The sequence below is a fragment of the Chiloscyllium punctatum genome, chromosome 26, assembly GCF_047496795.1.
Source record: "Chiloscyllium punctatum isolate Juve2018m chromosome 26, sChiPun1.3, whole genome shotgun sequence".
NCBI classification, from domain to species: Eukaryota; Metazoa; Chordata; class Chondrichthyes; order Orectolobiformes; family Hemiscylliidae; genus Chiloscyllium; species Chiloscyllium punctatum.
This window is the reverse complement of record NC_092764.1, coordinates 16,933,335-17,005,423: the sequence shown is the minus strand read 5'-3', so window position 1 is coordinate 17,005,423 and position 72,089 is coordinate 16,933,335. Positions and strand designations below refer to the sequence as shown.

The 72,089-nt window shown below is 41.7% G+C and overlaps 1 protein-coding gene across 1 annotated transcript; it reads right to left on the bottom strand.

Annotated features, from left to right (window-relative positions):
* Positions 1–38,970: 38,970 nt before the first annotated feature.
* On the bottom strand, positions 38,971–64,961 carry LOC140496295 (dynein light chain roadblock-type 2). The gene is made up of 4 exons (XM_072595868.1): positions 64,858–64,961; positions 57,591–57,666; positions 48,032–48,199; positions 38,971–39,200 (listed from the first exon to the last, which is right to left on the bottom strand). The coding sequence occupies exons 1-4, from the start codon at positions 64,858–64,860 to the stop codon at positions 39,157–39,159; spliced, it is 291 nt and encodes a 96-aa protein (XP_072451969.1). The 5' UTR covers positions 64,861–64,961; the 3' UTR covers positions 38,971–39,156.
* Positions 64,962–72,089: the final 7,128 nt, after the last annotated feature.

Sequence of the window (72,089 nt, the reverse complement as noted above, 5' to 3'; positions counted from 1 at the left end):
CCCACAACCAATGGATCAGTTCTAAGCTCTACAGTCCTGACACATCCAGTTGAGAATGGTGGTGGACAATTAAACAACTAGAGGAGGAGGCTCCACAAATATCTCATTGACAATGATGAAACAGCCCAACATAGTGAAATAGATAAGGCTGAAGCAATTGCAGCCATCTTCAGCCAGAAGTGCCAAGTGGATGATCCGTCTCTGCCTCCTCCAGTGGTCCCCAGTATCACAGAAGCCAGTCTGATTCCACTCCACATGATTGCCATTAAATGGTTGGAGTCACTGGATAGTGCAAAGGCTATGGGGCCTAGCAATATTCCAGCAATAGTACTGAAGACATGTGGTCCAGAACTTGCTGCTTCCCCAGCCCAACTGTTCCAGTACAGTTACAACACTGGCATCAGCCCAACAATGTGGAAAATTACCCAGGTATGCTCTGTACACAGAAAGCAAGACAAATCCAACCTGGCCAATTACTGCGCCATCAGTCTGTTTTTGATCATCAGTAAAGTGATGGAAGGTGTCATCAAAAGTGCTATCAAGCAGCACCTGGTCCCCAATAGCCTGGTCAGTGACGCCCAGTTTTGGTTTCTCCAGGGCCATTTGCCTCCAGATGTTATTACAGCCTTGGTTCAAACATGGACAAACCAGTAGAATTCCAGAGGTGGTGAGGGTGACAGCGCTTGACAAAGGCATTTTGACTGAATGTGATATCAAGGAGCCCAGCAAAACTGGAATCACTGAATACAAGGGGAAGAATCTCCAGTGATTGGAGCCACACCTGGCACATAGGAAGATGGTGATGGTTGTTGAAGGTCAGTTAGCTCAGCTGCGGGACATCTCTGCAGGCATTCCTCAAAAGGAGTGTTCTACACCCAAATCATCTTCAACAGCCTCAATGACCTTCCCTTCATCACAAGGTCAGAAATGGGGATGTTTGCTGATGATTGCACAATGCTCAGCACCATTTAATAATATTCAATAAAAGTAACATTTGTATTAAAATGCAACGCTCTTAGCATGTTTCAAAAGCACAGACATGCATTCAAAAGTATAACCTGACAAAACATTCCTCCATATAATACATATATGAGTGAAATTTATATTTAAAGATGAGTTCTCACCTCTCATGACCTCTAGCATTCCCATAGCAGTTTATGTGGTGATGTACTTTTTATTGTAAAGGAGGGAAAAGTGTTAAAATATGAAATACAATATGCTGTTGTAACATATTGATTCTCCAAGCTACTCACCTTCCTGACTTGAAAATAGATCACTGTTACTGAATCCAAATCCTTTAAGTCCCTCTGACTGTATGATGGATAATGGACACCAAATGGACTGCAATAGTCCACCAGCATCTTCTCAAATGATAACTATGAAAGGGCAATAATTGATGGTCAGCCAGCGATGTTACTGAGAGTGGAAGGTTGGAGTTATAAGGAGAGGCTGGATGGGCCGAGAGTTTTTTCCCCTGCGTTGTAGGGGGCTGAGGGGTGACCTTATAGAGGTTTATAAAATCATGAGGGACATAAATAAAGTGAATAGCCAAGGTTCCCCCCCCTCTCCCCCCCTCCCCCCCCCCCCCTCCCCTCCTCCCCCTCCCCTCCCCCTCTCCCCCCTCCATCCCCTCCTCCCCCCTCCCCCCTCCCCACTCCCCACCCCCCTCCTCCCCCCCTCCCCCCTCCCCTCCCCTCCCCCCCCCCTTCACCACCCCCCCGCCCCCAGTCTTCAATAAAGAAGGAACACCAGTTAACAAACTGGCTATATAATTCAGCGAATCAGGAATCAGAATTTTCTCTTCCCCCCACCCCCAAAAAACAGAAATTAACAGCAACAATGACACACTGACTGTGATACCAGCCAGTAGAGTCAGTGCCCTAACCTGAGGAGATTCTAAAACTCCTGTTTAGATTTTTTCTTTTTTTTTCTCTCCCTTTCCCCACCACCCATGTTGCATGTGTGTGTGTGTGCACGCAAGTGTACAAATCTTTATTCAATTTCCACCAGCAGGAAGAAAGGAAACACCAGGGTGGCCAGTGACAAGCAGTGCCCTTTAAATCTAAGGTCATTGCTGTGCGATCAAACAGTGAATGGGAGGGCAGGGATTAAATAAAAATAGAGTTGGAGGGGGAAATAATACACTCCACTTCCTGCGGTGCCCACCTTTCCCTGAAAATCTCAAGGGTTTTGGTGGACACTGCGTGCTCCTTCTCCAGGGACACCTGGGATCTGACATAACCGTGGAAGAGGGGCAAGCAATTATTCCCCTCCTCAGCCTGCTGCCTGGGTCTGTTTATGGCCAGTTTGGCACAAATTAACAATCCCAATCAATGACCTTGTGGTCAATGAGGTCAACTTGGTTCCAATCACTACACCTCCCCTAAAGGAAACTTCCCTATATGTTTCCTATAGGACATTAGTGAATCAGATGGGTTTTTCCCAACAAACAACAATGGGTATTGGATGACATTAGACTCTCAATTCCATATGTTTATTGGATTCAAATCCATCTTCTGCCATTGCAGCATTTGAACAAAGGTTCTCTGAACATTCGCTGGGCTTTATTATTTACAATTCTAGCAATAAAACTACAAGACCATCACTTTCTCTTCAATGAAATGGTGATTGTGCAACAGATGCTCCACCTTGTGGGCTATATAGAGAGAGAGAGAGAGAGAGACACACAAACACACACACACACACACATACACATACACACACGATAGGTTAAATCTGAGACTGGGAGTTGTGAATCGGTGGAACTCACTGCCTCAGAGTGCAGTGGAGGCAGAAGTAATCAACAGATTCAAGAAAAAAGCAAATATGTTCCTGATGAAAAGTGGGATAAAGGGCTATGTGGAGCAGACAGGAAAGTGGAGTTGAGACCAAGATAAGATCAGCCACGATCGCATTAAATGGCAGAGTGGACTCAAAGGACTGAATTGCATACTCCTGCTCTAATACCTATTTTCCTATTGTACAATTCCTGAAGAAGGGCTCATGCCCGAAACGTCGATTCTCCTGCTCCTTGGATGCTGCCTGACCTGCTGCGCTTTTTAAGCAACACATTTTCAGCTCTGATCTCCAGCATCTGCAGTCCTCACTTTCTCCTCGTAAATTCAATGCTCACTCAATCACTCTTGCCTGCAATCAAACTTTGATCTTAAAAGTGTGAGAGTAATATGAAAGCCACCTGATCACATGACATGTTTCTTAGAAGTTCAGGTTTTTTGTATGAATTGTGAGGAACAGTTAAATCAGAAATTTTAACCCACTTTTTCCTCCAGTCAAACCACAACTTGCACAGTTTGGAAACAATTGCACATGATGAAATATTCTAACCACTTCAGAGAGGGGGTTGAATCAGAGAGGGAGCAGAGACTGAGGGAAGAGTTTAATGACCTTCTACTAAATAAAACATTAAGATTACATAATTCCTTAGATCAAATATATTAGAAGGACTGAGAAAAAATGCCGCAACTACCATATTAACATGCAAAGTTTCAACTATTGCCTTATAAATGACAATTTGTAGGTTTCGCTATGTGCCTTTCAGAACTAAACACCAAATTGAGATGTTCTTACTGAGTAGTAATATCCCAGCTGCTTCCACCTCTTTCTGATTCTTTCTCTACTGAGTAACCACTTGTTATTTTCAGAACCCTCCTGGATTGAACAATGTGATAATGTAACAACAACTGATCCAGCATGGTACATCAACTGCATTCAACAGATGACAACATTTCTCCAGACCAAATGAGAAGAGCTGGAGAAGGAATCACTGTGGAGTTGGTTTCACAAGCCAGCTCGTTGATGGCTACAAAGCAGTCTTTATGAAAGTTCAACTCTGAGAACTCAATACCCAGAACCCTAACAATCAAGCAGTGCCGCCTTCAAATTTGTAGCAAACACGACGAAATACTGTAGAAATTCTTCTAATTCTCAAAAGTGAAATCATTGCATTTAATTTATTTTGCAACTAATATTAATTTGCAAACTGGTTTTTTTATTTCTGTGCTCCTTACCCAGTGGTAACGTTTGAACCACAAATCTGGTGGAGTTGCAAATTGACTCAAAGCTTCTAATAGTTACAGTTCCTTAAGTATCTAAAAGAATTGCCACAATAATACCTGGTTCAAATGGCTGTCAACCACATTTAACAGTAAAATACAAATGAAGGATTGCAGATGGTGGAAATCTGCAACAAAAACTGGCCAAACCTCAGCTCATCCGGCAGCATCTGTGGAGACAAAAACACAGTTCATGTTTCATGTCCAGTGACCTTTCGTCAGAACTGAAATTATCTGGGAAAGGGTGGTATTTATGTTGATGACAGGGTGGGAGGGGATTGAATAGAGTACTTGCCTACAGTATCTCTTTTTTTCTCTCTCTTTGGGCACCATCTCCAAGCACTCTACAGACTCGTTGAGATTCTCCAGCACTTTTTGCTTTGGTCTGAAATCGACAGGTTTCTCGAACAAATCACAATCAGTAGCTTGGGTGCTTCCAAAAGCCTTACAAGCAAGTAACAAAATTTGCAATATTTATATTGGGTTAATGAAGATTTCACATCTATGTAACTAAATGTTTTTATTAAAAACTCAAAACATACATAAATGTTTTTTGCAAATAACACAGATGTAAGCAATTGATAACCAATATGTCACTCCTCATTGCTTACATTACAACAAAATTACAAAAAGAATGAGAGAGACGGCAAGCTTAAGAGATTTATTCTCTTTCCAAAATATAATTTCTAATTTTCCTTTCCCTATCTCGCTGTGCTAACGAAAACTGAGACACTTTACACACAATTGTTTATTTTAGAACAGATGCTGCCAGACAGACTGTCTACTTCAAATTGCACTTTTACATTCCACAACATGAGCTGTAAACTATCAAACTCCTGGACATCATGAAAGACCCCTTCCCATCGATTCACAACATCCAGAGGATTTTTAAATGGTTCCGAGATGAGACATCAAAATACCTGTTTGTTGCCACAGAACGTATCTAATAGAATCTCTCTGGAATACACAAATCAGCAGAGTATCTCAAAAGGCCTAGGCAAGAGAGATTATTACAATGTTAGACTGAAACCTGGCTGAGACACTATCTCTTTCTCTCTAGTCTTCTCGCTCTTTTTCTTTGGAAGTGGGTGACAGGTCCTGTAAAAGTGATCAGACCAGGGAGAAAATTGTCTGTGATCTATTATAATGTGAAAATCTGCTCTGTATAACTGCACCCAGGAGAACAGCTGGGCTAAGCAGTTAAACATTGTACTCCCCTCAACAGGAACAGTCAAGGAAGAACTAACCACAGTCATTTTGTTTTAGATTTCATGGACTGCATGGTCCTCGTAAGCCTAGCTGTCCTAGCCTGCCAGTTTTGTGTGTGTGTGTGTGTGCGTGTGCGCGCGCGTGTGCGGGAGAGAGAGTAAGAGTGTGTGTGTGTGAGAGAGACAGGGAGAGTATGTGTGTGAGAGAGAGAGTGTGTGTGAGAGACAGTGTGTGTGAGAGTGTGTGTGTGTGAGAGAGAGTGTCTGTGTGTGTGTGTGAGAGAGAGTGTGTATGAGAGTGTGTGAGACAGTGTGTGTGAGAGTGTGTGTGTGAGAGAGAGAGAGAGTGTGAGAGAGTGTGTGAGTGTGTGTGTGAGTGTAAGAGAGTGTGTGTGTGTGAGAGAGAGTGTGAGAGACAGTGTGTGTGAGAGAGTTTGTGTGAGTGTGTGAGAGTGTGTGTGAGAGAGAGTGTGTGTGAGAATGTGTGTGTGAGAGAGAGAGAGTGTCTGTGTGTGCGTGAGAGAGAGAGACAGAGACTGTGATCGTATGAAGTGTCATGTTACCCAGTCTTTCTTAGCCCGGGAAAAATAGTTTCAATAAACTTTACTTGTTTTTGTTAAGACTAAGGAAATCAGTCTGAGTCAATTCCTCAGAGCCTTAAAATGTAAGCTCTGGGACACTGGTATAATTGATAAATCATATCCTCTCAGAATTTAGAAAATCACATTGAGGTCAAATGAGGAGTGGGAGAAGAGAGGAGTCATTTCAGCCCTTCTCACCTCGTTGTGACACTTGAATGAATAGATCAATGCGCATAAGTACAGAAGTATACAAACAAATGTTCTGTTCCTGGCCACATTTAGCAGCTCTGAGGCCTGAGCTCTAGCCCTTTGCTACAGGTTCATGAGCCTCTTGGAAGGAATTGTGGTCTTGGAACTCTCTATCTCTGCTCGGTGAATTATTTCAGCTGAATTAACAGGTAGGATACTTAAAAGACTTTTGCTAAAGCAATTTCAGTGAATTAACAAAGTGTTGGATTTTCTGAGGACTGGCAAACACTTGCACGTTGCCAATTTGCGTTTTCTTTACTAAAAAGAACAAAATGACTCCGTGTTTCTGGCAGGATATACTGATGAGAATTCCTTCATAAATGTGAAGTTGTACTTCTACTCTAATAGGTCTCTCATGGTGTGGAGCAGGGCAAAGCATATCCACTTTTACAAGGCAGGCAGCTGTTGTATTTGGGAAGTTAAAGGTCCACATCATTAATCAGCCATTTTGGAAACTCCTGTGAATGGGTAATTGTGTGAGGTAAACAGAGATTACAGTGCTGGGAGGCAAGGACAAGAGGTAAAGGGTGCCTGTGAGGTTCTAAGTTGGTATGCACTAGGATGCTGAGTGGGGTGTAGAGTGGGTGGAATGAGAAGTTTTACACTGCCAAGTAAGTATGGTGTCAGGTAAGTCAGGTGTCAGGTAGATATGGGGCAGGGTGCCACTTGGGTCGGGTGTCAGGTGGAGAGTGTACCAAGTTGGTAAGGGAGTCAAGGATTGCTGAGATTAATCTTATGATTCTTATTGTTAGTCAGAATGTTGCTTTACAGCTCTTTCTCTGGGTATTTCCGCTGGTTTGCAGGAGGCCTCAAGTGGCTGGTTTGCTGTCTATCTCTATGACTCTATAATTAGTGAATTGCCTCCTGGTTTTCCACGACCCAGAACCTATTTTTCCCTGCCTGTTTGACTTTGTGTGTGTGTGCGTGTGTGTTGTGTGCAAGTGAGAGTCCAGAAGAGGATTAAAGTTTTAATTTGTAGTGCTCAATGCCAATGTTTATCATTGTAACTGGAGTCTAATTACTCATATTAAATAGTAATTCTGCAAAATACAAACAAAACAGTCCATGCTTTCTATCAGCCTTGGTTTGGAAATCAGGTAAACTGTACACTTAATCTTAAAATCTTTAACTTGTGTGACAGCTCCAGGGATAACAGGGTTTAATTGCCGGTGCACTACCTCAGTCAGTCATGACACGGTCCCCAAGTAAAAATAATGCCAACTTCTAAATCTGATGCTAAATTGAGAACCTAATATAAGAAGATTCTGCCCGTGATATTTATACTAAATCCCTTAATGTTGAAGAGCATGTTTCTTGATTTAGAGCACATGCTCTTCTCACACATAATTAAAGCCCCCAGCTGTGAGAGCAGCCATCCAGCAGTGCAAGATGCACAGGACACAAGCAGAAGTCACTTAAATGAGGTGGGGGCAAAGGGTTTGCATGCTCCATAGGGTCCAATGCAGACAGGTCATGAATGTAATCCTGATAGCCAAAATCCAATGTCCAACCAAACAGCAGGTGACAGGGAAGAATGAACAAAGATACACTGCAGCACTCCAACTATTTTACTCACATTGATTAGTTGAGAAGCTGCACCAGAACAAATGGAGAAATCCAATGGCTAGGCTAGATTGTCACAATTTGTTCCTAGTGCCCCAGAACAACCTAATGTAGCCATAACATTTTATTGTGTGACATTTTAGTCTGTGACAATTCTACAAATGAAATTTAGTAGCAGTGCTGCCTCACAGTGCCAGGAACCCGGGTTCAATTCCAGCCTTGGGTGACTGTGTGTGGAGTTTGCACATTCTCCCTGTGTCTGTGTGGGTTTCCTCTGGCTGCTCCGGTTTCCTCCCACAATCCAAAGATGTGCAGGTTAGGGTGGATTGGCCATGCCTATAGTGTTCAGGGACATGTAGTGTATATTAGTCAGGAGTAAATGTAGAGTTATAGGGGAGAGAATGGTCTGTGTGGGTTACTTTTTGGATGGTTGGTGTGGACTTGTTGGGCCAAAAGGCCTGTTTCTACACTGTCGTGATTTGATGATGATGATGATGATTTGATTGATTGATATGTTAGTGATGTATCCACTGAGGTCAAAGCACCAGGTTTGCAATTTTTTTAACAAAAATAGGTCAATTATGTTTAATTTCAAAAGAAATGGAATTTGCTACTTTATTTGAGAAAACCTCAAGTTGTCTGTCTAGTCTATTATTTAAAAAGACATCCTAAATCACAAGACTGAAGCTTGTACAATGTATAATAATCATCATTTAAACATACTAAATTACTTTGCCTTGTGGGTTATTATCATTTATAATATCGAGAATTGTATCATGTGTTAACCAGACTGCAAATCCCTTTTTTTGAAAATGTGTTCTCTCTTCAATGCCTTTAAGTTTTGATGTGGGGTTTTCTCATTCTGTCACTTTCGTAATTTCAGTTCAGATATGTGCATTCTACAACTTCCCAGTTATCCTTCTTCCTGCTGTGCAGACTTCCAAGGCTCACGTGTCGCAGTGACTTCAGAAGGCAGGGGCCATTGAGGGACATACCAACTGACATCCATGGGGCTTCTCAGTGACTGCATGGCCACACAACTTAGAGGGAACATTGGCTATGAACCTGTACAACATATACAGAAGAACAAATTTGCAAGGAAATTATTGATTAGATATAATAGGGAGTGCGTGGGAACTTTAATCATCCTAATACAGCCTTGGATAGTGTCGTGATTGGAACCAGGTGGATCTCATTGACTACAAGACCCTTGTTTGCGTTTGTTAACCTAGGCCAATCAGGAAACTGACTTATATAACCAAAGGTAACTCTATTTTGTTTTAATCTCTACCCTCCCCTTCACTTTTTCATTCAGTTAAACATTGGCCTTAAGGAACGGGGCACTGCTTGTCACTGGCCACTTGGGTGTTTTTTCTTCCTGGTGGCGAAATACAAATAAAGTTTTCTGCACTCAATGTTTCTTCACTATGTCCTACACCTACACGCACATGATGTTGGTGCTGGGGAGAAATAAGAAAGTACAAAGAAAAATAGAAGTAAAATAGAAAAAAATGTATAGCCAGTAAATTAGAATCTTCTCAGTTGAGGATTGACCCCAAGCAAAATAAAACAAGGGATTTAGAATCTCCTCAGTTCAGTGAATGACTCCAAACTGAGTGGACACAGCCAGTGTACTATGCACCAGTAAATAAAGGGTGACTTAGTCTCGGATACCAGCCACTGTGCAGGCATTTCAGATATTTATAGTAGAAAGGGCAGGGAGAGTGAGAAACACCTGGAGAGTGTTTAGGAGTATTTTCTCAATCACTATTTCCAGTCAACAAAGCAAGGAGGCATGTTAGTCCTGGGTTTAGAGATTAAAGTAGGTCAAATGAACTAAGTATTTATAGAAACAAACAAAAACAGAAAGTACTGGAAAATCTGAGCATGTCTGGCAGCATCTGTGGAAAAAAGCTGAGTCAACGTTTCGGGTCCAGTGAACCTTCTTCAAATCAGTTTGGCAGCATCTGGTTTTACTTATGAATTTGTAGAACATTTAAAGGCCAGTAATCATAGTTATGGTTAACTAGGGATAATAACAGAAGGTAATCCAGAGGGAAAATAATTAACTAAAGGACAGTCAGCCTCAACAGAGTGAGAACAAATCTGGCCAATGAAATTGGAGTCAAAGATTGGCAGCTAAAAGTCAAAAGAAGAATGGGCTACATTGAAAGTGAAGTTTATTTGGGTACATTCCAGGCACATTCTCATGAGTGGTAAGATAAGACAAACAAATCCCTGGATGATGAAAGAGTAAAATGAAGCAGATAAAGGATGCAAATAACAGATTAGATTACTTACAGTGTGGAAGCAGGCCCTTCAGCCCAACAAGTCCACACCGACCAATAACCCACCCAGACCCATTCCCCTGTCACTACGGGCAATTTAGCATGGCCAATTCAACTAACCTGCACATCTTTGGACTGTGGGAGGAAACCAGAGTACCTAGAGGAAACCCACACAGAGAATGTGCAAATTCCACACAGTCACCTGAGGCAGGAATTGAACCCGGGTCTCCAGTGCTGTGAGGCAGCAGTGCTAACCACCGTGTCCCCACGTCAGCTGGACGATGCAACTGTGAACAAGGATCAACACAAGGTACAGAAGGGAATTGAAAAGAAGCTGCTATGTTAAGGTGTGCAGGGATCCATGTGGAACATTTCCTTGTCCTATGCTTTGTGGCTGCCCAGATCATTACTTCTGGAAAATTACCAAAAGATGAAGGCAAGTCCTCTTTGCTCTCTCCACAAGCTATCGTTAACATACTTGTTAATCAGTCATGGGATTGAGGTGCTAATTATGCAAGTGGACAAACAATCATAGAATGTAGTTAGGAGTTATAAGATAACTCTTTGAAGAGATCATTTCACATATTGATGCACTTCAATTACCCATTGTATTATTTGTAGCATGTGCCTTTGTTAAATTCCCTCCTTTACTCCATTGAGTAGTGGATTTTAAACTTAATTTGGTGCGAATAGATCTTAATGTCAACATCATTTAGCTGTAGAAACCCTGGATTACAATATAGAGTAACACTAATAGTGCGGGCTCAATCCCTTACAGCTGAGGTCACCATGAAGCCCCACCTTCTCAATCTCGTCCCTCACCAGCAATTAGAATCATAGAATCTCTGTAGTGCAGAAAGAGGCCATTCAATTAATCAAGTCTGCACCAAGCCTCCAAAGAACATCCCACCCAGTCTCATATTTCTCATGGTTATTCCACCAAACCTGCACGTCCCTGGACATTACAGGCTATTTAACATGACCAATCCAACTAATTGGTACATGATTGGATGCTACAAGAAAACCATAGCACTTAGTGAAAACCCATGGAGACACAAGGAGAACATGCAAGCTCCACACAGATAGTCACCCAAGGCTGAAGTTGAACCCAGATCCCTGACACTGTGAGACAGCAGTGCTAACTACTGAGTCACTATGCCAAGTTGTATCTCTCTAATGAGAGAGCAGCCCTATGGCCCTCTGGGACTTTAGTGACTTTACTATCTAAGAAAGATGGTTTAGAAGTGATTGAGAAAGGAAAATAGACCTTTCTGCTCAAAGTTTACAAAACCGTTCTGTAACAAAACTGTGCTGTTTTGATTTGCGGTTTTGATTCATCCAAAGAATTTAAAAATCACATGAATGGATGATTGGATATCAAACATTCTATCATTGGGTCATTTTAAAATTTCTTTTTAATGTTTTATATTAATCTTGTAAAAAAAATGAGCTGATATTTGACAGTCTCCAACATTAATCATTGATGGTGACGATGCAGGTTAAACAAGCAGTTAAAAAGGGAAATAATCCTGAACTTGATAAATCGAGGCAAAGAGCACAAAAATACAGAAGTTATGATGAAGGTCCGGATAGCTCAATCGGTGGACCATCAGACTTTTCATCTGAGGGTCCAGTATTCAGGTCCCTGTTCAGGCAATGCATATAATTGAGGTAAAGGCAGTGGGCTAAGACAGTTAGAGTTCCCTAACTACTTTAGGGTGGCACAGTGGCTCAGTGTTTGGCACTGCTGCCTCACAGTGCCAGAGACCCGGGTTCAATGCCCGCCTCAGGCAACTGTCTGTGTGGAGTTTGCATATTCTCCCCATGTCTGTGTGGGTTTCCTCTCACAGTCCAAAGATGTGTAGGCTAGGTGAATTGGCCATGCTAAATTGCCCGTAGTGTTAGGTGGATTAGTCAGCGTAAATGTAGCGGGGTGGTTGCTCTTCAGAAGGTCAATGTGGACTTGTTGGGCCAAAGGGCCTGTTTCCACACTGTAGGGAATCTAATTTAATCTAAACCTGTATTCAACACTGGTGTGACCTCAGTTGTGTGTTCAATTCTGGGCATCACAAGAATTTGTAGTTATTGGAGCGGGCATAAAAAGATTTAGGACCTAAAATGAGAATTGTATGAAACAGGACCTAAGTATCATAATTGCTGTTAAACTAGTAGAAAAATAAATAACATCAGTAATTATCAATAAAAATTGATCTATATGGATAGAAATTATGTCATTTAAATTATGTCAAAATGAAGTAATTTGCGTATCAGTACAATGAAACTAAATTGACTTGAACATGAACCGAGGTGTCTGTGTTACATTAAGATAAGGTTTAGCATTAACTGTAATTGGTGATACTTGAAACAATCATAAATTTTGAGCTAATGGAAAATTGACTAGTATGACTGATTCAGGTAACTGTATATGAACTATAAAATCACTGCGGGCAGACTAATTACACTTTCAGTTTACCTCTGCTTTCCTGCCCAAAATTTGACAGGACAGAATTAGCAAATTAAAGGATATTGGATTTAGGGGCTACTACTAAATCCCCACTGAAACTTGATGGCAAGATTGCACTTAAGTGTTGGCAAGATGAGGAGCCAGAGATCGGATACTTCCTCTATCTCCCATCTCCACTGCTGCCAAAACACACAGGATCTGTCAGGTGAGAGTTGGCAGTACAGTATATTCTGGGCTTGCACCTGGAATCCTATTAACAGCATGACAGAAGGTGCATAATCAAAACCTCTTTCCTTTTCGACCTTGAAATTCTTTATGCGGGTCCTGCATCTTGCAGAGACCTTCTCTTAACCAAACCAGAAAGGACTTCTGATGGCTTCTCCCCTCAAGTGATCATTCAGCCTAGACTGAAACTGAATTGTAGGAGCAAATTACTACAGATGTTGGAATCTGTACTGAGGACAACAAATGCTGGAGATCACAGCAGGTCAGACAGCATGCATGGAGAGAGAACAACCTAATGTTTCGAATCTGGATGACTCTTCATCAGAGCTGACAATGAAGTGGGGGGGGGGGGGGGGACAGCATTTATGTTATATTTTCACAGGCAGGGGAGTGGGTGAGGAATGGGGTGTAGAGTCATTGGGGGAGAAAAGATGTTGATACTTCAGACTAAGTGATTGGAATGTGATAATGGCAGAACATTGACTAACAGCCAGACCTGAAAGAAGGGACAAGTCCATTTCATCTTCAGATGAGGCGTTTTACAGACCTCTGGACTTAATATTGAGTTCAATACCTTTATATTGTGAACCAATTTTCATTCCTTCCCTTTCTTTTAGCTTTACCTAACAAAGAGCATGGAACATAGAACATTACAGTGCAGTACAGGTCTTTTGGCTCTCGATGTTACCCTGGCCTGTGGAACCAATCTGAGGTCCATCTATCCTGCACTATTCCACTTTCATCCACATGTTTATCCAATGACCATTTAAATGACCTTAAAGCTGGCGAGTCTACTACTGTTGTAGGTAGTGCATTCCAGGCCCCTTCTACTCTCTGAATAAAGAAAATAGCTCTGACATCTGTCCTATACCTATCAGGCCTTAATTTAAAGTTATGTCCCCATCAGGTGCAGCCATCACCATCTGAGGAAAAAAGCTCCCACCGTCCACCCTATCTAATCCTTTGATTATCTTGTATATCTCAATTAAATCACCTCTTAACCTTATTCTCTTTAACAAAAATAGCCTCAAGTCCCTCAGCCCTTTCTCGTAACACATTCCTTCCATACCAGGCAACATCCTAGTAAATCTCCTCTGAACCCTTTCCAAAACTTCCACATCCTTCCTATAATGCGGTGACCAGAACTGTATGCAATATTCCAAGTTGTATGGCTGCAGCTTGGCCTCGTGGCTCATGTACATTCATTCTCACCATGACCTCTTTTCACTCCCCCCACCCCATTGTGACTGTCTGTTCTTTCCAGTCTGGCAGTTAGTGTTCTAAGTAAAAACAATGACTGCAGATGCTGGAAATCAGATTCTGGATTAGTGGTGCTGGAAGAGCACAGCAGTTCAGACAGCATCCGAGGAGCAGTAAAATCGACATTTCGGGCAAAAGCCCTTCATCAGGAATAAAAACTGCTGTGCTCTTCCAGCACCACTAATCCAGTTAGTGTTCTGCCATTCTCACATTCTGATCACTTAATCTGAACTATCAACATCTTTTCTCTCCCAGCACTCTAGAGTCCACATTCCTAACTGTAGCATAAATGATGTCCCATCCACACTTCACTTCAACACTGATGAAGAATTGAGACTCAAAACATGAGTTTGCTCTCTCTCCTTGGATGCTGCCTGACCCGCTGTGGTCTCTCCAACATTTGTTGTTTTCTGACACTGAACTGTTTGTGTTGGTGTAGAGCCACTAGCATTTCCACATTGGGAGTCTTGTGTTCAGTGATGAAGATGATACTGACAGTGAAGTAGCTTTGTTTTTCTTAACAAGCGTTAAAACAGGACATTTTTATTGTTTCCATTCAGGAGGTCACTGTGAATAGCAGCGCATACATTATCAGTCATCGTTGGGCTTGGTGTAGTGAGGCTTCAGTGTGCCTGTTAAATTTCACTGCTGCTTATCCTTAGCTTTGAATGTAGAAAATCGTCCCTGCTCTTCTTAAATTGTGGAGTAAATTTTACAATCGAACACTCCGAGTGTAGAGTTTCAACCAAAGTGGACAGCGAAGAGGGTTACCTCAGATTATAACAGGATCTTGACCAGATGGGCCAATGGGCTGAGAAGTGGCAGATGGAGTTTAATTCAGATAAATGCGAGGTGCTGTGTTTTGGGAAAGTAAATCTTAGCAGGACTTATACACTTAATGGTAAGATCCTAGGGAGTGTTGCTGAACAAAGAGATTTTGGAGTGCAGGTTCAGAGCTCCTTGAAAGTGGAGTTGCAGATAGATAGGATAGTGAAGAAGGTGTTTGGTATGCTTTCCTTTATTGGTCAGAGTATTGAGTATAGGAGTTGGAAGGTCATGTTGCGGCTGTGCAGGACATTGGTTAGGCCACTGTTGGAATATTGCGTGCAATTCTGGTCTCCTTTCTATCGGAAAGATGTTGTGAAACTTGAAATATGCACTTGGAATACTGTGTCCAGTTCTGGTCGCCTTATTATAGGAAAGATGTGGATGCTTTGGAGATGGTTCAGAGGAGGTTTACCAGGATGCTGCCTGGAATGGAGGGCTTATTTTACGAAGAGAGGTTGACTGAGCTCTGACTTTTTTCATTGGAAAAGAGAAGGAAGAGAGGGGACCTAATTGAGGTGTGCAAGATAATGAGAGGCATAGATAGAGTTGATAGCCAGAGACTTTTTCCCAGGGCAGAAATTGTTCACACAAGGGGTCATAGTTTTAAGCTGTTTGGCGAAAAGTATAGGGGGGATGTCAGAGGCAGGTTCTTTATGAAGAGAGTTGTGAGAGCATGGAATGAGTTGCCAGCAGCAGTTGTGGAAGCAAGGTCATTGGGGATATTTAAGAGACTGCTAGACATGCATATGGTCCCAGAAATTTGAGGGTTCGTACATTAGGTTTACCTTACATGAGGATCAGTGGTCAGCACAACATTGTGGGCTGAAGGGCCTGTTCTGTGCTGTATTGTTCTATGTTCTATGAAAGGGTTTAGAAAAGATTTACAAGGATTTTGCCAGGTTTGGAGGATTTGAGCTATAGGGAGATGCTGAACAGGCTGGGGCTGTTTTCCCTGGAATGTCGGAGGCTGAGGGGTGACCTTACATCTCTATGACTATGACTCTATAACTGGATCCTCTATTGTCCAAATGGATGAAAGGTTGTCAGACGATGAATCAGATCGCTGACCTCAAAGTCAGATTTTCTGATTGTGCTCCTGTCAGACAAGACTTCATGTGGAGAGCAGAGCTTTGAATCTTCAGAATTAATTAGTGATGGACAAATGCCAGGAGGTAAGATGGCAAATGTGCTATGAAGCATAATCCACGGATAAACCAGAAATCCTGTACTTTTACAAAGGGGTGAATGGCCAAAGAAAGATTAATTTGGCTCACAAATTCATATCTTGACATTGTTTCATCCTCACTCCTTTCCATGAAATTTGGTACTTAGTGCAAAGAATGGGAAGACATTGTTGTATAATTTGATTGACAACCTAAGCATATCGGAGTTACCACAGTGAAACAGTTGACACAATAATACACATTGGTCTCTTTTCTTAACATGATTTCTGTATTTTGTGGGTTAAGAAGTTAAGCCATTGTGAATCACTCACGTGGGAGTAAAGACTTTAAGTTATATGTTGCATTTCACTACAGATGTTGTATGGCTAATGTCATAGAATCATAGAGTCATAGAGATGTCCAACATGGAAACTGACCCTTCAGTCCATATCATCCATGCTAACCCGATATCAGAATTAATCAAGTCCCATTTGCCAACACTTGGCCCATATCCATCTAAACCGTCCTTATTCATATACCCATCCAGATATCTTTTCAATGCTGTAATTGTATCAGCCTCCACCACTTCCTCTGGCAGCTCATTCCATACATGCACCACCCTCTACAGGAAGAAAATGCCCTTTAAGTTCCCTTTAAATCTTGCCCCTCACCTTAAATCTATGCCCTCTAATTTCGGACTCCCTTATCCTGAGAAAATGATCTTGGCTACTCACCTTTCATGATTTTATAAACTTCTATAAGGTCACCCCTCAGCCTCTGATGCTCCAGGGAAATTAGCCTGATGAAGGGCTTTTGCCCGAAATGTCGATTTTCCTGCTCTTCGGATGCTGCCTGACCTTTTCCAGCACCACTCTAATCTAGAGTCTCACTTTCACCTGGAAAATAGCCCCAGCCTATTCAGATTCTCAAACCTTCCAATCCCAGCAACATCCTTGCAAGTCTTTTCTGAACCTTTTCAAGTTTCATACCATCTTTCCGATAGGAGGCAAACCAAAATTAAATGCAGTATTCCCAAGGTGGCCTAATTAATGTCCTGTACAGACACAACATGACCTCCCAACTCCAATGGTCAATGTATCAACGAATAATAGCAAGCATATCAAATGCCTCCTTCATTATCTTGTCTACCAGTGACTCCACTTTCAAGGAACAATGAACCTGTGCCTCGAGGTCTCTTTGTTCAGCAACACTGTCCAGGGCCTTACCATTAATTAGGAACTTCTGAGGTGTTGTCACTGTTGCAATGTAGATTTGCAAATATTGAAAATGACCAGATCCTCTTTTTTTTCTGACACTAATTGAAAGATAAGCATTGGCCAGGACACATTCACCCCTTTGTAAAAGTACAGGATTTCTGGTTTATCCGTGGATTATGCTTCATAGCACATTTGCCATCTTACCTCCTGGCATTTCTCCATCACTAATTAATTCTGAAGATTCAAAGCTCTGCTCAAAATAGTGCCATGGGGTCTTTAAGTGGTGGTGTGTTACAATTCACTTGGGGAGTCCAATTTGCAGTGCCAACATGTACTTGTATATAAATGCTGCAACCTGGAGTCGGACAATGGCAATGGAAGCTCTGACTATCTTGTCATCACAGGGCTGACCATGCATGATTCTCCCTCATTCTTTCACTTTATGTCTGTTGGATGGATTCACAGTTTGAGACTCACCTCCTTGGCTGTGGCCACTCTTTTTGACAACAATTACTGAGGTGAAACTGGAACCCAAAGCTTCCAGCTTGGAAGTTCAGAATCCATTCAAAGCACCACAAGGCATCTAATGGGATCTTTTACATCCACCCAAATGTCCAGAAGAGACCTTGGTTTAACCTTTGTCCCGAAAGGAAGTTCCGCCAACAGAGTCGCTCATCCTCAGCGCAGCACGAGCTATTTGTGTGATGCAATCCCCAAGGGGAAACTAAACGGAAATAATCAAGTTTATTTAATGACCCTTAATAAAGAAATTACCATGAGTCCACCTTATATGTTATCACTTCTCAGAAATGAAGTTTATGTTCAGGTAGATTGCACTTTGAATAATCAATGCAATAAAAGTAAGCCTTATGCAAGCATAAGTATTCATGTTCTTCCCACACATAGCTAGGCAGTTCCACAAAATCTTGTAATTTATTCACTGGGGTAAGGTCTGAAGTCCTATGCAGCATTCACTTTTCAGTCTCATGTGTATCATTATCACCAGCTAGGCACATTCATATGAATTCCTACTTTCGAGTCTCAATAGTCTCAACTATATAATTTTCCAAGGTTCTTTTCCATTAAATAACGAATACCATATCAGCTCACAGTTTGGCCAATCTTTTGGGAAAACACATTTATTTAGAATCTCAAAACTAATCACACATTTCCAGAATTAAGACTTTTTTTGGCTAACTTGTACAATACCTCCTGCCAAGCTAAAAAAAGTGTCTTCTCGAGAGTAATTTGCTTCTACTCCTCAAGAAATGTTTGTGTTCTTCTTTCTGTGTATCTCCGACTTGTCTTTGAGTGTGCATCTGTGTGCTAATCAGTTTCTCCTCCAGCTCCTGTTTGTAACTCTCCTTTGTGTTTACCAGTTACACAGCTTCTTTCTTACCTTCCTTCCTGTTGATATTGCTTCCAAGTCATGTCATCAGATCACATGAACCTATATTCCTTTCTATTGAGGAATGTTAGAATTCTTCAGTTCTGAAGAACAGTCATATGACTTGTCAACCCTCTTTCTCTCTCCACAGATGTTACCAGACCTGATGACTACTTCCAGAACTCTTTGTTTTTAGTAAAGTAACGATTTCAACATGGTGCACTTTATTGAAAATGATGCAACTTTATTAAGACGTGCAAAATAAAAAAGACAGAATTGATAAGTTAGAATATTCCGTTCAATGTAAAATCACAGACACAAAGCAAGAGATGCAAGAGGCAGAAAGAAATGCAAAAGCAAGTAATTTTTAATTTTTAAACATTACAATTATTAATATTTGATTAAATAGGATTCCAGATATACTTGCCAGCATTTAAGATGTAATGAAATATTAAAATGTTGCTTAAGTTCATAAACCCTAACTTTTCCTGGTGAATTTGCTGGTATCTCGGAGCAAATGCAGCCTTGGTTCAAACATAGACAAAAGAACTAAACTGGAGAGCTCAGGTGAGAGTGACAGCCTTTGATGTCAAGGCAGCATTTGAAAGAGCATAGTGTTGAGGACTCCTAGCAAAACTGAAATCAATGGGAATCAGACTCCACTGGTTAGAGTCCTGTGTAATATAAAGGAAGATGGCTGTGGTTGTTGGAAGTCAATCATCACAGTCACGAGACAGGTCTGCAAGAGTTCCTCAGGGTAGAGTCCTCGACCCAATCATCTTCAGCGGCTTTATCTATGACCTGTCCACCGTAAGGTCAGAAGTGGGGATGAGTACTCAATTTTGAACAATGTTCGTGACTCGTCAGGAGCTCAAGCTGTCCATGTCAACGTCCAGCTAAATCTTGATTCTTGATAAGCAAGTAGCTGGAATGTGAAGGAATACTCTCCACTTACCTGGATGAGTGCAAATCTTACTGCACTCACGAGGCTCTGCACCACAGGACAAAGGACCTAGTGGTACATAAGCCCCCATAGAATTGGCACACTTTTCAATAATTTTATCTTCCTTCACTTCACCACTGTTGGACATTGGCAGCAGTGTGTATTATCTACAAGGTGCACTGCATCAATTCTCTGAGGGTCCTTTGACACAGACTTCTAAACTTGTGACCTCTATAACCTAAAATGATAAGGGCAGCAGATGAATGGGAATCCCATTACCCACCAGGTTGCCCTCAAAGAAACTCGCCTTCCTGACTTGGAGCCATATAACTTGTCCTTCTCTGTCACTGGGTCAAAATCCTGGAATTCTACCTCTAACAGCACTGTGGTCTACATACCTACATGCAGCTGTTCAAGAAAGGTTCTTTAAAAAAAAGGTTCTCTGCACCAATTCAGAAGGGTGACTAGTTTTTATTTCCAATAGTCTCTTTGAGAATTCAGAACAGTGGGAATGGATCTTAAGGCAGTTGCATGCTCCTCCTGCAAGATGTGGGAGTTAAGGGCCACCACGAGTATACCTACTGACTTCATCTGTAGGAAGTGCAACCAACTCCAGCTCCTCATAAACTGCATCAGGGAACTGGATGAACTTTGGATCATGCAGGGAGGCGGAAGGGGTAAATAAGAGGAGTTACGGGGAGGTTGTTCACCTCAGATACAGGAAAAGGGTAGATGGGTTACAGTCAGGACCCCCTGTGGCCATTCCCCTCAATAACAATTATACCCTTTTGGATACTGTTGGCTGGGGAACCTACCAGGGGAAAGACATAGTGGCCAGGTCTCTGGCACTGAACCTGGCTCTGTGGCTCAGAAGGGAAGGGGGAGAGAATAGAAGAACACGAGTGGTAGGAGACTCAATAGTTAGAGGAATGGACAGGACATTCTATGGTTGTGGACAGCATTCCCAAAAAGTGAATGTTGCCTCCCAGATGCCAGGGTCCAGGATGTCTCTGATCGAGTCTATAAGATTCTGAAGGGGGAGGGTGAGCAGCCAGAAGCCATGGTGTACATTGGCACCAATGACGTAGCCAGGAAAAGGGATGAGGATTTCAGGGAGTTAGGTTGGAAGGTAAAAAGCAGGATGAGCAGAGCAGTAATCTCAGGATTGATACTAGTGCCATGCGCTAGTGAGGCAAGAAACAGAGAGCAAGTGCAGCTAAACACATGGCTATAGGGCTGGTGCGGGAGGGAGGGCTGCAGAAATGTAGATCATTGGGGTACCTTCTGTACATGAAAGACAGGCTGCTCCTAAACTGGAGAGACAACGATGTCCTGGGCAGGAGATTTGTTACAGCACTTTGAGGGGATTGGCAGGGGGATGGGAATCAGTTACACATCAGAGGAGAGAGTGGTCATTGAATGGGCAGAAATAGAATGCAAAGAATCTGTCAGGAAGGATTCACAGTTGAAATGGCAAAAGGGTGGGTTAAAGTGTGTCTGTTTCAATACCAGGAGTGTCAGGAAAATGAGTGATGAACTTAGAGCATGGATCAGTACTTGGAACTACAATGTTGTGGCCATAACGGAGACATGGATTTCACAGGGGCAGGAAAGGTTACTGGATGTTCCAGGATCTAGATCTTTTAAAAAGAACAAGGAAGGAAGTAAAAGAGGAGAGGGCGTAGTATTTTAATTAGACAGTGTATCACAGCTGCAGAAAAGGAGGTTGTTGAGGAGGGTTTGTCTACTGAGTCAGTATGGGTGGAAGTCAGTAACAGGAAAGGAGCAGTCACTTTATTGGGTGTTTTCTATAGACCCCCCAATAGCAGCAGAGAGATGGACGAACAGATTGAACAACACATCTAGGAAAGATGCAGATGGAACAGAGTTGTTGTTATGGGTGACTTCAACATCCCCAATATTGATTGGAACCGCCTTAGTGCAGATGGTCTAGATGGAGCCATTTTTGTCAGGTGTGTCCAGGAAGGATTCCTGACTCAATATGTAGATAGGTTGACTAGGGGGAGGCCATACTGGATTTCATGCTAAGCAACGAGCCATGTGTCAGATCTGTTGGTAGGACAGCATTTTGGTGACAGTGACCACAACTGCCTCACCTTTACCGTAGCCATAGAGAGGGATAGGAACAGACAGTATTGGAAGGTATTTAATTGGGGGAGGGGAAATTATACTGCTATGGAATATAAATTGGGAACAATTGGTCTACAGGAAATGCATGACAGAAATGTGGAGGCTATTTAAGGAGCACTTGTTGTGAGTGTTGGATAACTTTGTCCCACTGAGACAGGCAAGGAATGGTAAGGTGAAGAAGCCTTGAATAACAAGAGCAAGGAGCTTCTCATCAAAAGGAAGAAGGCTGAGGAAGCAAGCATCTGGCACAGCTTTAGAGGATTAAAGGGTAGCTAGGAAAGAACTGGGACTGAGGAGAGCTAGGAGGGTGCATGACAAAGCCTTGGGAGGAAGGATTAGTGAAAGCCCGAAGGCGTTCTACGCGTACGTGAGGAATAAGAAAATGATCACAGAGAGGGTAGGGCCAATCAGGGATAGTGGAGGGAACTTGTACCTGGAGTCTGAAGAGGTAGAGGAAGCACTAAATGAGATTTTTGCTTCAGTATTCACTAGAGAGAGGGACCTTGTTGGTAGTGAGAACACTGTGGACCAGGTTAATAGGCTTGAACAGACTGATATGAAGGAAGTGGATGTGCTAGAAATTCTGAGAAGCATTAATATAGATTAATCCCCAGGGCCAGACCAGATATATCCAAGTTTACTACGGGAAGCAAGGAATGAGATTGCTGCACCTCTGGTGATGATCTTTGCATCCTCACTCTCCGTGGGAGTCATACTGGCTGATTGGAGAGAGGTAAATGTTGTTCCTCTGTTCCAGAAAGAGAATAGGGAAATCCCTGGGTATTACAGACCAGTCAGCCTTATGTCTGTGGTAAGCAAGATACTGGAAAGAATAGTGAGAGTTGGATTTGTGATTATTTGGAAAAACAGTTTGATTAAAGATAGTTAGCATGGCTTTGTGAAAGGCAGGTCCAGCCTCACAAGCCTTATTGAGTTCTTTGAGGATGTGATGAGACAGGTTGATGGAGGTTGAATGATGGATGTGGTGTATATGAATTTCAGTAAAGCATTTGATAAGTTTCCCTACAGTAGGCTCATTCAGAAAGTTAGGAGGTATGGGATACAGGGAGATTTGGCTGTCTTGATACAGAATTGGCTAGCCGAAAGAAGGCAGCAAGTGATAGTGGATGGTGACCAGTGGTGTCCAGTAGGGATCGGTTCTTGGGTCTCTGCTCTTTGTAGTTTTTATACATGACTTGAATGAAGAAGTGGAAGGGTGGGTTAGTAGGGTTGCCGATGACACAAAGGTCGGTGGTGTTGTTGATCGTGTCGCGGGCTGTTGCAGGCTACAACAAGATTTTGACAGGATGCAGAGCTGGGCTGAGAAATGGCAGATGGAGTTTAACCTGGATAAATGCGAAGTGATTCATTTTGAAAGGTCGAATTTGAATGCTGAATGTATGGTTAAAGACAGGATTCTTGACAGTTGGAGGAACAGTTGGATCTTGGGGTCCATGCACACAGACCACTCAAAGTTGATAGGATTGTTAAGAAGGCGTATGGTAATTTGGCTTTTATTAACAGGACAATTGAGTTTAAGAGCCATGAGTTTTTTCCTGTAGCTCTATAAAACCCTAGTTAGACCACACTTGGAATATTGTGTCCAGTTCTGGTCACCTCAGTATAGGAAGAATATAGATGCTTTAGAGAGTGTGCAGAGGAGATTTACCAGGATGCTGCCTGGTTTAGAGGGCTTGCCTTATGAAGAGAGGTTGAGTGAGCTAGGGCTTTTCACACTGAGAGAAGAAGGAAGGGAGATAACTTGATAGAGGTGTACAAGGTAATGAGAGGCATAGATAGATAGCCAGAGACATTTCCCCAGGGCAGAAATGGCAGTCACAAGGGTTCATAATTTTAAGGTGATTAGAGGAAGGTTTTGGGGAGATGTCAAAAGTAGGCTTTTTACGCGGAGAGTAGTGGGTGCGTGGAATGCACTGCCAGTGGTGGTAGTAGAGTCAGACACATTAGGGACATGTAAGCAATTGCTGGACAAGAATATGGATAGAAGTAAATTGAGGGGTGTGTGGATTAGGTTGATCTTAGATTAAGATAAATGCCAGGTACAACATCGTGGGCCAAAAGGCCTATACTGTGCTGTAGTGTCCTATGTTCTATGTTCTAAAGCAGCTCAACACGACTTTCTTAAGGGCATATGAAAGATGGACAATGAATGCTGGCAACACTCACATTCCAAGAAAGAACAATTTTTTTAAACAAGTATTCTGACTTCACGCATTTAATGTTGAGTCTTGGAGTGAGGCACTGTTAGAGTTATAGGAAGTAAATTATTAAGCTGGTGAGATTTCAGGAAAGATTTACTGGGATGTTACCAAGAATTAAGGGTTTGAGTTATAAGGAGAGGCCAGATAGGCTGGGACTTTTTTCATTGAAATGTAGGAGGTTGAGGGGTGACTTTATAGAGGTTTATAACATCATGAGGGGCAGAGATAAGGTAAATGGCAGGTGTCTTTCCCCGAGGAGAATGAGCAATTTCAGAGCATGAACACCTTCCTCCACATTTGTTACTCAGTCCCACACCCCCACAGTCTAAAAAAAAAACCACAAGAAATTAGAACTAGTAGATTATTTGGCCCTTCCAGTCTGCTTCTGCCATTCAATAACTTATCAGCATTGTTAAAGTCATGCAATTTCTTTTAAAACATAGAATGAGGGAGACTTCCTGAAAAAGTAAAAGGGTTTTGATTTCATTGGGAGAGTTTTTGTGACTGAACAGCATAATCAGCGATGTGCGTTAGGTTTCAGATAGATAGTTCCAGAATTTAGTTTTGGCTTGGGGAATAACTCGCTGCTTGAAGAAAGCTCTTTAGCCTTTAGTTTTGCAGAAGTCCTGGCTGAAGCTAAATACATATCTCAGTTGAGGAAAGGGGATAGTCTAGAATTGTTAAGAAATAAATTACCTCAGTGTAAGTAGCTTAATTTGAAAGTTCCAGACCAGAAGTGTTTAGTTAAAATCCTGGGTAATGTGAAGCTAGGATAACCTAAGCACTATAGTAAATAGACTAAAGGAAGAGGTAATGATTCTTAAACCATGAATTGAAGTAACAGTTAAGGTGAACCATAAAGATGTATTTGGGAAGTGAATTCTTCTGGTGTGAACACTGTAAAGGAACGTTGCTGAGATTAATTGCACCTAGTGTATTTTACCTAGTGTGTATTAAATTGAAATGGTTTGGTTTATTATATTTTATCTTCATTCTTCTTGCGTGATAAATGTCTGTGGTACCATTGAATACAAAAACCAAGAAAAAGAATTCAGCTTAGCATCTGCCTTGTCCAGTAATAACATTAGTGGGGATCAGAACAGAACTCCATCTAGTGGCTGAAACCTGTTACCACAGGCCTTAAGGACACAAATTGACATGCAGCAAGACTTCTTAAAGAGATCACAACTATGAAAAACAAAAGTAAAGCAGATGCAAAAGAAGGAAAAATAAAAAGCCAGAACTTCGAATCAAAAGAAAGGAATGAAAAATCCCTGCAGTGTAAAAGAAAAACTAACAAGAAATTGCATGTAAACATTTTATTATGACTTGGACAAAGGAGCAACATCTTCATCAAACTCCAGCCATTTAAATAACATCTGCAGTTTGACCTTGCAGATCGATCCATAAATAATCCTGAGAGGAGGTCTTTCAAAATACTTCTTAATATTGGCAATGAGGGGTATTCACAGAATAAATGCACCCAATCTTCCTGAAGACAATAAAAATGATCCAGAAACGATCTGGGGAGTACTTCAAGATTGGCTCAAGGTACAAATCAACTTCTAAATTAATAGACTCTAACTCAGCAAACCATGCAACACAAACAGAAACCCCGGGAGTCCATTGATGATTTTCTCTCCAGATGCCCCAACAAAGAGTACAAATGGGATTTCTCTAAGGAAGAACTTCCAGAGAAACTAATTGACCTCAACTCCAATCAGTCTTCCAGAACAATATCTGGGCAAGTGAAAAGGCCATACCATTAATGTCTTGCTGGAAGATGGAAGCCTGCATGAAGCCATGGTGACTTTGGAAATCCCTGCCTCAAAAGACAATGAGATGGTCTTTAAATATAGGGGTATTTAAAGGGTATTGCTAGAAAGACTTCTGTTAGACAAGGGAATCAGGTATAGATAGGAATATGAAATTTGGAGCACAAATGGATGAGCAATGGATAAACAGATCTGAATGAATGGCCTACATCTACTCCTAATTTGTATGCTTTTAAAATAGTTTCTCGTTTCCGTGATTAACTATGTATGCCCAATGCATGTTGTGTCTGGCTTACTTGATAGTAATGCTGAGCATTGATAGTCATTCTGTTATTCTGAATGCAATACCTGGGCCATTATTTATATGCTTCAATCAGTGGGGATAATTAACCTCATTAATGTACCTTGGATAATGTTTCTCCTTTTTAAACTGCCAACTGTATTCCTCAGATAATTGAAAATTGAGGCCTTGATTTGCTTGGTTTTCCAATTCAAAAGAGGTGTGTTGCTGACATTTGTTTAATTCCACTTTGTTGTTAACATAAGATACTTCTAATAAATTATATATGGAGATTTGATTTGGAAGTGGATTCCTATGTTAAAAACTGTAAAAGGTTTCTGCTTACAAGGGCATAACCCTGTATCATTGGGTCCAACCCACCCTTCACCCTAACACTGTAGTCATGGAAACTACAATGTCACTATTGCATTGCAAAACCAAAATGTTGTTAGAAAATGCATTGACAGGTCAAGGTGCTTATTTGCTTTATGAATGAAGATTATTACTGTTATAATTTAGTTGAGTATATTTTCAATATTACCTCTGTATAACCTTGCAACAAAAATGAGTGATCGTTAGTTTGTCCTAAGGTTCTGCTGTGATGTCAATTAGCTTTCAAACTTAATGGACAGCTTAACCTTTGATTCATGTTGTACATTTTCAATGGTAACACCCAAAGGGAGCTAAACAAAACCCACTTGAGATTCTTACATTTACTGAATCCAATTTATCTTTTTCATCATTCAATAACAAATATCTTAAAATGTGATAATAAACACAATAAATTATAATGTAATTGGTAATAAAATTATCTTTTTTTTCATGCAAGCTCTAAGTACACATTATTCCTCCTTCCTCATGCATCACTGTGCTGAAAGCAATGCTCACGAGAGATCACACCCCACGCCATGTATTTCTGTCAGTAAGTTTCTAATATACACTTAGAAATATTGTAATAGCAGACCCATTCAGCCCTGTCCTGCCATTTATTCAGGTCAGAGCTGATCTATGTATTAATGCTTTTTTCTACCCTCGTCAATTCCATATTCCTTAGTAACCTTAACCAATGGCAATTTTTCAATCTCAGTTTTGAAATTTCCAATTGCTCATCATCCGCAATAGCTATTTGAACAAAGAGATCATCAGGCTTCTATTGCTCTTTGTATGAAGAAATTATTTCTGACATCTGCACCTGAACATCCTAATTCTGAATTCAAGGTGTTGCCCTGGTGAGTGGAGACAATTCTTCTCGATATACTCTTCCAAATCCTTTAATCATTCTAAATACTTTAATTATATGTCCCCATAATCTTCTATACCTGAGAGATTACATTACATGCTGAGAGCACCAAAGTACTTCCTTTGTACCATTTCCTGCTCTAATTTGTTCTTTCATAGGATATCAGAACCGTGGAATCCCCTTTCTCCTTACCATGCCACCTTTCCTTTCTGCAATTTACAGAATTCTAAAGCACACATTTAGCATTCCTTAATCTTTTGTTTGCTCTTTGGGGCATCTGACAGTGCAGGTGTTAGCCCTCAACTCAAGATTAATGATTCTCATTTTTACCTGATCATCTCCAAATGAATGTGAAAACGTGTTGGAGATGATTGACTGCTCAATTGAGTTTACACCATCCAAACCTACCCGTATGCACCATTAACTGTCTCTCTGCCATTCCCCAAGTTGCATTTTTTGAAGTGGCAAAACAATTCTTCTCTTGATTCTCTTCCATCACTACCCACCCTCTTTACCTTTTGCCAACACATGCACACATACTTCCCACTATCACCAACCTTCTCTTCACCTCCTCACTGACCCTCACCTCACCTCAAATATTTTCCTCACTCCTACCTCCACACATCCAAAGTCTGCTATTTCCACTCCATCTCATCCCTATCCCCACTTTCTCCCAAAGCCCCAAATCACCCCTTGCCTTGACATACACTTACCATCAAACTTCCCAAGCCCCCCAACCCTTACCTTACTACCCCACTTTTCATTGATGCCGACAACCAATCTTAGTCCTTACCCCACCTCTCAAAGTCCCAACCCCAACTTTACTCCACTTTCTTTCCAGCTCCATAGCCCTGTCATTCTGCACCCCCACCCTAACTTGCAACTTACATCCCTAGCTTATATTACCCCCACCTTACCTTGCCTCACATCTTCCAGCTCTCAACCAGCCTAAGTCCTATGTTTGCTCATACTCCCGCACATCTTATGTCTAGTTTACAAACTTACTACTGCCCGTCACAGTTTTTCCATTTTATCCTGCATGTCTTATACACTTACTCCAGACTTCTGTTTTTCTCTCTCCACCCTACAAATCTATATATCCACATAATAACCTGGGATAGGCAAAGCCCAGGGAGAAATACAGATAGTGGGATGGGGTCTTGCAGAAAACAAAACTAAATACAACTGCAAACAGTCATTGCAGCTTGTGTGAGAAACAATTGATGAGGAGAAAGAAAGGTTTCTTGACTGGGGTAATCCTACACATCACTGGGGCAAACGATATTCTAAATTTTGTGTGAATCCATTCTGAGTGAATCCTATGTCTGATCCAATATGACTTCATATTTAAATGAAGTGAAATGATTGGGAAGTCTCACTGCCGAAAATCCAGGAGTTTGGCATTACACAATTATGCTTGTTTGAACAGCCAGTGGAGGTATGATAGCTGAATGGCCTGCTCCTCAACCTCCCAATTTGACAATCCTGGGTGCATACAGCCTACCAGTAGTCAGATTTCAGGGTTTCTCTTACCATGGCTTGGTCACCTTGTATCCAGTTGGCCAGTTACTACAGCTCACATTGCAAAATGCCTTGCGTCAATTCCGCCTAACGATTAATCACAAAATTTTTAAAAATACTAAAGTCCATGATTGCAATCGTGAAGTGATTTTATACAATTTGAATTCATGATGCATGTTAAAAAAAAACTTTGTTCATAAGTTTATTCTCAAGAGACAATAACATTTTGATATTTGCAAATCTTCATTTAAGTTGTCACTTCTACAATTCTTGAAATTTTACAGACAGAAAAAGTAATAAAAAGGAGACAATAGATATGCCACTCAAATGATTTTTCATTCAGAAACATGTCACCATTGATCTAAATCTTTTCCCTTTGGGAGGCTAATAACATGTTTGACTGGATACATGTAGACTCTGGGATTGCTTTGGAGTATGGTAGTAAAATTTAAAGATAGCAGAACCATTAAAAGAATAAGGTTTCTTAAGGTACACATGTCCTCTCCTATGGAAGTCCTGCAACCGGTAGGTGAGATGCCCAAATCTCTCCCTTTTCATCTCTAAGTAAGACAGTTTTCCCAAGATGGGAATCCATGTGGAGTACATCTCGAAAATTCTCATGGCTGTTATACTATCATAACAACTCCATCAGGTTCAATCAAATTCCATCCAGAAATAGCTTTGAAGGAGATTTGGTCTGGGTGGAACAAGCAGATGCATGGAAGATGAAATTCAACTCAAGAAAATGTGCGGAGGTCCATTTTAGTGGGAAAAATAGCAGAGAAAATACACGTTACAAGTTTAAAGGAGTTTCAAGAACAGAGAGACCTGGGCAACACACTTTAGGTTGAATGTGAGCATTTCCAAAAGTTACAGAAGATATTTACTGCAACAGAGATAAGAGATTATAATTAACTGAACAGACTGGAAAAGGTGATATTGTTCTCCTCAGAGGATTGAAAGCTAAAGTGAGATTTTAAAACTACTCTTTCACCGAGCTAAACTTATTTCCTTAGCTGCTTTGAAAAATCTTCCTTCCTGCAGAGGAAACTATTTCTGCATAAAATTCTGGTCAGGTCTTTATAATCTGTCCAAAAACTTTCCAACCTCAGGGTTTCCCTAAGCCAACAAATATCCTTGATTATTTTGAACCAAAAGTAAGCTAATGTATTTCAGTATTTTCTCCCTCTTACACTAAACCCCCCAAAATAAACAAACTTCCGTGAACAATCCAGTAGGCACATATTGGTTTGAAAGTATGGTTCCGGAAAGACTGACCTAGTTATTGATTAGGAGAGTCACAAAAATAGTCTAACAAAAAAATAGACTAACTTATTTTCTGTCCGGGAGCAGCGGGAGACAGAGCAGAGGTGACGTGGAGACCAGGAGGGTGCTGTAAAGGTAAGGAGTTAGTATATATTTGGGCAGTGGCTAAACCTGAGATACTATACGTGTAGTAGCTCCCTCCCGCCGCCCCCCCCCCCCCTCACCAGATGAAAAAAGACTCTGTAAGGTAAGGATTTTATTTTTTCTTTTTCTTTCATATATTTAAGTGCATTGTTTGGTTTTAGTGGCAGGGGACCTCAGACCCATGGCATGTGCCTCTTGCTTGATGTGGGAGCACAGCCGTAATATCATCCCTGACCAGCAATGCAACTTCTCCTCCCTTTTTACTTCCCTCCCTGTCCTATCTGAAGCATCTATATCCTGGAACATTTAGTTGCCAATCAGGCCCTTCCTTCAACCAAGTCTCTGTGATTGCAATAACATCATACTCCCAGGCACCAATCCAAGCCATAAGTTAATCTGCTTTACCCACTATACTCCTTGCATTAAAGTATATGCACTTCAGGCCACCAGTTCTTTTGCATTCATCTGCTCTCTGCCTACTCTTCCCCTTATTAATGCTCTCTTCATTATTCTTACTGTCTCCAGTCTCCACCTCGCTGCCTACTTGTTTTCTCTTCTGGTTCTCAGCCCCCTGCCACATTAGAACATAGAAGAATACAGCGCAGTACAGGCCCTTTGGCCCTCGATGTTGCGCTGATCCAAGCCCACCTAACCTACACTAGCCCACTATCCTCCATATGCCTATCCAATGCCCATAAAGAGGGAGAGTCCACCACTGCTACTGGCAGGGCATTCCATGAACTCACGACTCACTGAGTAAAGAATCTACCCCTAACATCTGTCCTATACGTACCACCCCTTAATTCAAATCTATGCCCCCTCGTAATAGCTGACTCCATACGTGGAAAAAGGTTCTCATGGTCAAAAGGTTCTCATAGTTTAAAACCTCCTCAACAGCAGTAGCAAAATCTCCCCCAAGGACATTGGTTCCAGTCTGGTTCAGATGTAGACTGTGCAATTTGTAATAGTCCCACCTTCCCCAGAACCGGTCCCAATGTCCAACAAATCTGAACCCCTCCCTCCTACACCATCCCTCAAGCCAAGTGTTCACCCTGCCTATTTTTTCATTTCTACACTGGCTGGCATGTGGCACTGGTAGTAATCCTGAGATCACTACCTTTGAGGTCCTCATCTTTAACTTTTCTCCAGCTCACTGAATTTCACTTTCAGGACCTCATCTCATTTTTTATTTATATCGTTGGTGTCTATATGCACCAAGACAATGGGCTGTTCATCCTCCCCTTTTAGAATGCTCTGAAGTCGATCAGTGACATCCCTGACCAGAGTACCTGGGAAGCAACATACCATCCGGGAATCCCATTTTTGGCCACAGAACTGCCTATCTACTCCCCTCACAATAGAATGCCCTATGACTATAGCCCTACGAGTCTTTTTCCCACCCTTCTGACACGGTGCCATGATCTTGGCAACTGCTGCCCTCTCCTGGTGAGCCATCTGCCCCACCAACAGTATCCAAAATGGTATACCTGTTTTGGAGGGAGATGACCGCAGGGGACACTTGCACTGCCTTCCTACTTTTTTTCTGCCTTTTGGTCACCCATTCCCTGTCTCCCTCAGCAATTCTAACCTGTGGTGTGAACAGTTCACTAAACATGCTATCCACCACCTCCTCAGCATCGCGGATACTTCAGTGAGTCCATCCACAGCTCCAGAGCCGTCATGCGATCAAACAAGAGCTGCAGCTGGACACACTTCTTGCAAGTTCAAGAGTCAGGAATGTCAGACTCGTTCCTGAGCTCCCAATCAAGCAAGAGGCACATGCCATGGGTCTGAGGTCCCCTGCCATTGTAAGCTTAGCTTTATAACAACTGACTAAACCAAACAATGCACTTAAATGTATGAAAAAGAAAGATAAGAAAGAAATAAAAGCCTTTCCGCTCAGTCTTTTTCTTCTGGTTAGAGGAGGGAGGGGGGAGGGAAATACTACACGTGTAGTATCTTGGATTTAGCCGCTGCCCAAATAATTAAATCTTTACCTTCCTGGCACTCTCCTGGTCTCCACCTCTGCTGTGTCTCCTGGACAGGAAAAGTGGGAAAACTTACCCTTCCTGGCAGCCCTTGCTTCATTTCACCTTCTCTCCTCGCCACTCTTGTCAAATGAAGGATTCAATAATGAGCGATCTCGTTGTCAAGGTGAGAGGTTATAAGTTTAAGGGGGATACACGCGGCAAGTACTTTACATAGAGGGTGGTAAGTGCCTGGAACACGTTGTCAGCAGAGGTAGTAGAGGCAGGCACGGTAGATTCATTTGAGATGTGCCTGGACAGATGCACGAGTAGGTGGGGAGCAGAGGGATACAAATGCTTAGGAATTAGGCGACATGTTTAGACAGTAGATTTGGATCGGCTCAGGCTTGGAGGGCCGAAGGGCCTGTTCCTGGCTCGTAAGTTTTCTTTGTTCTCTTTGCTCTATGCCATCATTTGAATTTCAAACTAAAAAGAATGGTATTAATATGTAGAAAATCACAGGTTGTGGGTGCAGGTTCAACAGTAGCTTTCAAAGGGAATTCAAACAATATTTGGAGAAGAAATTGTATGGATATGGAGAAAGAACCTCGGAAGTGGGCTTAATCAGACTGTTTTTAAAAAGAGCAAATGGACTCTGATGTGTACAGCACAATTTTACAATCACAGTCAGATCAATCCTGCGCTCACCTAATAACTGCAAGAGTGGGTTTTCCAGCAATCTGATTCTCTTCCCTATTGCACTGTTACACCATTGCTACTGCCTTGACCATCTCAACTCAGATCAGGAATTGAACCTCAGACCAGGGCGGTACAGGTGGCTCAGTGGTTAGCACTGCTGCCTCACAGCACCAGGGGCATTCTCCCCGTATCTGTGTGGGTTTCTTCCCACAGTCCAAAGATGTGTGGGTCAGGTAAATTGGACATTCTAAATTGCCCATAGTGTTAGGTGCATTAGTCAGAGGGAAATAGGTCTGAGTGGGTTACTCTTCGGAGGGTTGGTGTGGACTTGTTGGGCTGAAAGGCCTGTTTCCACACTGTAGGGAATCTAAATTATTTTAAAAAAAACATATTGATTTCTATTGTTTCCTGTCACTCCATGTGGCTCAGTTCATTTACTGCGTCATCAAGAAATCAGCCTCAAAACAGTCTTATAAAAGTGTCTTTGGGTGAATGGTTGTTTTCCTTAACTTTCAGTCACGTGAATCAACCATAAATTTCTGCCAAAAAACACATTTCTTGGTTAAATCTTCGAACTATGTGCTTCTATATGGCATCCTGCCGATTGAGAATGCAATCCTTTAACTCTTTAAGGAAGATGAAACATTTCAGTGAACTAGATCCTTACTTTTACTATTTTTCTTTTGAACTCTACATTTCAAACCTAAGCACTTGTTATCGTAAAAATAGCATGTCAACTGTTTTAACTTTAACATTTAGAAATAATGCTTATGATACTTAAAGAGCAAATATTTGGTAACAACCAATTTAATTTTTGAACAACACATGAAAAGGCTTCAAAGTATGGTAGAATAATATTTTGTTAACTTAAAATTAACAACAGCTACATTTGATTTGAACTCTAATTAATTTATGATCAAAGAGAAAAACTGTATGAGTTAGATGGTTCTTTTGGTAGGAAAGCAAGATTACTTGATAGGTTCTGTATACCATCTTTCAACTTCTTGGCTTCAAATGGTTGCTGGAAATAGTTTCAAACTTGTTAGTTGAAGCATACAAACAGGAAGTGGTGCTCAACAGTAAACCTTTTGTGAACAAACATCTGTGCCAATGACTTGTCATACAGCTCTGGGTAGATATTTGAAACCAGAATGTAAGTTTCAATTCCCAACAAGCCAAATGCTTTTCAGAATTGGTTTTGGCAGATCAGTGTCCAAGTGACATTGTGTGGGACAACACAAAGATGAACCATTCTTCTACATTCTTGTTTAGTAAATCAGCAGAATAGTAGTAAGTAAAGCTAAACTTGCGTCGGGTTTCCAAACTTCTGTCACTTTTTTTTTTAAACAATGTTTAACTTGTATTGTGTCACCATACAGTGTACACTGCAATATTAAACAGACTGGATAAGGATGTAGGTCTGCTCGTTGAACTGGAGGGTTCATTTTCAGACGTTTCATCACCATTCTAGGTAATATCTTCAGTGAGCCTCCAGACGAAGCACTTGCTGATGTTTCCTGCTTTCTATTTATATGTTTGGGTTTCCTTGGGTTGGTGATGCCATTTCCTGTTATTTTTCTCAGGGGGTGGTAAATGGGATCCAAGTCAACGTGTTTGTCAAAGCCATACTTCTAGGAATTCTCGTGCATGCACCTGTTTGGCTTGTCCTAAGACGATGTATCGTCCCAGTCAAAGTGCTGTCCTTCCTTATCTGTATATAAGGATATTAGTGAGAGAGGGTCATGTCATTTTGTGGCTAGTTAATGTTCATATATCCTGGTGGCTAATTTTCTGCCTGTTTGTCCAGTGTAGTGCTTGTTATAGTTCTTGCATCGCAAGAACTTCATCAGCAAGAAACGTATTGTCAAGCTAGTGACCTATGCCTTACCACACACTTCACCTTCAACAACAAAACCTACGGACAAACCAATGGAACACCCATGGGATCTCCAATATCAGGGTTCCTTAGCAGAGATAGTAATACAGAGACTCGAACAAAGAGCTCTGCCAACCATCCAACCCAAACATTGGGTCTGCTACGTGGATGACACCTTTGTCATCACTAAATGAAACAAATTAGAGGAAACCTTCAAGACCATCAATAATACCCTTACTGGCATAAAATGCATTAAAGAGGAGAAAAACAACAATAAACTGCCATTCCTAGACGTCAACGTAGAGCGAACAGCCAACAGGGAACTTCAAATCAGCATATACAGGAAAACAACACACATGGACCAAATATTGAACTACAGAAGCAATCATCCCAACATCCACAAACGAAGCTGCATTAGATCATTATTACAATGAGCCACCACACACTGCAGCACAGAGGAACTATGCAGAGCAGAGGAAAATCACCTATACTGTGTATTCAAAAAGAATGGGTACCCAATTAACACAGTCCGCTGATTTCTCAGCAACAAACCCAAACAAGTAGACAAAACATGTCCAGTAACCTGAGCCACTCTCCCCTACATCAAAGACATCTCAGAAATGAGTGCCAGACTACTCAGACCCTTTGGCATCATGGTAGCCCACAAACCTACCAACACACTCAACAGCAGCTAATGAACTTGAAAGACCCTAAACAGACAACAAGCAAAACTAATGTCATTTACAAAATACCATGCAAGAACTGTAACAAACACTACAATGGACAAACAGGCAGAAAACTAGCCACCAGGATACATGAACATCAACTAGCCACAAAAAGACATGACCCTCTCTCACTAGTATCCTTACAGATAAGCAATTATACCACTTCGACTGGGACAACACATCCATGCTAGGACAAGCCAAACTTGGATGCACAAGAATTCCTAGAAGCATGGCATTCCAACCAGAACTCTATCAACAAACACATTGACTTAGATCCCATCTAACATCTCCTGGGAAAAAGAACAGGAAATGATATCACCATAGGAAATGACATCACAACCCAAGGAAGCCCAAACATATAAATAGAAAGCAGGAAACACCAGCAGTGCTTCGTCCAGAGGCTCAATGAAGATGTTACTTAGTATGGTGATGAAACATCTGAAAATGAACCTTCCAGTTTGGCAAGTGAACTTACATCCAGAAACTCAACCTGAGCTACAAATCTTTTCAAATCCCGCTAAGACTGCATAAGGAATGATGCTTTTCCTTATTGCTCCAACTCCCATACCTGCCACTGCTTATGTCAATTTTTTTTTAGTTGTATATGACCCTTTGCAACTCGCAACAACAGGATTAAAATAGAGAATACAACAGGACATACCTAAGTACTGCATTAAATTTCAAGATATAATTCACCTCGTCCCTTGGACAATGAAATTCAAAGGTGCATCAAAAGCATCAATACAGCATGTGTACCACCAAACCCAGAACATTTACCTCAAAAGAATACAGTATAATTTAATAAAAGCAAAATACTGTGGTGCTGGAAATCTGATGCAAAAAAATAGAGAATGTTTCAGAAACTCAGTTAAAAATTACACAACACCAGGTTATGGTCCAACAGGTTTAATTGGAAGCACACTTAAACCTGTTGGATTATAACCTGGCGTTGTGTGATTTTTAACATTGCCAGTCCAACACTGGCAATTCCAAATCATTTCAGAAACTCAGCAGGTCTGGCAGTACCTCTGGAGAAAGAAATGAACTTCATGTTTGAAGTCTGAAGTCAAACTGGACTCACACCATTAACTGTGTTTCTCTCTCTACAAATGCTGCCAGACCTACTCAGTGAAAAAACACACTAATTTATGCCAAACCCCAATTTAACCCTTTGAGCTCTGGTATAATCTACACCATCAAATCCCTGGATTTCTTGTGGAAACCAACAAAACATCAATTAGATCTGGGTGTCGATTGCCAGGAGATATTTGTTCCATGATAACTTGCTTGAGTGGCACATTAATGAATGGGCACATGAACATAGCATTGTTACCAGTGTGCAAAATACCACAGTGGCATAGCATCTCAGATGCACTGGCATTCAGTGAAGTCAGAAACTTATCAAATTACGTTGTTGAGTTCAGCTTTAATGACACCGTCAATGCACAAACAGATATTGCAATAGAATCCTTTGGGCCAGTGTTAACATTTCAAAGAGAAACATCCTTTCAACGGAATGACTCTTGACTCCATATTTCTGATACATAAATGATACAGAGATTGCATCTGAATCTGCAGCTCCGAGAATTTTGTTATACATCCTAATGCAACCCTGGTCATGCTCAAATTCACCTTTAAAATGATTGATCACCCTTTCCTCAACATGTTAATTGAGTGAAATCCAGTAATGGTTTCTCTACAGCCGTGTACTGCCTGCCTAGATTCACTGGATGATGTACGTGTAGGAATTTTGCAAGTTTAAAACCAAGAATGGCTTTGTTGATAACCTCAAAAATGAGGCCCTAGGCATTTGATCACTGAGCAAGTTAGATGCTAAATTGGACAGATTAAAGTATCCTGTGCGATAATGGGCAGCCCAACCAGATGATTTTTCATTGTCTTGCATAAACTCACCAATGGTCCTAAAAGTGCCACTTTTGCCCTTGCCAAGTGCCCAGTCTGACTCAAATTGCCTTGGGAGGGTATAGCACCCCAAAATAAAACTTAGCAACAGGTGACGTCTACTGTTTCATGCTGCTACGCTGGAGGAACATGTGCTATTCCTCAATAACAGAAGGCTGCCAGCGAGTCAAAAAATATTGTGCCTACTATGCTAGTGATAGGCATATAAATTAAGAGTAATATGAATTTGTGCACTGGTGAGATGTCTGGTATATGGGTTGCATGTCAAAATGACTAGTGGCTCCAGAGTTAGATGTGATTCTGTGATCAGGCAGCATTTGAAGAATGAGAGTAGAAAAGGGTGGCACTGGAAAAAACACAGCAGGTCAGGCAGTATCCAAGGAGCTGGAGAATCGACCGTTTGGGCATAAGCCCTTCATCAGGAATGACATCCACGATAAAGAGGTTACGCCCGAATCATCAACTCTCCTGCTCCTCAAATGCTGCCTGACCTGCTGTGCCTTTCCTATTTGACTCTGGCTTCTCCAGCATCTGCAGGCCTCATTTTCTCATACTTGATGAAGAATCCCGAGTGTGCCAACAGTTTCACAAGCAACAAATTTAAGGTAATCGGTCAAGTGACATGCATTCATACATACAGACCCATTCCCTGCAAACTAAAGAAATATATTTAGGCCCAACTGCTTTTTAAAATTACCCAGAAACTTGGGGAGACTACAGTTTCTCATTTCCCTCTCCAGTCAAATGTCTCAGATAATCAGAGTTGACTTGCCAAGTAATCTGCTTCCTTTTTCTCCTATAGTTAAGCGGCACGGTGGCACAGTGGTTAGCACTGCTGCCTCACAGCGCCAGAGACCCGGGTTCAATTCCCACCTCAGGCGACTGACTGTGTGGAGTTTGCACGTTCTCCCAGTGTCTGTGTGGGTTTCCTCCGGGTGCTCCGGTTTCCTCCCACAGTCCAACGATGTGCAGGCCAGGTGAATTGGCCATGCTAAATTGCCTGTAGTGTTAGGTAAGGGGTAGATGGGTGGGTTGTGGGGCGGTGTGGACTTGTTGGGCCGAAGGGCCTGTTTCCACACTGTAAGTAATCTAATCTAAGTATGAATGGTTACCACTTGAATTTTATATTGTTGTTTTTGCCCTGATATCTCTTTTTCAGTGATATAAAAGTAATGAGCTTGTGTTAGGAGTAACAACCAAAATGTTTCTAAGTGCAACAATGATGTAGTTTAGGTTGCAAAGACATTGTAAATATTAGGAAACTTGCGTAGGTTGTGAACACAAGGCCAGGATAAAACAAGTAAGGGTCCAATGGCTAAATGCTATGCAAAGATCAGATTGATTAGAGAGCAGTTGTAACTCAGCAAAATTTTTTTTTTGTTCACTCGTGGGTAATGAGCATACCTGGCTGGCCAGCAATTGCCTGTCCCTAGTTGCCCTTGACAAGGCCTTCTTGAACAGCTACAATCCACATGCAGTACATTAACCTACAATGCTCTTAGGGAGGGAATTCCAAGATTTTGACAATTGGCAATAACATTTCCAAGTCAGGACAGTTAGTGGCTTAAATAACTGTCAAAAATATCCTAAACCTTTACAAATTCAAACCTGAGAATCACAGGAAGATGGTTGCACCTCACTGCTAAGAGGGCTAGATCTGTGGTCAAATTCACTGGGTTATGATAAGCCATGTTTATTATGTAAAAGCAGAAAGTAAGGTTGATAAACTATATGAGATGTAACAGAGCTATTTATTTTGAAAGTGTTTTAGAAAATAAAATAAAAATGCATTAAGAATAATTTTGAATCATAACCATGACTGGTCCCTCATACTGTCATAGATTAATTTATTTAACGCGTTTCTGGTAGTCTTCAGCTGAATATTTCTCTCGATGTCTTTCAGATATGTGCACTGAATTCATTCACTTGGATTCTGGATGACAATTAAAAGGTATTCTTTATCTGTAAGGGAAATGAAAAGAACAAGTCAATTCAGAATTAAAGTCTTCTTGCAACTATACAATTTATAATCTCAATATTTTCTACATGCTTAAGTATCAAGTTTGAACATTGAAAAGAAAGAAAAATTAAACTCCAACATCTCATCTGATTACATGTCACAGCAAATCAGAATTTTTCTTTCAGTTTGAAAAATGTATTTTGAGAACCATTCTATTTGTAGTTGCAAAACTGTAGAGATCTTCATGAAATTTATCATTTGCCACATTTACTATTGATTTGAAGCATAGAATTTTGCTTAACCAACTGTAGGTTAAATTGCTTCACTATTATGAATGTCATTGGGTAATAAGAACACTGAGTCCATACATATCTGCATCCAATCCGTGACATGTTCTCAGAGCAAAAACAAATTAAATGCACAATTCTGCATGTTAAACTCAAACACTATTTCGTCAGTCAGGTAGCAGGAAAAAGATTTCAAATTGAAAATTAATTCAGAATGTCAGATGGCTGTTAAAAGGTGCTCCTTGTAGTCTGATTCTATGCAAAGCTTAAAAATGTGTTGCTGGAAAAGCGCAGCAGGTCAGGCAGCATCCAAGGAACAGGAGAATCGACGTTTCGGGCATAAGCCCTTCTTCGGGAATGAGGAGGGTGTGCCAAGCAGGCTAAGATAAAAGGTAGGAAGGAGGGACTTGGGGGAGGGGCGTTGGGAATACGATAGGTGGAAGGAGGTTAAGGTGAGGGTGATAGGCCGGAGAGGGGGTGGGGGCAGAGAGGTCGGGAAGAAGATTGCAGGTCAAGAAGGCGGTGCTGAGTCTGAGGGTTGGGACTGAGAAAAGGTGGGGGGAGGGAAGGAGGGATTCTACGCAAACTCCATTTAGCCTTGCAGTCCATCCCCTGCATCCATATTAAGCTTTTTATAATGTAAAGACTTTTTTTTTTAAATAAGAGAGAAACCTTGCATGATTGCAGAAGATATGTGACAGAGTGTTACTTTATAAATTATGACACTCCAAGTAATTTAAATTTGAACCATTCCTGAGCAATTTCACAGCAGATTTACTTGTGATAACAAAAACATTCACAACCACAGTTAAAACTGATGGTAAATCCAGATACAAACTCCTGTTACCCTGTTGAATAAGTACTCTTATACAATTACTAGTACTTTAATAAATAATGATGGATTATGTTGAGAGTTCTTTCACAAATTATTTAAGAAATTGACTACAATCGAAATGAAATGCACGAATTGTCCTTTAAATTAAAAATGGCTAAATTTTGCGATTGGTGGCAAATGCTGCCAATGATGTCAAAGAAAACTGCCCAGTAAACTCTAGTTAAAAATCACACGACGCCAGGTTATAGTCCAACAGGTTTAATTGGAAGCACACTAACTTTCGGAGCATCGCTCCTTCATCAGGTGGTAGTGGGGGGCTCAATCCTAACACACAGAATTTATAGCAAACATTTACAGTGTGGTGTAACTGAAATTATATATTGAAAAATTGATTGTCTGTTAAGCCTTTCATCTGTTAGAATACCATGACAGTTTCACTTCGTTCATGTGTAAATCAAAAACTTTTGTTTTTAAAAGTTGCGTTCTCAGGTTAGCTAACCTGAGAAGGCACCTTTTTTAAAAAAGGTTTTGTGATTTACACATGAACGAAGTGAAACTGTCATGGTACTCTAACAGATGAAAGGCTTAACAGACAATCAATTTTTCAATATATAATTTCAGTTACACCACACTGTAAATGTTTGCTATAAATTCTGTGTGTTAGGATTGAGCACCCCACTACCACCTGATGAAGGAGCGATGCTCCGAAAGTTAGTGTGCTTCCAATTAAACCTGTTGGACTATAACCTGGCGTCGTGTGATTTTTAACTTTGTACACCCCAGTCCAACACCGGCATCTCCAAATCAGTAAACTCTAGTTATCCTTGTGATAAAAGGAAAAAAACAAGTGTGTGTGTGAATTCTTTAACATCAAGCTGAACAGCCTTCCTTAAAGTTCTTGGAAGTGTCAGACCAATGTAGCCATATAACCTGAAGACAGACAGGAAAATAAGACATGCCCACAAATTCAGGATTCTTGAGAGGTATGCATTGTTTAAAGAAAAAAATTAAATCATTTATTGAATAAAGATGAAAGTAGCAAAAATTGTTTTCAAAAGGTATCCAAAGGAAATAATTATTTTATAAAGCTAATCATTCACCTGAAAGAAAAATAAAAGCATACGAGGTATCAAAACTTTGGTTATGCTGGAGATGGAGACTTGGTATTGGGGTTTCTGAAGAACAAGAAGCCTAGGACATCATGAAAAGTTATTTTGGTAGAAGAGTAGCAGCTCAGCACCTGACTGCTTATAGTTTGTTGCATGATGCATTTAGCAATATAAGAAAACGAAGATTGAAACTGATCTGGTAAGATTTGTACAATTATTTGAAATGTTAGATTTACAGTTTTATTTTTTTAAAATCACTGCTACAATGAATAGTGAAGAGCATTGTTTATGAGTGGGGTAGTCAGAATTCAAACTAAAGTAAACTGGTTGTAAAATTCAATTGCCTTTGTGGACAGGCCTTGTTAACAACTCAAAGACCTTTCACAGATTAGAGGTGTGAAATTACAATTAGTGAATCATGCCCTGTCTCCAAGGCACCTCAGTAGTGTCTGTCAAACCAACAAATAAGCACAAACTAATATTGATTTTCCATGTCTGTGTAGAGTAAAATGCCATTTAGTTTATGAGAGTTGTCCATGAGTGGTTGCGGTGTTATCTCACCATAGGAGGTTAGCTAGCTTCAAAGAAACTCCGAGACAGTTCCTAATTGTCTTTTGATAGCCTGCTGTCAAAGCAGACATTGGAAGGAGAAGAGGTGCTTATGGTCAGCTGCATGTTTAAAAAAAGTTTGAATAGGTAAAAATGATGAGGATGCACAAACAGCATGGAAGCTCCTGTTAAATGCCACATGAACACCCTTCCCGAATATAAATTTCTTCCTTTCTTCAGTGGACTGCTGGCTTTGGAGTAAAAACAATGACTGCAGATGTGGAAACCAGATTCTGGATTAGTGGTGCCGGAAGAGCACAGCAGTTCAGGCAGCATCAAGGAGCTTTGAAATCGACGTTTCGGGCAAAAGCCCTTCATCAGGAATAAAGGCAGTGAGCCTGAAGCGTGGAGAGATAAGCTAGAACAGGGTGGGGGTGGGGAGAAAGTAGCATAGAGTACAATGGGTGAGTGGGGGAAGGGATGAAGGTGATAGGTCAGGGAGGAGAGTGTGGAGTGGCTAGGCGGAAAAGGAGATAGGCAGGTAGGATAAGTCCGGTCAAGTCATGGGGACAGTGCTGAGCTGGAAGTTTGGAACTAGGGTGAGGTGGGGGAAGGGGAAATGAGGAAACTGTTGAAGTCCACATTGATGCCCTGGGGTTGAAGTGTTCTGAGACGGAAGATGAGGCGTTCTTCCTCCAGGTGTCTGGTGGTGAGGGAGCGGCGGTGAAGGAGGCCCAGGACCTCCATGTCCTCGGCAGAGTGGGAGGGGGAGTTGAAATGTTGGGCCACGGGACGGTGTGGTTGATTGGTGCGGGTGTCCCGGAGATGTTCCCTAAAGCGCTCTGCTGGGAGGCGCCCAGTCTCCCCAATGTAGAGGAGAACGCATCGGGAGCAACGGATACAATAAATGATATTAGTGGATGTGCAGGTAAAACTTTGATGGATGTGGAAGGCTCCTTTAGGGCCTAGGATAGAGGTGAGGGAGGTGGTGTGGGCGCAGGTTTTACAGTTCCTGCGGTGGCAGGGGAAAGTGCCAGGATGGGAGGGTGGGTTGTAGGGGGGCGTGGACCTGACCAGGTAGTTATGGAGAGAACGGCCTTTGCGGAAGGCGGAAAAGGGTGGGGAGGGAAATATATCCCTGGTGGTGGGGTCTGTTTGGAGGTGGCGGAAATGTCGGCGGATGATTTGGTTTATGCGAAGGTTGGTAGGGTGGCAGGTGAGCACCAGGGGCGTTCTGTCCTTGTTACGGTTGGCAGGGTGGGGTCTGAGGGCGGAGGTGTGGGATGTAGACGAAATGCGTTGGAGGGCATCTTTAACCACGTGGGAAGGGAAATTGCGGTCTCTAAAGAAGGAGGCAATCTGGTGTGTTCTGTGGTGGAACTGGTCCTCCTGGGAGCAGATCCGGCGGAGGCGGAGGAATTGGGAATATGTAATGGCATTTTTGCAAGAGGTAGGGTGGGAAGAGGTGTAATCCAGGTAGCTATGCGAGTCGGTGGGTTTGTAAAAAATGTCAGTGTCAAGTCGGTCGTCATTAATGGAGATGGAGAGGTCCAGGAAGGGGAGGGAGGTGTCAGAGATGGTCCAGGTAAATTTAAGGTCAGGGTGGAATGTGTTGGTGAAGTTGATGAATTGCTCAACCTCCTCATGGGAACATGAGGTGGCGCCAATGCAGTCATCAATGTAGCGGAAGAAGAGGTGGGGAGTGGTGCCGGTGTAATTATGGAAGATCAACTGCTCTACGTAGCCAACAAAAAGACAGGCATAGCTGGGGCCCATACGTGTGCCCATGGCTACCCCTTTGGTCTGGAGGAAGTGGGAGGATTCAAAGGAGAAATTGTTAAGGGTGAGGACCAGTTCGGCCAAAGGAATGAGAATGTCGGTGGAAGGGTACTGTTGGGGACGTCTGGAGCGGAAAAAAACGGAGGGCTTGGAGGCCCTGGTCATGGCGGATGGAGGTGTAGAGGGATTGGATATCCATAGTGAAGATGAGGCGTTGGGGGCCGGGGTAATGGAAGTCTTGGAGGAGGTGGAGGGCGTGGGTGGTGTCTTGAATGTATGTGGGGAGTTCCTGGACTGGGGGGGGGGATAGGACAGTGTCGAGGTAGGTAGAGATGAGTTCAGTGGGGCAGAAACATGCTGAGACAATGGGTCGGCCAGGGTGGTCAGGCTTGTGGATCTTGGGAAGGAGGTAGAACCGGACAGTGCGGGGTTCCCGGACTATGAGGTTGGAAGCTGTGGGTGGGAGGTCTCCTCAGGTAATGAGGTTCTATATGGTCTGGGAGATGATGGTTTGGTGATGGGGGGTGGGGTCATGGTCAAGGGGGCAGTAGGAAGAGGTGTCCTCGAGTTGACGTTTGGCTTCAGCAGTGTAGAGGTCAGTGCGTCAGACTACCACTGCGCCCCCTTTATCCGCTGGCTTGATGGTGAGGTTGGGATTGGAGCAGAGGGATTGGAGGGCTGCGCGTTGTGAGGGGAGAGGTTGGAGTGGGGGAGGGGGGATGACAGGTTGAGGCGGTTAATGTCCCGTCGGCAGTTGGAAATGAAGAGGTCGAGGGCAGGTAATAGGCCAGCGCGGGGTGTCCAGGTGGATGCAGTGTGTTGGAGGTGGGCGAAGGGGTCCTCGGAAGGTGGGCGGGAGTCCTGATTGTGAAAGTAAGCTCTGAGGCGGAGGCGACGGAAGAATTGTTCGACGTCACGGCGTGTACTAAATTCATTGATGCATGGACGGAGGGGGATGAAGGTGAGTCCTTTGCTGAGGACTGATCGTTCTTCCTCAGTGAGGGGGTGGTCTGGGGGGGATGGTGAAAACTCGGCAGGGCTGGGAACTGGGATCTGGTGTATGTGTAGAGCTTCTCTCTCCACACTTCAGGCTCACTGCCTTTATTCCTGATGAAGGGCTTTTGCCCGAAACGTCGAATTCGAAGCTCCTTGGATGCTGCCTGAACTGCTGGCTTTGGATACATACACTGCTGATGGAGACGTCAACAGGTGCAGTAGTTGAAACAGAACATGAAGAGGGTGTAAAGACCAAGAGAACCGTGGACATTGTAAATCAGAAACAAATACAGTAATTGCTGGAAGAGGTCAGCAGGTCTGGCAGCATCTGTGAAAAGAAACCAGAGTTAACATATTGAGTTGAGTGACCCAAAACGTTAAGTATGATGTCTCTCCACAGATGCTGCCAGACCTGCTGAGCTATTCCCGAACAGGATATTTTGTTCAAAGTGCAGAGCAAGGTAACATGATCGGTGAGCCAGAGGAGGAAGAAAGGTGTCTAACTGGAGAAAGAAGACAAGGCACACTCAGATAAAGAGAAGAGGAAAATACATAATCACTTCTCTACCCACAGGGTTCCTAATATAAGATTGGGCAGATGGTGAGTGAAAATGCTGAACTGTGAAAAATCACAGGGCATCACCTCGTCTTTTCCTGCACCCCTTGGCTCTGTGTGAGACACGTATCATTGTCTTTATCTAGCAGTTACCACAGAGGCTATGGAAGGAAATGTGGTGGATAGGTCTGAACTGATGGGTACTGAGGAATTTCAAACAGCTGCAGTACCTCTAGAAGTTGATTTCAGCACTAACAATGACTATATTTTTCTGGTGCTTCATTACTGGTCATACTCTGCCGTCAGCCAGAGATTCAGCACTGAACTTAGAATCCATGGCCAAACATCACAAAGGGGTATCATATTTAATAAAACAAATCCTTCCTGGTTGCGTACGTAACAGATGTATTATTGGGTGCCTTCAATAGGAAATGGGTTCCCCAAAACTATGGGGAAGTTGGCAATTCCAAGAAATTTGATAAGTGTCTTCCTTTACTGTGAAGATCTCAAGTTTGACAAACTCACCCCCTTGGAACATGACATTGCTGATCTGGTGAATGTAGTCTTCTGTTGGGTTTGGGTGTTACCATTGTCTGACAAAATGACCGTTGTGCATGAAATGCTGCCACTGACAAGACTGAACAGGACATAGATCATGGCTAAACACTTCATCAGCCAATTCACTCTATACTAAAACATAGTCTGCTCAAACACAATTGTTCATTTCAAACTACAGCCTCTTTCTCTACACTCACTGGAGTGGATAAAGGTTCCATCTGGTGAAGTTACGGATGGGTTTTCAATGACTAATTTTTGTTGTCTACCTCTGGACTCCATTATCTATAAAGCATACTATTATGGGGCCAACAGTGCAATAGACATTTCTGGTTTCTTTCACAGGCTCTCTCTTTAAGCAATGCCAGCTCATGGAAAAAAAAGGAACAAGTCACAGGTGTGAACAAAATATGAAAAAAAATTAAAAATTGAAAAATGTGAAAAGGTTGATAAAATGTGATACCTGGATTTTTACTTTATTGAGCATATTTATTTCATATAAAATAAGGACTGTAGAAATTCAAGAAGGTAACATCTTCTCAAGAAGATGCACACTAATATTAGCCTGGCCAGTGACACCCACATCCACTGAATGAATAAAAAGTATCTTATCTGTATTAAATATTGCCTCTTCAAACAAGTTCTAAGACTGTCAATTTTAATTCCTAAGTGGCTAATCAGCTCAAGTTCACACCACTACATCAATTTGAGTTTACTCCATCACTGAAGGTTCTCTCCTTAGAGAAGCATAGAATCACTGATAACAACTTGTGTATTTCACTGTTTAAACTCCATGTGAGTAGACACCAGATTTCACCAGCAGTTTGCTCAGCACAATTAAGTTAAAGGTACAGCATACTATTTTAGCATGCTATTCTTCCCAATGCACATTTGCACCAATTTACCAGAAAAATTGAAATTTCTTAGTTTCTAAAATAGCAAATTTTTAAAAAGTCTCAATGCTGATAAATTTGATAAATGGCCACTTATTCACAGCACACTGACTAGAAAACTGTAAAGCACAATTTACTTCATTAGTAATCAAGGCCCAATAATCTCTGAGTGCAGTGCTGAAGTAATGAGTTAGTCTGATCTTCTTGGCTTAAATGAATATTCTAAAGTTAGTCACATAGCACACATTATACTTACAGAAAAACTGTTATAAATATTAGACTTAATGAGGAACATTATAACAGGCAATCAACTTTAATAGTTCACCCGAAGAAGCATCTTGCCTTTTAGCAAGAAAATATATCAAGGTCCAAATAATTACAGCCCAAAATAAAACACATTATTGCACAGTGTGATGTAATACATTTATAGAAATGTATAAAATATATTCTGCTTTGGTGAGGATTTTTAAATTTCTTATTTTAAAATAATTTTGTCTCTTATAAAAACAAAATACTGCAGATGGTGATGATCGGAATTAAAAATAGTAGGAGCTGGACAAACTCAGAATCTGTGGAGACAGAAATACAGTTAACATTTGCATTGAATGACCTGAAAAGGAGCATTTGGACTTGAAATATTAACAATATTTTTGTCTCCACAGATGCTGCTAGACCCATTGAGTTTTAAGTTTGCCCCTTTCTTACTGTTGGTCTGTCCGGAGAATGTATCATTTCAGCTGAAATTCTCCCATATATCCATGCCAATATTGCTTCATAAAACCATCAAGGAATTGCATGAATAAGCTATTTCCTCTACTCACTTCAGACATTTCAAATGGTGGTCCAACACTGCCCCTTTTTTTTTAAGTTGATATGTTTGGGGTGTGTCAAAGAGAATCAAGTGATTCTCAAATTGATTTCTCACTGCTGATTTGAAAATATTTTTATATCACTTGACACTGATTCATGGAATCAAAATGTTATCCTGACTAATTCACTAACTCTTTTGAATCACGTTGAGTCAATGAGAAAAGCTCTTTGCCACCAGCTAGAAAATACATTTTGTAAAAATAAGACATATGGAGGGGTTGGTGGGGGGGGAGAGAAGAGAAGAAGCAAGATTGTGTCCTAGTGAGAAGTAGGAACGAAATTCCTGTCCAGACTTCACCTAAAACTGCCCCCTTTGGCAATTTTACCCAAAGATACAGTGCTCTGAATGTGGATCTCCACTCAAGGAAATAACCAATTTCACTCTGACAATCAAACAGCTTTACCTGGAGCAACCATTATCTCATGTTTTTTTGATCGGACCCGTAAGAAAGTCAAATCATTCTGTGGATCAATATCTCGGACAGTGCTTCTGGCTTTCATGGCAAGTTGATGGAACAGGCCTGCATATTGCACTGTGGTGGAGTTATCCAGGGTTGTCCTTATTGGAATTCCTATAAATGAAAACATACAAAAAACAATTATATAGCTTTCTAAATTGATTTCATATTTCACTCGAATCAAAAACAAAGACTTTTTTCTGGTGTTAAATGGAATAGCATCAGCATCAGGAAAATAGAGTTAAGCATTAATGTGGATTATGCAATCAAAAAAGGGGCCTGTAAGCAATTAAAGATCTAACAATTTGCATATCCAGATCCCTCCTGAAGTTGCCAATCCTACACAGTTTGGTTTACTTGACCAGTCAATTTCATTTATGGAACACTGTGAATCTCAACAATTTGTTGATTTTCCCATAACACAATTATAATGGAAAGCAACATTGATTGTAGTTCTTTTCATATGTGGGCAAAAATGCTGCTGCATCTTTTACAGCATTTCTTCCACCACACCAATGACAAAAAACTGAAGCCATGGGCAAAGCCTTTGTCATGATAATAAGAAAACAAGCCTTGTAATATGTAGGAAGGCACAGCAATGCTGTGATTTCTTGACTAATACTCCAATGATTTAAGGGTATTAGTTCAAATTCTATCAAAGTAACTGCAGAATTTAAATTCAGTCAAATCAATTGAAGTGAAAGTTAGCACTAATGGTGGTGACCAGGAAACTATTGGACTGTCACAAATACCTGTAAGCTCACACATGCTCTTCACAGAAGGACATCTGCCATCCTTCCTGGTCTAGCCTACAAAAGACTCCTGACCCACGGTGATGTGATTGTTTCCTAACAGTCTTCTGAAAAGGTCGATGGAACTGTATGACAAGTGCGATTATAAAAAAAAGTGGCTCAAAGATTGGCTGACCATACGCCTCTCAAGTGTATTTAATGTCTCATGAAGTCACACTCCAACAGGTTATTGTCCAACAGGTTTATTTGAAATCACAAGCTTTCAGAGAGCTGCTCCTTTGCCAGGTGAAGCACTTGATGGAGGAGCAGCGCTCCAAAAGCTTATGACTTCAAACAAACTTGCTGGCATATAACCTGGTGTCGTGTGACTTCTGATTCTGTCCATCCCAGTGCAACACCAGCACCCTTACATCAAGCGTATTTAAGAATGGGCAATAAATGTTGGCCTTGTCTGTTATGCCCACATCCTTTGAATTAATTTTAGAAACACTTAAGCAAACACAATGGAGGAGGTGATATGAGTGCATACAATGATCATACATTGCTTATTGAACAGTTGTACAAGGCACTTCAAGGAACAAAAAAAAGTAAATAATCCATATGCTTTGCTCGAACCATTTTCTGTTGCTGATGACAGACAATTGTTAAAATTTCTCTCAGCGAGTTTTAAAGAACGCAAACAATAAAAGTCGAGCAGAAAATAGTTCGAAATGAATAAGAGATCAATCAGAACTTGAAAGGCAAATGGAAAGGCTCCTTCACAGCACTTTCCCAAGTCAGCAGGCACACACATAGGTTCCTTTCCAAAACTTTCACCATCCTGACTTGGAACCATATTGCATTCCTTCGCTGTGGCTGAATTAAAATCTTGGAACACCTTTCCTAAACAGCTCTGTGGGTATACCTATACCACATGAACTACAATGGTTCAAGAATGTAGCTCCCCATCACCATCTTAAGTTCAACATGAGATTGGCAATAAATGCTAGCCTTTAAAGTGACACCCTGACTCCATTAAAAAAAAATCAAAAGCTAATGTTAAACCACAACTGTTAGTTCAATTATTTTTTTCACTCCGAGAAGCAAGGTGGCCAAATGTATGTTTGTAGAGCTTCCATCTTTACCTCATTAACTACTTTCCTGCTTCTGTTAGCTGGAGTGTTTTGGGATGACATGAAGGAACGAAATGCAGCTACTATTGCAAGGCCATTTACAGGCAAGTGTAGAAAAATGGCTCAATAAATTCTGTAGTTTAATAAAATGCTGCCTTCATCATTCTACGTGCAATCTCTTCGGAAATACTATATTCAGAACAAGGACAATTTAATGTTAGAACCATCACTAAATTTGATTGCACTAATTCCCATTTATTCAGCAAATCACAGACACATGGGAACTAGCTACTAAAGCACCAATTAATGTAGCATGTGATCACACTACGCATTAAAAAAAGACAATTTAGAATATTATCCTAAATATTACAGGGCTTAAAATCATCCGAAACAGTAGATTACTATTAAAATCAAGTTCTAATTTTTAAAATTTCAGCATAAAACCATTGCCTGCAAACTGGCCATCTGCTGTATGTGAATAAAATATGTTCCTCCAGGTATCTGACTTACCCTAAAATTAAAAATTGAGAGCTCTCTACATGTGAGATTTTGAAGTTGCAAAACCAAAACAGTGATCCTGTCCAAGAATTGCACCTTTCTCTCCACATAAATATGCATTTATACCCACACAAAGGACAATAACTCAATCTCATTATATTCACAGCCTGTGTTTCCACTTCTGACCAATTCTCTGATTTTCACTACCAACAATCCCTTACCCTCTGATTTTTAGCTCCTTTTCAAGATACACTCTCTCCTCTGAGAGGGCAACTATGAATGTGGGAAGGATAACTTATCCAAAAGGTCCTCAAGTGTTAAACGGTGCTGGTAGACTTTCATTCCATTATTCCTGATTCATGGAAACAGGATGATATACACAGAGACATCCACAATAGGGTTCTTTGTTTGAGCAAAAGTGGTTGTATAAATGTGCAGGTTAGGTGGGTGGCACGGTGGTTAGCACTGCTGCCTCACAGCGCCAGAGACCTGGGTTCAATTCCCTCCTCAGGCAACTGTCTGTGTGGAGTTTGCACATTCCCCCTCTTGTCTACATGGGTTTCCTCCAGGTGCTCCGGTTTCCCTCACAGTCCAAAAATGTGCAGGTTAGGTGAATTGGCCATGCTAAATTGCCCATAGTGTTAGGTGAAGGGGTAAATGTAGGGGAATGGGTCTGGGTGGGTTACTCTTTGGAGGTTGGTGTGGACTTGCTGGACCGAAGGGCCTGTTTCCACACTAACTAATCTAAGTAAATCACCTTGCATTGTATAAGTGTAATTATTCAGAGTTTTGATTTTTAACTCATCTTATTTTCTTCAATCATAATCTGTTGTGCTCACTATAGACTACACTGTAATGCAATTGGTATGCCGTAGTTTTGCTACTCATCTTGAGCTGATATGAAAAAGTCAGATAGCACAAGCGTGATGGGGACAGAAAGCGCAACGGGTAGAGAAAGCAGGAGAATACAACCACTAATGTCATCACGATGTAGATGCATCAAAGAAATTAAGGTTAAAGATTGCTAAATCCAGTCTTACTGAGAGTTCAACTTAATATCTTGTTTCTGAGGAGTCACTGGACTCAAAACGTTAATTTTGCTTTCTCCCCACATACGTGCCAGACAGTGCTGAGCTTCTCCAACAAATTTTTGTTTTTGCTACCTGTACAATGTTTTGGACCCTGTACAATGTTCCAAAAACTGCTGATTACTGTAGGATTAAGAGGCCAATTAGATTCCCTCACACTGTCTCAGCCAATCAGTTATCTTGGGCATGCACACAGCATAGAGCTGACTGTTGGTACTCTATCTATAAGGATCAAATATATGCGCTTAACCTCCCTCTCACTGCAGCAATGATACACAAAGTTTCTGTGCTGTACATCTCTATGACCCTAAGTACATGCAGTGTACATGTTCACGTTCACATGGTTGGAAAGAGTAACGAACTAAGTGCGATTGATGCAGCTAAGGCAGAAATATTTAATAACCTTCGCTCAAGCACAAAATGTCAAGGCAGAGTGAAAACAAAAAGAAAACACTCAATAAAGGTAAATAAAGACTTTCAGCTCCCTCTTATGTGCAGATTGTGGATTTGCAAATTAAATTAAGTAAAAAAAAGCATTGGGATTACTGGCTGTCATGCTCCAATGATTATACTTCTTTGAGCCTAACTTAACCTGTTTCATCACTTCTACTCACTCCCAAAACATTTAGGCTCACAACTTGATACTAAGAAACACACATAAACCGCTTATTATTCCATTAGCAAGTGCTTGCCATTTTTTGTTTAAGAATTTAATTGCTCCTTTTCAGATTTATAAACATCTGAATTAGGAACACAAGGCCATTTGGCCCTTCAATCCTGTTCCATCATTCGATAGGATCGTGTTAAATCTGATTAAGGCCTCAACTCCATTTTCCTGATCTCCTTTCGACTCCCATGTCAGTTAAGAATCTATCAAACACTCAAATGATCATGCTCCCGTTGCTTTCTGGGGAAATGATTTCCAAAGACTTATCACTCAAGGAGAGAAAAGAAAGAAGGTCCCTTCATTTTTGTCTTAAATGGATGCCCCTTATTTTTAAATAGTAATCTCTAGTTCTAGTTTCTCCCTGAAGAGAAAACACCCTCTTAACATGGTTTCTGTCAAAAACCTCAGTATCTCACCTGTTTCAAGTAAACCACCTGAAAACTTCTGCCCTGTTCAATAATTTCACATGGGAGAATCAGTCCACTAGCTCCTCATCTTGGAAATCTAAAGAAGTAAACCTTTTCACAACTGTTCCTTTTTTTAAAAAAAAATGGAGACCAAAACTAAACACAGTATACCAGATGCGATCTTACCCTGTAAAACTAGCAAGACCTTCCTACTTTTATACTGCTTTCTCTTTGCAATAAACAACATTCCATTTGCATTCCTAATCACCCTTGGGGGGGGGGGGTACCTACATACTAAGGTTGCTTGTATTAGGGCACCAAAGTCTCTCTGCATTATAGGTTCTGCAGTCTGTCTTCATTTAATATAATGCTGATTTTCTATTCTTCTTCACAGGAGGCTCCCAAGCACTGAGGATGCCACGTAGACAGGGGACGAAACATTTGCAAGTCAAATTCCCAGCTCGGCGAACAGAACCACAACAACGAGCACCCGAGCTACAAATCTTCTCCCAAACTTTGAACACCTACGGGCGAGAGACGCTAAGACATCCTATTCTTCTTGTCCAAGTGGACAAATTTCTATTTTCCTACTTATGCTCCATTGGATATTTTAGCCACATACATGTATCTCTTTGTCGATCCCTTCTGACCTCTTCACAATGTAATTTCCTACCTATCTTTTTGTCATTAGCAAATTCAGCAGCCAGATTTTTGGTTTCTTTGTCCAAGTTATTGCGATAAATTGTAATATAATTCCTGTCTCATATCATTTGTTAAATCTTGCCAACCCCAAATTTGCCCATTTATGCCAACTTACTCCTTCCTGTTATCTCACATATCCATGCTAACGTGTCAGACACTATACCATGAGTTCTTATTTGGTGCAGTAATCTTTGACATGGTACCTTGTCAAATGCTTTCTGGAAATCTAAGTATACATTTCCACAGGTTGCCTTTTCTCCACGTTACTTGTTACTTCCTAAAATTCCAATAAATTAGTCAAATACAATTTCTCTTTTATTGACATCGCCTAATTTCACAAGATTTTCAGTGTCCTGCTATAATCTCCTTAACATTTCACTGTTAACATATTTCAATTTTTGCTTTCCTCTGCTTTTTCCATCACTTCTACATTCCAAACAAGTGATGTTTAGCCACATAGATGTAGATAAATCTCAAATTTAGTTGAAGCCACTGCTGCCCTACATGGAGACAAGAGGTTGTACCTTGTGGATATGTGTTAGACCATTTCTACATAGTGTAGTTCAAATGTAAGCACCAACTAAAGGTAGAAAAATTGCGGTGAAAGGGAATGGGTGGGAAAGGAATTAGTTGCAATGCTTCATATTATTTAACTATTAATTGGTTCAACTTGAAGCTTTGTTATAAAATCTCAGTAGTTTATTACTAGAGCATTGTAGTAATTCCAAAATATCCCAACAGCTCAACAATAACAAATAGGAAGACTTTTCCTTTGGCCAGAAAAATTAAGGTTGGCAGGCTTTCCAAGTTGCACAGGTTTATTACAGCAAGAGCTCTGTTTGCTTCATCTTCAAGAGACACAAGAAGAGGGCGAGGAAAGTGGAACGGAGATCAGCCAAAGTCATAGTGAACAGCAGAGCAGACTGATGGGGTTATGGGCTCTACTCCTATTTCTTATGTTCTTATCAGACACTAGGCCGAAAGAATTCCATATTAATGTTCAACAGTGTTGCTAACATTACAATCAATGACAATGGGATAACATACTGCTGCTTCACCTTGAAACTGGATTTGAATCTAAATGACATAATGAAAGCTAAAGGAACTTAATTCAAGTTTGAACACACTGCAGAGAAAGAGGTCACAAATACAGCTGATATACAAAACTGCACCTGTACGCCAACAGCTTTTTGTGAAGAACTCCATGATGCACCTCATCCATATCTGTCCACTCTTTCCCTTCCAGCTGCATCACTCCCACACAAAATGAATCCCATCTGCAAGTTAACATTTATCAAATCTCCTCTGAACCATTTCTGCTGTAAGCAAAACAGGTCCAACTTCTCCACACAGTCATATAACCAAAGTCCTTTATTTCTGGTACCATATAAATAAATTCCTTCAACATCCTCCCCAAAACACTGACATTTTTCTAAAATTCAGAATTAAATTGGATGATGTAGATCTGGAAATGGACTCATATTGGTTTCTAGAATTCAAATTAATATGCTACCATCATAAAAGTTCTTTCTTCATTCTTTTGATTTTGGAAGTAGGATGCTTGTTATTTTAAGTGGTCTTGGGCTCTCTATAGACAGTTCATTGGCAATGTCTAAACAAACATGAAGAAATCTTGTACCTTGATGTTGGCAAAATGCTGAAAACAACTAAAAAACTAATTTACAAATACAGGTCTGGCATAGTTAGTTACAGTGTTACTGGTGTTGGTTATTCCCTTAATCAGAATTTGATTCAATTTGAAAGATGATGTTTTTATCACAGGCAAAAGAATGTTGCATTTGGGGGTACTTCCATTCACAAATTAATACAATAATATTGGAAATTACATGTGTTAGCCCACTTCTGTGGATAAATGTATAAAAATAAGAGTTCTCTGACCAATATGAAGTTCTTCCCTTGCAGCCTGGTTCACCACGGTCTGCAACATGGATTTTAAATATCCTCTCTTCAAAAGACGAGTTATTATCAAAGGTTTGTCAACATCAAGGTACAAGATTTATTTATGATTATTTAGACATTGCTAATGACCTGTCTATAGAGAGCCTAAGTCCACTTAAAATAACAACCATCCTACTTTCAAAATTAAAAGAATAAAGAAAGAGCTTTTATGATGGTAGCGTATTAATTGAATTCTAAAATTCAATATATAAATCCATTTCCAGTATCTGCACCATTAGATTCAGCATTTTGGGGAGGATGTTGAAGGGATTTATTTATATGGTACCAGAAATAAAGGACTTTGGTTATATGACAGCGAGGAGAAGTTGGGCCTGTTTTACTTACAGCAGAAATGATTCAGAGGAGATTTGATAAATGTTCAAAAGCATGACTAAATTTGCTACAGTAAATGAGAAGACAATGTTCCTGATGGGAAAAGAATCAGTAACTAGAAGACAGATTTACAGTAATTTAAACAAAAAACGCCTGTATTCTGAATTGCTCTGCTTCAAAGAGTATTGACAAAGATTCAATCGTAAAATTTGTAGGACAATTTAGCAAATACTTGAAGGATAAAATATGTTAGGGTTATGGGAAAAGAGCAGAGGAGAGAAATTATTCAAATAGCTCCAATCAAAGAGTTGTGATTGGTCAAAAGGTCTCCTAGCTACATATTTTTAAGACTCAACTTTCTCTTACCACACTGGCAGAATTGATAACTCACTACAAGTGCATGTCCAAATGTGTCATTTACTGAGTCACAGAGATATACAGCATGAAAACAGACCTTTTGGTCCAACTCGTCCATGCCGACCAGATATCCCAACCCAATATCGTCCCACCAGCCAGCACCTGGGCCATATCCCTCCAAACCCTTCCTGTACATATACCCATCCAAATGCCTTTTAAATGTTGCAATTGTACTAGCCTTCACCACTTCCTCTGGCAGCTTATTCCATGTAAATACCACCCTCTGCATGATAAAATTGCCCCTTAGGTCTCTTTTGTATCTTTCCCCTCTCACCCTAAACCTATGCCCTCTAGTTCTGGACTCCCCCACACTAGGGAAAATACTTTGTCTATTTATCCTATCCATGCCCCTCTACAAGGTCACCCTCACCCTCCAACACGCCAGGGAAAACAGCCCTAGCCCTACCCTCTCCCTATAGCTCAAATTCTCCAAACCTGGCAACATTCTTGTAAATCTTTTCTGAACCCTTTCAAGTTTCACAACATCTTTCCAATAGGAAGGAGACCAGAACTGCACGCAAAATTCCAACAGTGGCTGAACCAATGTCCTGTACTCAATACAGAGGAACCTCGATTATCCGAACTAGATGGACAAGCACTATTTCGTTTGGATAATCGATTCAATGCCTTTCGACTGGGGGATGGCGTTTGCTGTGAATACTGCTTCCTGTTCAGGAGATAAAGCTGCATCACAGCGTATGCACGGGCCCCCGGCCCCCCCAACCCCGTCCACCCTCCAAACCCACCCCCCCGCTTGGATGCCCTCCAATCCCGTCCAACCTCACCCTGCCTGCCTGTTCCCCAATCTTGCCCACCCCTCCGTCCCCCGCACACCAACCCCATCCAACACTGCCGGCCCGAACACTGTTGGCCCAATCCCAGCCAACCCCGCCCCCCGACCCCGTCCAACCCCGTTCCCGCCCTCCCCCCCAGACCCCGTCCAACCCCGTTCCCGCCCTCCCCCCCAGACCCCGTCCAACCCCGTTCCCGCCCTCCCCCCCAGACCCCGTCCAACCCCGTTCCCGCCCTCCCCCCCAGACCCCGTCCAACCCCGTTCCCGCCCTCCCCCCCAGACCCCGTCCAACCCCGTTCCCGCCCTCCCCCCCAGACCCCGTCCAACCCCGTTCCCGCCCTCCCCCCCAGACCCCGTCCAACCCCGTTCCCGCCCTCCCACCCCCAGACCCCGACCAACTACCCTCCCGCCCTCCCCGACTCCATCCAACCCCCTTCCCCCCAAACCCCATCCAACTCCTCTCCCGCCCTCCCCCAACCTCATCCAACCTGCCCCCCCCCCCACAAAATACTGTCCATCTGCTACTTCGCTACCCATTGGCCCATCTGATCACGATCCAGTTGTAATCTTCGCTATCCAATACACCTCCAATTTTGATCTCATTTGCAAACTTACTAACTTGCCAAGGAAAGTGAATATGAGCTCCCCATGGATAAAAATTCTCATTACATCATCATAAAAAACAGGTCTGCATATCTTAAGAGTCATAGAGTCATTGTTTTCAGTCTAGATAACCTAGTAATTTAGAAAGACTTTAAGACACAAAGGGCAACATACCTTCTGAGTTCACAACTATAGTTCCAATCACACCTTTGTGAGATTGAATCCTCTTCAGAGTTTCCTCTACCTCACTCTGTAATTAAGAAAAGATGATTAATGCAAGATAGAGAAATAAAGCAAAAAAAATTGTAGATGGTGGAAATCTGTAACAAAAACAAATTGCTGGAAAAAACTCAACTGGTCTGGCAGCATCGGTGGAGAGAAAACAGTATATACTTCGAGTCGAGGAACGCTTCTATTCTGAAGAATGGTCACTGGCTTGAAATGGTAACTCTGTTTTCTTCACACAGAAGTTGCTAGACCACCTGAGTTTCTGCAGCAATTTCTGTCATTGTTACAAACTAGACAGCATTTGATAGAATATAAAAACTCACATCACAATTCCTCTGAAGTATTTTGATGTGTTGACTGGTAGAATAATGAAAAAAAGCATATGAGAAAATAGGAATCTTTTGGAGGGACACATGTTCTAATTAACAGCCCATGTATATCGGTGTCACAAAATTGAATTCCAGGTCATTGATAACTCCAAAAAACTATGGATCACAAAACAGTTCGACACATATTCTCATTTACATTATATGGTCTAAACTTAACTTCCTGTGCCACTAATACTGCTTGATAGTCTTGGAATTTATTTAAACAATTTTCTCAAATATGATCAAATTTTATTTTACTTGGAACACTGACTCCATTCACCCACTGGCACTGCTTTGACTGAAAACAGCAGTGACAAGGCACTTACAGGCTACACTAAGCTAGCAGCTAGTTAGGTACATCATAAAACCTTTTTGAAATTTAGTCATGGGATGTCAGCATTGCCGTCTAGGTCATCATTTACTGTCCAAACTGCACTTAAGTCAACTACATTGCTGTGGGTGTGGAGTCACAAGTTGGCCAAACCAGAGAAGGATACCAGACCTCTTTTCCTAAAGTATATTAATGAATCAGATGTGTTTTTCTGACAATCAACAATGGTTTCATGGTTATTAGACCCTTAATTCCAGATATTTATTGAATTTAAATTCCACCATCTGCCGTGACAGGATTCAAACATGGGACCCCAGAACAACGGTGGAGAAGGTTGCAGGGAATAAAATATATTCACTACTTGCAAGAATTTCTGACAATACAAGGAAAGGATTCGTCCCAAAGTCTGTAAAGTTGTACACTTCTTACTCATTAATAGAATATGAGAGTCATTTATGTCTGTCCCCAATTGCTTGGGCAATAAATGACGACCTAGACAGCAATGATGATCAGGAAAGATAGTATATTTTCACATTCCCATTTCTGACCTTCAGAAGAAGGAAAGGTCGTTGCTGAAGGAACTGACCATGGTTTGGCCGACGCTATTACTCTGTGAAACTCCTTGGGGTGATATAATTAACCTGCATTAACCACAACCATCTTCCTTTGTGCTAGGTTTGACATAAGCACTTTCTATTAAAGTTCACCCACTCCAACTGATTCCAGTGATTTCAAATTTACTATAATTTTTTGATGCCACACAAGGTCATGTGACCTTTATATCAAGGGCAGGCAGTCTTGCCTTAGCTCTCAAACCTCTATCTTCAACTCAGAACTAAGGGCTCCTTAACCTCTGTTATTTTGCTGCATTGTTCAGACAATGAGCTTTCCTCTGAATGCATGCAGAAGCAAGTATTGTTGTTTCTTGCACTCCCTCAAAGACATATGAAAGAATGAACCTCAGACTAAACATCCAGAAAGTAAAGGCCTTCTACCAGCCTGTTCCCAACACACAGTAGTGTTCCCCGACTATCAAGATCAACAGCAGGCTACTAGACAATGAAGACTTAAACTTGAAGACAAACTCATGGTCTACATGTCATCCCATTCCCATTACCCCCTTCCCGCTCTGTCGAAGCAAAACGCTCAGAGAGACATTGTAGTTTTATCTCCTTCATCTTTATTCCGAGCCCTGGAGGGAGACAAAATGATCATCCATGTGCACAGGGACCTGAGTTCATGGTCTTTTCTGGAATAGCAGTTTCTTAATGAATTACATAGTCATTTTACAGGGATGAGCATCCAGATGAGACAACATACGTATTAATTGGGTGGCCATTACAATCAGTGAGCATCACTAGTAAAGATTAAGTCATCTGCTGTTACACAATGAATAACTGGCTTCATATAATGAGAATTTTTCACCTTGTTAAACTGACCTTACATACTGAATGCATACAATATTGTTAAATGCCTCTATATAATTGATGCTTTTTCACCTTGTTAACCCATTACCCTTGCCCCCAGCACCCCATTGTTAACTGTAAGTTGTTATCTGATCTGAACCATGCTCAGCTGAACCGCTTGTTTCACAAAACTCAGAACTTGACTCTATCCCTGTCTGCTTACACCCTATACGTCGTAAAATATAACCAGTGAAGCCTCTTTAAAAACCTACAAATGCAATGGCAGGACAGGTACTCCAATAGCAGTGTCCTCTTTCAGACCGACATCTTGCGTATCAAGGCACTGGTCATGGTCAATCAGATCAATGGGAGGGCCATGTCGCCCACAGGTCTGACACAAGGCTCCCAGAACAAACTCTCTACTTCAAGCTTTGTTACAGCAAGTTGTTAACAGAAAGACCCAAACGATTTGCCCAAAGCCTCCCTGAAAAAAAGCAATATCCCCATCAACTCAATGGAATCTCTTGTCCAAGACCACACAAAACAGAGAAAAAGCATTTGCAAAGGTACTAACCACTTCGGAGCATCTCTGACAGACCTCGATTGAGGTCAAGTGCAAACAGTGGAAGGACTGTGAAAAACCCAGACATTCTGTCCATCTGTCTTTTAAAATGCTGTCTGCCACACCTGTGGTGTGTGTGTGGATCCAGCATTGGACTAGTTAGGCACCTCAGAATACAGAGGTTGATGAAGGTCAGCCTCAAGCTTAATGCTTAAAAAGAATACTCTCAAATTCAGCTTTGTTATCAGTGTTTGGAACAAGGCTGTATTGATGTCCAGAGCTCAAATTGAGCAGCTCAATAATGAGTAAGTGGCAGTTGACAGAATTATTGGCAACACCATCCAATACTTTGTTGAGAAGGCAGTGTTGGCCTGATTTGATTTGTCCTTCTATTTATGGACACAGCATGACTGGGGAAAATTCCACTTTGTTTGGGACATAGGAGTACTGTAGATATATTGGAACAACTTCAGTAGGGATGCAGTTAGCTGTAGAGCACATAAGAACGAGGAGCAGAAGTTGGTAATTCAGATCCTTGATCCTGCTCTACCATTCAATATAATCATGGCTGAACTCATCTCAGCCTGAACTTCACTTTATGAATGAACAAATATGAACTCTCTTAATAAAACAAACTCATTGCTAAAATTAATCTAATGAACTTTGTCTGAAGTGCCTCCAATACAGCTACATCCTTTCTCAAGTAAGGGGACTAAATTTGCATGTAATATCCCCGATGCTGTCTCACGTGTGTCTCATACAGCTGTAGCAACAACACTTCCTTGCTTTTATTCCCTGGTATTCCTTTAGCAATAAATGCCAAAATTCCATTTGCCTTCCTTATTACCTGCTTACTGGTTTTCTGTGATTCATGCATGAGGACACTCCGATCCCTCTGCACTGAAGCACTCTGAAGTTTCTCTCCATTTAGATAGTAAACTGCCTTTTCTCTCCTCTGATGCAAATGGATAACCTCACTTATCCATGCAAAACTTCATCTGCCAAATTTTGGCCCATTCACCTAATCTATCCATATCCATTTGTAAATTTCTTATTTCTTTATTGAAACTTACTTTCATATCAATTTTAGTGTCACCTGCAAATATGCCTATAATAGTTTAATTCTCTGCCCCCAAACCACAAATATAGATTGCATTAATGTAGGCCTTTAGCATTACAGGCAGTATGCTGTCAGGGCCTTCGGCTTCCCCGGAGCTAATGTGTTGAGTCATTTATTGATATCACATGGAGTGAACTGAATTGGCATGTGAGATGCTCAGCAACTCATGAAGAGGCTAAGGTAGATAATCCATTCAGCCCCTCTGGCTCAAGATGGTTTTCAAATCATCATCCTTGCTCCTTTCATTTATATGCTGGACTCTGCCATTAGAAGGGTCCTCCTCCTCCTCCTCCAGATGAAAATGCATCTGAAGTTAATTGGGCCAAGGACACTATCCATAGAAATTCGATCACTGATGCCTTTTTGTTGAAATGAGTGACCTCCAACAACTATGCACCCTGAGCAAAATATGAATCCAACTAATGGACAGTTTTCCTGAAATGCCCTTTGTCACAATTTTAGCAGAGATCCTTAGCACTCCAGGAACTGCAATCTTAATGTAAAGGGCAGTCACTCCCAATTCCCATGAGTTCAACATTTTTGGACCTGGACTGTAATGAGGTCAGGAACTGAGTGGGCCTGAAGTAACCCAAAGTGAGAAGCAAGCAGGCTATTGTTAAGTAAGTGGTGCTTGATAGCACTGTTTGATAATATGACTTTGCTGATGAAATAGAGTGGAACGATGGGGTAGCAATTGACCAAATTTTCATGGATAATTTTTCACATAGCTGGTATTGTAGCTGTCCTGGAACAGCTTGGTCTAGTACTACGACTGGAATTTTGCCAGGTCCTGTGGCCTTTATAGTATCCAGTGTTTCCAGCTGTTTCCTTACATCACAGTGTGTAAAATTGTCTCAAGGCTAGCATTTATGATGCTAAGGACTTCATGAGGAAGTCAAAACGTGTTCAAGTACATTTTTTTCATCTGTTGGTTTTTTTCACCATCTCTCACAGACCAAGTCGAGCAGATGTCCTTTAGGACATGACTATTAAGTTAAAGTGGTGCTACCGAGCCATACTTAGTGATGAATCTTGAACTCCCCATCCCCACCCTTCTGTACCCTTTCCACTCTCACTGTATTCAAGTGGTGTGCAACATGGAGGAGTATTGATTCATTGACCGGCTGGGGGTGTAAGTATTACTGGGGGGAATTGAGACAGCCAGTAGGTAGTAATCAGTAGGAGGTTTCCTTACCCCTGTTTGGCTTGATGATCATGAATCCCATGATGTCTCACAGCAATGTTGAGAACTCCCTCCTCTCCATATACCACTATTCTGCAATCTCTGGTGGATCTGTCTTGTCAATGGCACAGAACAAACTCGAGGATATGAAGGAGGTATCTGGGATATAGTCACATTCACTGAACCATATTTTTAGATAGTATTAGGCTGTTGCTCAACTAGTCATTTCCCAATTTTAGCACAAGTTCCTGACATTAGTACGGGCTGTTGCTATTCTTTCCAGTGCCTTAGTGCATGCTGGGTGGTCCACTGACTTTCAGACCTTTTAGCTGGAATTTGGAACAGTTGGATGTAACTGAGCGGCTCTTGGCCATTTCAGAGTGCAGTTAAGAGTCAATTACATTGCTGTGAATCTCGAGTCATGAGTCTCGAGTTACCTAGGCTCAACCCAGTTCAGCGGGTCGGTGTGGACTTGGTGGGCCAAAGGGCCTGTTTCCACACTGTAGGTAATCTAATCTAATAAACTAGTTAAGGATGACATATCTTTCTTCCCTAATGATCATACATGAACCATACAGGGTTTTATGACAATGATTTCATAGTCACCATTACACAACTTTTAGTTCCAAATTTAGTAGTTGAATTGCATAGTGGGAGTGTCACTGGACTTATCAAATGGTGCAGATTAATTTTCTAGGACCATTGAGGGTTCAAACCCCACCATGGCAGCTAGTAGATTTATTAATTGATAAGTTCTAAGTTGCTATAAAAACTGATCCGATTCATTAATACCTTTTAGATAGGGGAAAATCAACCATCTCGTGACTCCAGGTCAACAGTAACAATGACTCATAAATGGTCTTTCAAAATGGTCAAGCAAACCACTCAGTTGAAAGAACTGTAAAGTACAAATGAGCAACAAATGCAGAACTTGCCATCAATACTAACATGAAAGAATAAAGATAAAATTATTGAGATCACGAGATTGTTTACTTCACAACGATTAGAGATTGAGTACAATGGGTCAATGTGCTCTGGAGTTTAGAGGGATGAGAGGTGCTTGAAACAGATTCTGAGCATGCTTGACAGGAAGATGTTGACAGAATGAACTGGTTTCTTTTGATTTGACAAAAAAGCAACATACATCCGGGTAAAGAGTTAATTAATCAAGACTGAGTTGGAATCTTTGGAATTTCCTATACCAGAGAGCTGTAAACATTAAGTTGGATCATAGTCAAGCAGATAAGCAGATCTTTGGAGTTCAGTAGAATCAAGGTACATAGGCAAGCAAACACAGGTGCAGAGAATGATCAGCATTGAAGGAGCCTAGCCTTGCACCTCCATATGCAATGTGATTTAATTTTTTTTTCTTTCAGGCGAGTTACTTAGCATCTTGATGTCAGAACAGTGTTGAGGAAAAATCATGTTTGTGAATGTACAATGTAACTCTTAGTGTCAACACCTCAAATTGCTCCCATCAGCAGTGACCCTAACATTACTCACAACATATCTGGAAAGCTAAAATCCATGACCACACTGCCACGGGTTACTCTCCAACTTAAAAACCAAACACCCTGCTAATAACTCACAAGCCCACCACTACTATAATTTTAATGGCAATAAAATAAAATTGAATCCAAGTTATTACACTGTAGCATTTAAAATACAGGTAGTCCTTTATTAACCGATCTGGACAGAGCATTTCCAGAGGCTCCCAGCTACTTTTTTCTTAAAAAAGAAAGGGTTGGCAGAGGCTTTGCAATAATAAAATGTCTAAATTAAAATCAAAACAACCAGAGGCCCGAAAGAGAAAAACAGGAGGCGGGGAACAACACAGCATGCCAGGCAGCATCATGATGCTATGTTCCTCCAGCCTCCTGTTTGTCTCCTTTGGGTTCCAGCATCTGCAGTATATTTTGTCTCAAACAGGCCCGAGAGAAACCTTTTAAAAAGCAGAAGAACAAAACAGAAGATGCTATCATTTCAATTAGACCGGAACTTTAGACGGAGCAAACAGAACAAGTTGGGGTTGCAGGAACGGCAATAATAAAAATAAAAGCAGTAATAAACCACACCCTGAGAGAATACCATCCCCTCCGCCTCCGGGCCCTGGACATTCAGTGAACAACCTATTTCAGTCCACCCTCCAAAATCCAACAGCCACTTCTTTAAACAAACCCTGAATAATCATTCATATCAGCTCGGTTCTGTTTTACCCCGCTTTATTGTGTATTTGCTTTTACCATCGTCTCTGTCTGAGGGTCCCGGCCACCGACAAACGCAAATCAGCAACGACCGGTTGCTAGGCGGAACCGGAAATGCGTCGTGACCCGGATATACTTCCCAGGGGGTGGGAGTCAAGGCAACGCTGAGGAAAAGGTTCAATGAACTCAACAAAAAGGGGGGGGGGGGGAGTGGCAGCTTCACAAAATTCGACCTGGACTTGCAGAGGTTTATAAAAGTAGGAGCGGTGCGGACAGGAATGAATAGACAAGGTCTTTTCCCTCGGCTTGGGGGGGAGGAGGAGCCCGCACGTAGAGGGCACAGGTTTAGGGTGAGAGGGGGAAAGATATAACAGGGGCCCGTTTTCACACAGAGGGTAGTGCGTGGATGGAGTGAGCTGCCAGAGAAAGTGGCGGACCAGCTGCAGGCTGGAAGAACACATCAAACCAGGCAGCATCAGGAGGTGCGGAAGTCGATGTTTCGGGCGTAACCCTTCTTCAGGACCCGGGAGCGGGTGTAAGGGGAGCTGCAGATAAAAGGAGTGATGATGGGGGGGGGGGGGGGTGAATTGGGCATAAGTGAAGATTGAGAGAGAGGGTACACCCTGGTTGGTTAATGAGAGGAATGAATTCAGTTGGTGGTGAGGAGTGGAAGGGATTGGGAGAGCTGGAAAGGGAATTGGCAGAAGGGAAGGGAGGTTATTTTAAAATTGGGGAACTCCGAGGAGGTGGTGGAGGCTAATACAATTACAACATTTTAAAAAAGCATCTGGATTAGTATATGAATAGGAATAGTTGAGAGGGTTTTGGGCCAAATGGGACTAGATTAATTTAGGATATCTGGTTGGCATAGGTGATTTGGACTGAAGGGACTTTTCCATGCTATACATCTCTATAACAGTAGGATCAAGAAGAGGACAGGACTATGACCTGAATCGCACTTGAAGAACTAGGACAAAAACAAAACTGCTGGAGAAACTCAGCATATCTGGTAGCATCTGTGTCTGTGTCTGTGTGTGTGTGTGTGTGTGTGTGTGGTGGGTGTGGGGTGTGAAACCAGAGTTGACCTTCCAATCCATTGCCCTTCAAAGCTAAAAGCAGGAGTTGGCCATTCAGTTGATCATAGCTAATCTCACCTTGGCCTCAATTGCACATTTCTGTACAATCTCCACAACCCTAAAAGCCATAAGACATAGGAGCGGAAATTAGGCCATTCAACCCATTCAGTCTGCTCTGTCATTAGATCATGGCTGATAGGTTTTTCAACCCTGTTTTCTCACTTTCTCCTTGTAACCTTTGATCCCTTTGGAAATCAAGAACTTACGCCTCTCTCTTTCAAATATACTTAATGACCTGGCCTCTACAACCTTCTGTGGAGATGAATTCCACAGATTCATAACTCTCTCATTACAGAAGTTTCTCCTTATTTCCATTCTAAAGGGTATTCCTTTTACTGTAAGGCTGTGCCCTCAGGTCCTTGTCTGTCTTGCCAATGGAAACATCTTCACAACGTCCACTGTCCAGGCAATTCAGTATTCTGTTAGTTTCAATTAGATCCCCACCCTCATCCATTGAGAATAGTTCGAGTCCTCAAATGTCCCTCATATGTTAAGCCTTTCATTTCTGGGATCGTTCTCGTGAACCTCCTTTTCACCTGCTTCAGGATCAATCCATCCTTCCTGAGGTATGAGTCCAAAATTGCTCATAGTAAACTAAATGTGGTCAGACCAGAGCCGTCTAAAGCCCCAGAAGTACATCCCTGCTTTTATATTCTCGTCTTCTCGAGATGAATGATAACATTGTACCCATTGCTAATTAATAATCTAACTCCTCCTTAAATGTTTTACTTGCAGTTTTAGATTTTAACAATGCAAAAGATTAAGATTTATATTCTTAAACTCCTACATTTAGCTCAACTCTCAGCATTTTCACTCTCTTGCAGGCCACGTTCCATGCTGTACTCTATGACTCTAGATCTTTGATTAAATTCACTCGACCTGACGTTCAGTACATTTGGGGGTCATGAATTCCACAGATTCACTCACAACCCTTTAAGAGATATGCTTTATCTATAATTGAAATTAAATGAAATCCTGATCTACTCGACTGTTCTAAATCATTCTACCGTACATGGACAGATTGGGGTGGCTGCTGGGGAAAAGTGATGACAGACATTCATTCTAGCATTTAACAACTTAAACTAGGGTTAAAACAAAATGGGGAAATATTGCCTGACTGGCTAACAAGGGAATTTAGGGATAGTATTAGATCCAAAGAAGTGAAATACGACTTGGCAAAAAAAACCCGAGGACTGCCAGCAATTTAGACCTCAGCAAAGGAGGACAACAAGATTGATTAAGAAAGGAAAGTATAAGGGTAAGTTTGCAGTGAACATAGAAACTGATTGCAAACGCTTCGATAGGTAAGTGAAGAGTAGTAAAACCTGAGTGAGTATAGAGGGGTCAGGAATCTAATCTCAAGCACAGCAGATAAGTACTCACTTTCACCAAGATAAGGAGGGCAGTAAATGCAGGACTGAGGGTGTTGCACTTAAATGCACGCAGTATACGAAACAAGGTAATTGAGCTTGTAACACAGAGTCATATTGGTGGATATGATGTTCTGGGTATTCTTTTTCTTTCTTCATTCATGAGATAAGGGCATCACTGGATAAATAGCTTTCATTGCCAATCCCTAATTGCCCTGAGGGCAGTTAAGAGTTAACCACATTGCTGTGGGTTTGGAGTCACACGTAGATCGGACTGGCTAAGGATGTCAGTTTCCTTTTCTAAAGGATGTTAATAACCCAGATGGGTTCTTCCAACAATGGATTCATGGTCATCATTAGACTCTTAATTCCAGATTTTAAAAAAAATTTAAACTCAAATTCCACCATCTGCCATGGCAGGATCTGAACCCTGGTCCCTAGAACATTATCTGGATTAACAGTCCAGTGATAATACCATTAGGCCATTGCCTCTCCTCAGGGCCATGGCTGCAATAGGATCAGGGCTTGGAATTAAATATCCAAGGATACACATCTAAAGGATCAGCAGATCAATAGAGGGATGGTGTTGCCTTGTTAGTAATGAATGAAATGAAATTGATAGTCAGAAGACATATAATCCATATGGAGAGAGTTGAGAAACAGGAAAGGGAAAAAAGACTGATGGGGGCTGTGTCTTGCAGTAATCAGGATGTTGGAAAGAAAATATATTGGGAGATTAAAAAAAAAGCATGTAGGAAAGGTAATAAATACAATAATCATGGAGGACTTCAATATGTAGGTGAACGTGGAAAATCAGTTTGGGAGAGGGTCTCAAGAATAGGAATTTGTGGAATATCTACGGGAAGGGTTTTTGGAGCAGCTTGTCATAGAGCCCACTCAGGAACAGGCAATTCTGCCTTTGTTGATGTGTATTGAGGCAGACTTGATTAGGGAGCTTCAAATGAAGGAGCTCCCATGGGGCAGTGACTATAATATGATAGAATTCACCCTGAAGTTTGAGAGGGAGAAGCTGAAATCAGTTTGTAATGGTATTACAATTGAGGAAAGATGACTACAAAGACATGAGGAGGGAGCTGGCCAAAGTTAATTGGAAGGGAAGCCTAGCAGGGAAGATGGTGGAGCAACAATGGCAAGGGTTTCTGAGGGTAAAATTCAGGTGGCTCAGCAGAAATTCATCCCACGGAAGGAAAAAAAAACACTAGTGGGAGGATGAGGCAACCATGGCTGACAAAGGAAAGTTAGGGACAGCATGAAAGCGAAAGCAAACAATCTGTTGAAGATCAATGGAAAGCCAGAGGATTGGGAAGTGTTTAAAAAAAACCAGCAGAGGATAATTTTTAAAAAAGCAGTAACGGAGGAGAAGATGAAATATAAGAATGAGATAGTTAGTGGTACAGAAGAAAGTTGCAAATTTTTCTTGGATCTATAAAAGGTAAGAGAAAAGGAAGAATGGACATTGGACCACTGGAATATCAGGCAAGAGAAATAGTAATAAGGAACAAAAGAAATGGCGGAGGAACAAAATGATTAGATTAGGTTACTTACAGTGTGGAAACAGGCCCTTCAGCCCAACAAGTCCACACCGACCCTCCGAAGAGCAACCCATCCAGACCCATTCCCCTACACCTAACACTACGGGCAATTTAGCATGGCCAAGTTCACCTAACCTGCACATCTTTGGACTGTGGGAGGAAACCAGAGCACCCGGAGGAAACCCACGCAGCCACGGGGAGAATGTGCAAATTCAACACAGTCAGTCGCCTGAGGCAGGAATTGAATGCAGGTCTCTGGTGCTGTGAGGCAGCAGTGCTAACCACTGCACCACCGTGTCGCCCCAAATGGATACTTTGCATCAGTCTTCACAATGGAAGATAACAGCAGTGTACCACAACTTAAAGAGAGTTGGGGTGGAAGGGGGGAATAGCAGGGAGCAGAGGTGAGTGTAGCAGCCATCACTAAGGAAAAGGTGCTAGGGAAGCTGAAAGGTCTGAAGGTGGACAAATCACTTGGACCATGTGGGCTATGCCCCAGAGTTCTGAAGGAGATAGCTGTGGAGAATGTGGAGGCATTCTCAGGAATAACTGGAGTTAGGAAGGGTCCCAGAGGACTGAGAAATGACTGATGCGACGCCTCTGTTTAAAAAGGGAGGGAGGCAGAAGTTAGGAAACTAAAATCTGGTTATGCTGATTGTGGTCATTATTAAGGGTGACATTGCAGAATACCTGGAAATGCATGATAAAATAAGGCTGAGTCAGCTCAGCTTCATCAAGGAGAGGTTAGAATCTGTTAGAATTATTTGAGGAGGTAGAACATAGAACGTAGAACAATACAGCACAGAACAGGCCCTTCGGCCCACGATGTTGTGCCGAATTTCTATCCTAGATTAAGCACCCATCCATGTACCTATCCAAATGCCGCTTAAAGGTCGCCAATGATTCTGACTCTACCACTCCCACGGGCAGTGTATTCCATGCCCCCACCACTCTCTGGGTAAAGAACCCACTCCTGACATCTCCCCTATACCTTCCACCCTTCACCTTAAATTTATGTCCCCTTGTAACACTCTGTTGTACCCGGGGAAAAAGCTTCTGACTGTCTACTCTATCTATTCCTCTGATCATCTTATAAACCTCGATCAAGTCACCCCTCATCCTTCGCCGTTCCAATGAGAAAAGGCCGAGAACTCTCAACCTATCCTCGTACGACCTATTCTCCATTCCAGGCAACATCCTGGTAAATCTTCTCTGCACCCTCTCCAAAGCTTCCACATCTTTCCTAAAGTGAGGCGACCAGAACTGCACACAGTACTCCAAATGTGGCCTAACCAAAGTCCTGTACAGCTGCAACATCACTTCACGACTCTTGAATTCAATCCCTCTGCTAATGAACGATAATACACCATAGGCCTTCTTACAAACTCTATCCACCTGAGTGGCAACTTTCAAAGATCTATGTACATAGACCCCAAGATCCCTCTGTTCCTCCAGCTGACTAAGAACCCTACCATTAACCCTGTATTCCGCATTCTTATTTGTTCTTCCAAAATGGACAACCTCACACTTGGCAGGGTTGAACTCCATCTGCCACTCCTCAGCCCAGCTCTGCATCATATCTAAGTCCCTTTGCAAACGACAAATGCCCTCCTCACTGTCCACAACTCCACCTATCTTCGTATCATGTGCAAATTTACTGACCCACCCTTCGACTCCCTCATCCAAGTCATTAATAAAAATTACAAACAGCAGAGGACCCAGAACTGATCCCTGCGGAACTCCACTTGTAACTGGGCTCCAGGCTGAATATTTACCATCTACCACCACTCTCTGACTTCGACCGGTTAGCCAGTTTTCTATCCAATTGGCCAAATTTCCCTCTATCCCATGCCTCCTGACTTTCCGCATAAGCCTACCATGGGGAACCTTATCAAATGCCTTACTAAAATCCATGTACACTACATCCACTGCTCTACCCTCGTCCACATGCTTGGTCACCTCCTCGAAGAATTCAATAAGACTTGTAAGGCAAGACCTACCCTTCACAAATCTGTGCTGGCTGTCCCTAATCAAGCAGTGTCTTTCCAGATACTCATAAATCCTATCCTCAGTACCCTTTCCATTACTTTGCCTACCACAGAAGTAAGACTAACTGGCCTGTAATTCCCGGGTTTATCCCTATTCCCTTTTTTGAACAGGGGCACAACATTCGCTACTCTCCAGTCCCCTGGTACCACCCCCATTGACAGTGAAGACGAGAAGATCATTGCCAACGGTACTGCAATTTCCTCTCTTGCTTCCCACATAATCCTAGGATATATCCCGTCAGGCCCGGGGGACTTGTCTATCCTCAAGTTGTTCAAAATGTCCAACACATCTTCCTTCCTAACAAGTATCTCTTCTAGCTTACCAGTCCATTTCACACTCTCCTCTTCAACAATACGGTCCCTCTCATTCGTAAATACTGAAGAGAAGTACTTGTTCAAGACCTCTCCTATCTCTTCCAACTCAATACACAATCTCCCACTACTGTCCTTGATCGGACCTACCCTCGTTCTGAGGTAATGAGCAAGTTAGACAAAGGACAATGATCTATTTGGATTTCCAGAAGCCTTTGATAAGGTGCTGCATGGGAGGCTGCGAAATAACAAGGTGCCATGGTGTTAGAGGTAAGCTACTAGCATGAATAGGGGATTGGCTAACTAGCAGAAAGTAGGGATAAATGGGTCTTTTTCAGAATGGCAGCTGGTGACAAGTGGAGTTCCACAGGGGTCTGTGTTGGGACCATAACTACTCACATTTTCAATTAACGATCTGGAGGAAGGAACTGAGGGCATTTTTGCTCAGTTTGCAAACAAACAAGGATAGGCAGAGGGGCAGGTGGTGTTGAAGCAGGGAAGCTGCAGAACGACATGGACAGGCTAGGAGAGTGGGCAGATGGAATACAACATGGGAAATGTAAATGAGGTTGTAAATGATAGAAAGAATAGAGGCATAGACTATTTTCTAAGGATTCAGAAATCTGAAGCAGTAAGGGCCTTGCAAGTCCTAGTTCAGGATTCTTTTAAGGTTAACATGTAGGTTCAATTGGCAGTTGGAAATGCAAATGCAATGTTAGCATGTATTTCAAGAAGGCTGTAATACAAGAGCAGGCTGAGGCTATGTTAGTCTCTTGTCAGATTGCTTTTGAAATATTGTGAACAGTTTTGGGCCCCAGATCTAAGGAAGAGGTGGAGGGGAGGTTTACAAGA

Coding starts and splice junctions, on each gene's coding strand:
- LOC140496295 (XM_072595868.1), bottom strand. Junction 48,200..57,590: donor TATAGTTGTGAACTCAGAAG/GTATGTTGCCCT, acceptor TTTCATTTATAG/GAATTCCAATAAGGACAACC. Junction 39,201..48,031: donor TGAGATAATGGTTGCTCCAG/GTAAAGCTGTTT, acceptor TTTCCCTTACAG/ATAAAGAATACCTTTTAATT.